The sequence below is a fragment of the Saccostrea cucullata genome, unplaced genomic scaffold (assembly GCF_032062105.1).
Source record: "Saccostrea cucullata isolate Sc308-1 unplaced genomic scaffold, CSIRO_AGI_Scuc_v1 ctg7279, whole genome shotgun sequence".
In the NCBI taxonomy this organism is placed as follows: domain Eukaryota; kingdom Metazoa; phylum Mollusca; class Bivalvia; order Ostreida; family Ostreidae; genus Saccostrea; species Saccostrea cuccullata.
This window is the reverse complement of record NW_026933592.1, coordinates 1-59,315: the sequence shown is the minus strand read 5'-3', so window position 1 is coordinate 59,315 and position 59,315 is coordinate 1. Positions and strand designations below refer to the sequence as shown.

At 34.3% G+C, this 59,315-nt stretch overlaps 2 protein-coding genes across 2 annotated transcripts; both read left to right on the top strand.

Moving 5' to 3' along the window:
* Positions 1-6,769: 6,769 nt before the first annotated feature.
* Positions 6,770-16,319, top strand: LOC134238706 (inter-alpha-trypsin inhibitor heavy chain H5-like; the record flags this gene model as incomplete). Its single annotated transcript, XM_062720824.1, has 9 exons — positions 6,770-6,797; positions 7,618-7,836; positions 12,576-12,628; positions 12,857-13,014; positions 13,529-13,688; positions 15,353-15,575; positions 15,762-15,887; positions 16,082-16,161; positions 16,251-16,319. Coding segments are annotated over exons 1-9 (1,116 nt in total), but the record flags the coding sequence as incomplete, so codon positions are not given.
* A 12,565-nt stretch (positions 16,320-28,884) lies between these two features.
* LOC134238705 (uncharacterized) lies at positions 28,885-44,947 on the top strand. Its single transcript, XM_062720823.1, has 7 exons — positions 28,885-28,995; positions 29,170-29,378; positions 30,259-30,613; positions 32,135-32,247; positions 33,348-33,479; positions 44,031-44,170; positions 44,597-44,947. The coding sequence occupies exons 1-7, from the start codon at positions 28,885-28,887 to the stop codon at positions 44,914-44,916; spliced, it is 1,380 nt and encodes a 459-aa protein (XP_062576807.1). The 3' UTR covers positions 44,917-44,947.
* The last annotated feature ends 14,368 nt before the right edge of the window (positions 44,948-59,315 follow it).

The window sequence follows — 59,315 nt, the reverse complement described above, 5'->3', positions numbered from 1 at the left end:
CATTTTATTCTGATCTTTTACGAAAACGATGTAGAAATATATTTTATGCTTCAACTCAAGAATGCACTCTTTGTAAAAATTACTCAGCAATCCTTATTGCAAATTTTGGATTTGTTGTAATGAACACTTATCGTACACAGATGTTCTTTATGGGAATAGCGAAATTCGAAATTCATTGAAATTTAAATAGAAGAAATGACTGTTGAGTCCTATAATCTACAAATTGTAATTTATTTCTAGGGGTTTTCAACATGTACCATAACATGCACATATGGAGTTTGTGTGAAACTTTCACCTGGAAATGAATACTGCTCAGGTAAACTTCGTGCAAAATGATAAATTTTTCCTTCAATGTATGCCCAATATTTCTATACATGTATCTGCCATCCTCGATCAACTAAGTACAATTATTTTCTTTACAACAAATAATATATATTTGAATTTGATTTTCAAATTGATTTAAACGTGCCTAAATCTTTCAAATAATTTTCCCACAATCTGGCTTGCCCAAGAAGCCTTCCAGCTTTTATTTTGTAGATAAATGATCTTTTAGTCAAATTACATTTCTTTTTCAGTACCTGCGTGTCCCCTGACCTATCGGTACTCCACTGATTTGAACTTTTGCTACACTAAAGTGGAAGTCGCTAAGAACTTTATACATGCTAGTTCCTATTGTAAAACTATTGGATGTCGATTGGCTGTTCTCCCAACTATGGAGCATATACTTTTTTTGAGAGAAGGTAAAGTTTAAAAATAAATGTAAGAGAACTTGAATACATCTAAGTGATTTTTGTTTGCGTGTTTGTTTGTTTAACGTCCCTTCTATTTCACTCATATCGAGAAGCCACCACTTGCTGGTGGAGAGCTGCAAATCTAGATCCACTCGTCATTCTTTGCCATTGGGCAGTGAATGATGTCTTTTAAAACTAGCACCTTTTGTGATACGGGACCTCGGTTTATACGATTTCATCCGAAGTACTGTCTAAGTTAAGGAAATTTAAAAATGAATTTAAAAAGTTTACGTGCTTCCCTGAAGATACATGCAAATAGGTGTGTAATCAGTTGTTAATCATACATGTGTACCAATACCCTTATTTTAAGGGCCAAAAATTATTGATTTTTGGCATATATATGTAATGGACAAGTATTTCATTATTTCATCTTAATGTATTATATAATTTCATTTCAACATTTAAATAATATCATATATGGTACCCCCTTTATATGATGTGAGACGTTTTCTTTTAAATTGTGTTCAGATTTCAATGCGGGATACTTGAACTCCAGTGATTACAGAATAGGCGGCCAATGGGACACTGAAGAAGGAAAATGGATGTGGATAAATGGAGAAACAGTATCTCATAATATAAATCTTAATTTGGCTGATTCTGAAGAAATTGAATCAAGCAGTGGGGAATTAATTTGGAGCAAAGAAGATGACCTCTCTCAGATTGATACAGGACACGAAAAGAAATTCTTATGCGAAAAAATACTGTTTTAAATTTTTATACGTTTTTCATACTAATATTGTTAGTCCATTATGTATACACTAGATTGACTAAGGATTTTTCAGTTATTTCCCGATCATGACAAAGAGCACAAGGCGGATTTGACGGGTCAGCAGGGGATGCTCACTCTTCTATGGCACCTGATCCCACCTCTGATATTTTGGAGGTCCGTTTTTTCTCTGCTCCTAATTTGTATTGTTTTATGAATTTTGAAATTGAATACTATTCGTTATCTCCATATCCTTACTGACAAACTATTTTAAAACGCAAATGATATAATTAACTTCTATTTTGTACATCAATGCTGCCTTCTTATAAACAAATAATGGGAACTAGCTTAAATGTTGTAGTATGGTGATTTAATAAAAATTGCATTAATATGTTTGCTTTAAATCCTATCATATTTTGGGTTGTTGTTAGACACTGCATAAATTTTACATCGCTGTCCAGAATTCATCTAGTCAATATCATGCCAGTTTATATTTTATCCTTCAATGAACACCCACTGAAATAAAAATAAAATCGTAAATAAATAATTTTGAAACAATAACGGTTTTTATACCATGAACAGTTGCTTTCTCAATAAAATGGATCTTGTCATCATGGCTCATTTGCAATTTAATTTTTATTGAAAAACATTCTGATTTTAGACACAAGTGAATAAAAAAAATCTTCGAAAAAGATTTCTATCTGTGGCACAAGATTTTCTTCTACTTTCGTCTTTATTATTATAATTAAATCTATGTTTTTTCAATATAATTATGTTCTTGCAGATTGCTGAGGCAATTTTTTTATGGAACCCATTAGTAAGAGAAACTCTGGCAAAATCAAATTCATGGGCGTCGGAAGCAAATTAAACGTGGGTTGGGCTAATTGAAAGCTGGGGGGGGGGGCTAAACCAACAAATAAAGGTAAACCCCAATTTTCAATGCCTATATTATGTCTATCTTTGTAAACCCCCCCCCCCAGCAACCCCCCCTCCCTCCCGGTTCCGACGCCTATGAACTTAATGATTTGAGAGCAATGTCCAATCTCCGTTTTTCTTTATGAATAAGATTGTGATCGACAAAATTTGTGTCTTGTAATCATTTTCCATTTTTATCATTATGTGCATGTTTATCCAATAACTAAGCTTTTTATTCATATCTTAAATAATTGATTAGATCGTATTGAAGTTTTAACTTGAAAAACAATCAACAATAAAGATGAATGTTTGTTGAAAGAGGATGTGTTTGGGAAAATCTTTTCTTTTTTATGAATATAACCTCTATCAATACAAAGTGTTCCCGACGGCACGGTCAATATTATATATTTAAAGGAACTGATTATAATAATTGATGTTTATAATTAATCATACCCATTTACTTCATTGGAAATCTGAATTTAATGATGAACATTCTCGACCGAACAACATTTTATCTCAACCTGTAATGAAAACAAGATCATGATTTTTACCTTTTATATGATATTTGCTTCGTATTTTACCCTAAAATTGGCCTTTTGTAGTGAATTTTCTGTCACTGCTGATAATAAGCGTTTAGGGAGGGATATACGATCCATACAGAAGCTGAGGGGTCTGAGACAATGTGTCAGAGATTGTGTAGACAGGGGACAGTGTAAGGCTGTAAATTACCACAGAGACAGTCTGCAGTGCCAGCTTCTGGGGGACTCCACCACAGAATTATCACAACTCGTGGACGATGACAGATTCACATTCATAGATATCGCATCTCAGGGAACGGTACGGTATTAGTCATGTGAGAAATCATAGAATAAGTTAATAAAAATACAATGCATAAAATTTTGTTAAGTTTCCAAATAATATTTTTCTATATAACAAATAATTTTTAATCAATTTGAATTGACCCACATTGCACAAGAAAATACCTGGTAATACAAAGTATATGTATTTCTAAATTTTGAAGTATATTTTAATGTTTAAAATTCTTTTATTAGATGTTTCGGTTAAAACTGTAGCACAGTTAGTGCCTGTGTTACTACGTGTCTTTTCCCTTTATTGCAAGTACGCCAGGACAATTAATTCCTACTTTATCACCATGCTTTCTCGGTCCAATCTCTACTCTTCGCTTTTGCGTTGCCTTGCTCCTTTGCTCTCTTCGAACATTGTCGCCTTACTTATTTTCTTCTTTCTGACAATTTCACCTACGTTTCTACTTTTTTTTCCTGGGGTTAATTTCTTATTTTTCTTTCAATCTCATCCATAACTCTATCACCTTTACGTCCCCTACTTTGGAGCCACATTGCTTTCTAATATAATTCAAACGTCATAGCGTTCATTTCTTAGTTATTTATATAATTAGCTGACTCATTCGCCCTCCTTCCTACCCTTTTCTCTTATCCTGATCTATGACTCCATCGCCTTCACTTCAATACATTTGAGCCACTTTGCATTCTTATATAATATATCATTATTTCATATGTTGTAGGACACTCTTCCTACGAATAGTTTGGTCAGACAAATTGTCAACAAATTTGCGTTTTCTCAATCATGACAGAGCAAACGATGGGTGCATGAACCGATTCAGGGTGTTTTATTCCCCATGGCGTTTGTTCCCATCCTAGATATTTCTGAGATTCCTGTTTTAAGCTTCATTTCTATTTGTTTCTTGATATTTATTTCTTATTAAGGCTGTCCAGGCCTTCATTTTACAAAAGTTCTTACGATTAAGAACAAATCCTTTGTTGACTGTAAAAAGTTTTAATAATAATACGTATTTCTGTGAAAAAATTGCTTACACAAATATATTTTTTTCAAAATCTATTTAAAAGATTAAGAAGACCAGTTTCACAAGGTACATGTAGTTGTTCGTACAATTTTTTTTGGTCTTTATTTCTCCCTATACTTTTTTCATAGCTCCTTGTTCTAATCTTTACTTTGTACCTGAGGAAGTATCACTTTTCATCACTACTCCTTTCCCTTGACCCTCTTCCTTTTCATTCGTACTTTTCTTTTGCTCCCTTGCATTTCATTCCTGATTTTCTTGTTTACACTGCATTGTTTTCAACTGTGTTGTCCTCTCTCTTTGAAACTTTGTTGTCCCACGATTATCTCTTTCTGATCCCTACTTTACGCCTTTGTCTCTAAACGACGGAGCTGAAACGTATGAAATCGCCTTATAGTCGTTGCCTCGTAACAGAACCCTCTCAATACATTCTAAATACATAATAAAAGAATTGTAGTTCAATTCATTCAGTAATAATTTAATTTCACTTGTATCAAGCAATTTCATTGGCTGAATCATTCAGAGGAACATATAACATTTTGTATAACATAACTTGCCTACGTCACAATGAGTTACGTCAAAAACGTATTACTCCGCTTGACGTTACTTTTAAAATAATGCTCAATTTGAAGCCTTTTTCCGGAGGAAATATTGTCTCATTGTCTACACAGAAATTAAATTATAAGGAATGAAGCTAATTTCAACTTATGTTATCCGATATAACAAAACTTGGGGCAGTTTACGCTTTCTTATAAACCGCTTCGCGGTTTATAAAGCGTAAACTGCCCCAAGTTATGTTATATCGGATAACATAAGTTGAAATAAGCTTCATTCCTTAAATAAATGATAAAAAAAATTAAAACAACATTTAAGATTTAATATTAAAATACATGTTTATTCACCTAAAACGCACATAAAATGATTTTGAAAGAAATTAATACATAAAGACAAAAATTAACGCATTTGTATTAATGCTTGACCATGTATATTTCATATTGTCTACAATATTTTGGTTGTGTTTTTGGCAAAGGGATTACTCTTAGACCTGCTCAGATTTTCATTTTAAAAACCTACCATCGGAGGGGGAAGCTCACTCCTCCATGGCACCTTATCCCACCTCTGAAATTTTAAAGGTCCGTGTTTGTTCTGCTCCTGATTTGTTATGTTTGTATTGACTTAAGAGCTTGAATTCTGTTCGTTATTTCCACATATTTTACCCACAACTTCAAGGAATTTCCAAAAAAGGATGAGGAAAAAATAAAGTTACTTTATGTTCCATACACTACTTTTTATATTCAATGTAATGTCATTCCATGAACAAAGAGATCATAATATGTTGTACACAGACCTTTTCTGCATCCCATATTAAATTTTACCCCACCTCTGTCGATTTTTCCGTGAAATCCTGGCATACGATTGGTTGAAGTCTGTCACGTGAAGGCGGTGGATTACTTATACCCGGTCAGTTGTAAATCCATACCCGGTCAGTTGTAGATCTATACCCGGTCGATGTATTACGTCACAAACACAAACGTGACGTCATAATAGGCACAGTATAAGCGTGATGAAGCATTTAGCAGAGAAAACCATTTATAAACTACAGATAAAACGTAAATGTTTCATCGGTGGGGTAAATTCGTTACATAGTCTTTTAGTGACAGGGTACGGGATGATACCTGGTTAGTAAATTTCATACCTGACTCGGCTCCGCCTCGCCAGGTATGAAATTTACTAACCATACCCTGTCACTAAAAGACTATGTAACTAATAATCTCTTTTCCAAGAGTAACGTGTTATTAATCAATAAAATACAATGATATTCAACGACATCTAATAAACTTAAATAAAAATAAAAGCTTTGTGATAAAATTGTTGTAATTTATAGATAATCATTTGAAAATTGGGTATTCTTTTTTGGTCAGGTCTTTTCCTCTTGCAATATGTCTTGTACAAGAGGATTCTGTGTGAAGCTGTCTTCAGGAATTGATTACTGCTCAGGTGAATTTTTCCTACACAATACCAGTTGTAAAAAAATTGGATTTTCTTGTCCTTGAGAAATTCAAGTGCACATTATGCTTGCTTCATATGACATACCGGTACTTCATGCATACTTTGTTTTCCAGAATTTTTTTCTATTAAATTTCAGACTGCATGACTTAACATCGATTTAATAATGGATACGTTCAATGTTTCATATTAAGCTCTCAATTTTGGACACCATTTATTTTAAAGCAAGATTTTTTTTTTATTTTTTAAATATTTGAAATTTATATTGCACGTGAAACACTATATTCAATTTTCAGGCTATATTTATGCAAGTACATGTACAAGTATTATGAAATAATTTAATATGTAATAAAACTTCAATCCTAATATTCAGTGCCTAGCTGTCCCTTGACTTTTCGTTACTCAAGTCAACTGAATTTTTGCTACGTAAGTGTGAACAACGGAAAGAAATTCGCAGACGCACAGGCCTATTGTGAGACGCTGGGATGTCGATTAGCCGTTCCTCGAACTATGGACCATATGACGTTTTTAAATTCAGGTATATAGAGTTCTCTCAGTAATTTAACGACCATGAATTCATAATTAGTCACATGTTTTGCAGAGGTTTAATCATTACAAAGCTACACTGAAGTTCGTCATTTGTTTCATATTGCATCCGATATTAATTTTTTAAAAAGAAAACGTAGATCAGACCTTTTGTATTACCCAAGAAATGCATTGATTAATTACTAATTATTCTTAGCTTGCTTAGAAGATGCTTGGCAAATTATTATTAATTTAACCACATTTCTGATCAGGTTTTCGATTTATTGAATCTTTATTAGTTTGCTCGAAGCACGTTTTCAAAACTCTCTAATAAAAAGAACATGTATGATGTCATTCAAGTTTTAACAAGAGGGAAACAAAGAAGGTCATTATATTTCAGAATTCATAATTTAATAATATTGACAAAGGCAGTAAATATATCTGGCTGTATACTGAAGTAGAGCAGGTTTGAATTAAACATTAGTGGTGATCAATGTTTTCATATAATTTTGTTTATATATTGATGATGTTAAGGCGTCAATCGAGACAAATAATGACGTTCATTTTAAATACTATTTTTGCCCAACATTAAAAGACATCTTTGTAAAAAGACAAAGAAAAATAATTATCTCGAAGAATTAAAACTTAATAATCCTGTTGCTTTACATAAAGCACATATAATTGCATTAAAAAACAAAATTATTTGAAAATAGACCAAAATTTAATTGAAACTAGTATATGTACGAGTATATATAAGAAAATTAAAGGATTGGTGTATTGGCGTTTCTTTTGTATAATTATTTTTATATTTCCGTACTTTTACTGCTTTTCAGAGTTTTCTAATGGTTACTTGAACAACAATAAATACAGAATAGGAGGTCAGTGGAGCACTGAAGCTGGAGAATGGAGGTGGATTAATGGAAACGCCGTGTTTGATTCTGTCAATCTTAATTTAACAGACTTCGACATTTCTTCTAATAATGGCGATTTGATGTGGGACAGTGACTCAAATCTACGCCAGATAAACACAGGAAATGGAGAGAAATACTTGTGTGAGAAAGTTCTATAGTTTAGAGAGTTTGAGAGAGAAAAAGTTATGTCCTTAAAATTGCAATGTAGCATATGACTTTCAAGACAATAAGTCAAAAGATAAAAAAATAGAAAACTGTTACGCATTTGTACGTGATTTTTTTGTTTGTTCAAGAAATAAATCGCTACAGTATTGTCAAACCGTAGGCGAAGAATCGTTACAAAATGTAGAATGAAAAGTTTTTCTTTTAAAAAGGTAGACAATGTTGGAAAATTGTATTTTTTAAACTAAAAACTTTTCTTATATCCTTAGTGTCGACACAAAACCATTTTTGCAACATTTTGTTGTATTTCCTTTCTTCATACCTTCATTTTTAAAAATTTTAAGCGGATTCCCTGATTTGGATGATCTTTACAATAACTGACCGAAGGACATGGCATTCTTTCAGATTCTTATTTTTAGGTCAATATTTTTTTGTCAAAAACAAAACTTAAGATGGAGCTAACAGAAACAGATATGCAAATTTTACTAGTAAATCAATTAACACAACTTATTTGTTCAACCTCCATCCGCATTCAATTATTAATAAGATTGATTTAATGCCGTAAGAACAAAAAGGTTTTAGCAAGGTAATTAACGGGGACAAGAGAATGCTCATTTCTATAGTAATGCGTTATTCTATGATTAATACTTGTTTTCAGTGTGGTATTCTTAGATTATCTTGAGACAGGTCATTATCACTGTTAGAATGCCTCCCATTCACCCACAATAAAGCAGAAATCTGAAGGATCGACACGAAACGATTTAGGAGAAAATAAAGCCACACTGAATGAAAACTGCCAATAAACTGAACACATTCTTTCCTTAAACTGGATAAGTAAGAGATTTTTTTAAAATAATGGAACATTCTTTTTAAGCATAGATAAATTCTGATATACAACTCAAGGTAAATTTTTACTTTAATGAAAATCGTCAGTAACTTTGATCTGCTGAAAATACCCCATTCATAATCGTAGAAATATTCCCCTTTACCGTGTACAAATAATCGCTTGGAATATAAGACATTAGGTCTTTCTAGTCCTGAAATTGTCATTTTCAACATTATAACAGAGAGAGAGAGAGAGAGAGAGAGAGAGAGAAAAGAGGTCAAAAAGGACAATTTAGTTACTCATTAAAAACCACACAAAAGTACTGCTACAATGCAAAAAGTAAAAGATGTTTATGCGTGATAATTTTCAAACATTAACACCAATTACAGGAAAATTACAGAAAAGTGCATCGAAAAAGTAATAAATTATCCAATTAAAATCTGAAACTCATTTACTGTGAGAGTTTTGGTACATACAGTAGTACATTCTCATTGATCTTAGAGATTCATTTAGGGTAAACTTTCAAGTTTCTCTGTAAGGCGTGTATCGAATATCGAGTCATAAAAATTACCAACAATAGTGGCCATAATGAAATGCTTTACAACCACATTTTCAAACGATGAGTTTTGTCCATTAAAACAAATTTGCGGCAATGCGGAAAATGGCTTCCTTTTTTCCCGTGGCCATTCCTAAACTTAAACCAATATTGTAACTGTATTTAATATCTGACGACAGTTATTTCGTAAATCGGTGAAGAGTATCGTATTTATATAACCATATGTTAAATGTTTTTATGCATGCATACTACAAATTAAAAACTGACACCACTACGGAAGAGAAGTAAACATTCTGTTTGTCCAAGAAAAGTAAGTCTTGTTTGCTAATTTTTATAGAAGAATCATTATATTTATCCATTTTACTTTTCAATTTCAAATTCAAATTTTTAGATATAAAAGTACTTAAAGAACTGAAATCAAAAGCATTTCATCTTGCACTTTAAAATCCTATATTGAAAAATATAAGGATCAACGTATAATTACGTAAAATTTTACAGCTTGAATTTCCAGTATATGTCTTTCACAATTTGATTTGGTTTTTAGACGCAAGACAGTTGTAACAACTTCAATATCTAAGAAGAAGTATGAAATTGATGATGATATATCTACACACTTTAAACTTCCTCATCATCTCAAACTTGACTAGCGGAGAAGAATTGGTGAAAAAACTGAGTAGCGTTATGGAAAAAAGTCTCCAATTTTACAAATTACAGGTACAATGTATTCTCTCTCTCTCTCTCTCTCTCTCTCTCTCTCTCTCTCGAGCACGCACACATGTCTAACATTTAAAACATACATGTATTTATTAATTCAGAATTAAAATTATAATATTATTTAATTGCAAAACATAAAGGAAATTACATTTAAAAAAAAGTAATAAATGTAAAACAAAACACATGAACTTAAGTTAAGATCTGGCTTAGAAAAGAATTTGTTAGTTTTTTGATTGTTTTTAATTTTATTTATTTTTAGTTTTTTTTTGTACTGTCATCTGAAAAATGTAAAATTCACGTTTTTTTCAATCAAATTCAACTAACATCCTTGATATTCCAAAAGCTGTGTTACATTTACTTTGACTTAGGAATACTTCAAAGATCTCCAATATTTGCATCGCCCACCTGACGGGGACAAAGTCACTAAAGAGGTAGGGTGTAGACATTAATTCATGATTACATTAATTTCATTTATCATGTCTTTTGTATCAAGCCTTCGCGAGACAATGCTATATAGAAATCGGACAAAAAAGCAATCTAAAGTACAAACGAGAAGATAAAAGGTTAAAAATGATAGGGATATACCACGATATATATTGTGTATTTACATTTCTCAATGTTTTCTCTGTGATCACTTTTTGAAAGTTAGGTGAAATAATTTCTATATAATTTAACCGGAATGTAAATTTCGCCAAGTAAAAGGTCAGGAGCCTAATATGCTGTCTTTGTGTCTGACGTCATGGGGCGGGAACCATTGAAATTGACATGGGAGGCCTTGTGCATATATTATCTATTTAACAACATTTTAAAAATTATATTCATAATTTAATTTCAAGAATAAATATAAACATAAGGTATATCACTGTCTAGTTTTTGGGTATGCCAGGAACATCTATGATATTTCGAAACATGGGATGATTTATGCATAAAGGGTTCACCTTTTATGCAAATTACCCAACGTTTCCAACTATATATCGTTGATGCTGTGGCATTCCCAACAAAATGGACGATGATTTCTTAAATTTACACCAAGAAATATAAAAAGTTAAGGTATGAAAAGCTAAAACAAACCATTCAAAAAAGGCAAGAGTAAAAATTTATTGCTTGAGTTCTATGGTAACGTGCGTCTTTTTAATCTCCAGAAACAAACTGTTTATAATTTAACTAAAGGCACTAAACCTCAAGAAAAGAGTGTGGTTCCAGGGAGTAGATAAAACACACATTGTACCAGAACCATAGTCGATAAATATATTTTCACAGATCTTGTGTAGAGTTCCATGTTTGCTTAAGGTATGTCACTCGTGAAATTTGTTAAATCAAGGATTTATTGAGAAGTATATTTTGGATAAGTACTCATTTAGAGTGACTAAAAATTGCAGAGAAAATAGGGGGTCAGTGTTCATCTTACTGATCTACGGTACAATGAAGTTGACCTTTTTGCACTTAAATTTTGACTCTTTGGTTAATTACTTAAACCTTTATTATATTTCATCAGATGTAACCATGGCAAAAAATATTATCTTATTTTACGTAAAATATTTTGAATAATATTTAGCATTGAAAAAATCTTGCAAATTAATGCGCGTAAATTATTGTGTGACCTTTTTGCACTAAACGTAACATATTTTGGGGTATTAAAAAACTTAATAGGCTATAAAACATTTTCTTAAATCAAGCTTTTTACGACTGAAGGGCTGATCAGTCACAGGTATCGAGTACTTTAAAATAATGAAAGAAAAAGTTGGGGTCAGTGATGTTAATTTTGAAATATTGGTCAAAATATGTGATTTTCAGGCAAAAAATGGTGTTAATTTTATAGTGACTAATTTGACATATCTTCATTTTTTGGCAAAGTTTGTTGAAGGAAGGTGCAAAACTTGTTCTAAAAATATAAATTAAGACCTATATGAAATATTCCTAGCAATATCGTAATGGAAAATATTCTCCGAGTAAAAGTATGTGAGGCTAAATGTCCAAGATATTAAATTTAATAAATGTGCAGATTTGTAGAATTATCGCTTAATATCCTTCCACCACAAAAAATAATCCCTCACAAATCTTGCTTCTTTGTAGCTTTTTGAGCAGTTTTTTTGTTGAATGTTAAAACATTAACATTGTTGAAATTAAATATGTTATAAAAATTGAATTTTGATAAATAATGTTGAAGTAAGAGGTTCTGAATGAACCTTTTCAAAAAGCTGACGAGTGACCTACCTTAAACTGATAAGATTAACTGATATTCCCTACGATTTGACGTAAAATACGTCATAAAGGGGGCGATATCTCATCATAAGATCAAGCGGTGCATTAGTGTTATTTTTAACTGCTCACAAGAAATAAAATATTGATTAAATAAAAAATTAACAATTTTTAAAGGTAACGAAACTTCCAAATTATCTCTTCATATTTTATTCTGTCTTATTGTAAATGTTGAATTTACATGACATGACAATTCCATTATACAAAATAAGGTTCATTTTAATTATATTTCTAATGTGGTGTCTTCTTTCTTTATTTAGATAACTTTATCAATAAATCAAAGGATTTTAAAAAGCGTAACTGCACTACAACTCATCAAAGAAGCTTCTGAAAGTGCAAAAACTGAATCTGTTTCTTGCAAAGGTCTGCAGAAATGTGAAACGTCTAATATCCCGGAGACTGACATACACTACTGGGTAGGAAAACATATCAAAAAAGTTACGTCACAATGGTTGATATTGCTAGAACTTTCTTCTATGTACTATCTGTGCTCTAATTTGAAAAAAAAATTATTTTTTCCATGGTATACACAACATGAGACAAACTAGCCAAATAAACAACAGTCAATCAAAGTGAACTTTAAAAATGTGTGTATTGTTTTTCTTTTAATGAATTGTGAATAAATTGTTTTATGCTTTTCACAGAATGTGACATATTCCCTCACTGATTTAATTGATATCATGGAAAGTAATGCTCAGATCCACTACGTAAACAAACAGATTTTAGCAATGGAGGATGGAACTATGATGGTTTACCCCTTCCCTCCGAGTGGTATTTCCTCAGAAGTTGTTAAACATTACAGGTAATATGACGTCTTAAGCGATAAGCTGAAAAAGGTAACATGCTTTTTTAATAGTGAATCTATATTATTAAATCCTTCTCAAACTACATCAAAGGATTCAATTAAAAGGACATGGTTAACTTGTAAAAATAGATAAACAGTGCAAAAAATGTTTGTTTTCTTGTGAAAGTTGAGTTCATTTATGTTAAAATTGTTAATGTAACGCGTCTGTAACATACATTCAGACATATTTTAGACGAAATGTAAGTTGAGATGTAGGCCGTCACCAGAATCAAAACATGAAGGCTTGAGAAGAGAAGTGAATGTTGGTGAAAGTCCCTGTCCAATTTTCTAAAGCAAAAAAAAGTTGACCTCAAACTTCACTAACAAAGCATCTTTGGTTAGAGGGTTTCTAGGGTTTGAAACAATTGAAAGTTAAAGGTCCCGTAGGGAGGTACTCATTAAAAGGATGCATTGTGTGATGTATTTTATTTTACTGTGAACTATTAAACTTTTCCCTCTTGTTTTATTTCAGCCAACTCTACGCATCGACACTCAGTCCAGTAGAGAAAGACCTGGTCATTGTGATAGACAGGTCGGGATCCCTGGCCGATGTTCACGGAACCAAAACTCTGTTACAGATAACCATTGAAGCTGTTACCTTTGTACTGGAAACACTCACTGCTAACGACAGGGTATTATCCTAAAAAAAATCTTAAATTGACTGATTTTGGGATAATAACATTTTTTGAAAATCATTTTTAAAGAAATCATTAAGATTTTAAACTTATTTATGTTTTTACAATAAAATCAAGGATAAGTGGAAAAATTGAAGGATTTTTTTTGGAATGGTAAAAAAACGTGTTCTAAATTTTGTACATGTTTACATACATGTAAAAACAGTACAAAGTCGGCTAATTCTGCACTAAGGACTCATTATTTCTGTAAACTTGAAGTATTTATTATTTATTTCCTTTAACAACAGTTAATTCCCTCGTTTCGATATGTCCTAGTGAGCTTGAAATAAAAGATACCACTTATCTGTTTCGTATTTAGATAATTTACTCGTAAAAGAAGTTAATGGTAATGTAACGACCGTGTTTTATGATAAACGTGATGACTTTAACCTTAACTTCCGATATTTATGCAACAGTACACCTTCATCACCTACATAATGATATTTTTTTATGTAAGAAAAAATTTTGTTTATACATAACCCTCAAGTTTTTCATGTGTACATAATATTTTCCCCAATACATTTTGTTAATTATTGTACTACTAATTCAACATTCAGTGGGTGAATCCATGTAGAAAGAATTGCAGTGTAATTTTGGTTTAAGTTGGGTAAATCTTATCGAACTTGTAAAAACAATCATTGTTTGATACTTAGACAAAGAAGCTATTTTTAGAAAGATTATTTGTCTTGGGAACCAGTATTTCATGTCCATATTTATAGGTAATGCATCGCGCGAGGGACAGGAACATCCCAGGAGGTCCGTAGTCACGTGAACCCCAAACTAATCCGGATCAAATTTCAATTACCATCATCATTCCTTTGTTCTAACTTCAGCTGGTTGTACATGCTGTGTTTTTTTTTTTTGTTATCCCACCCACCTTCCCCATACTGCACCGTTTGTAATATTATGTTACAGAAATGTTTTAAATGTTTTAATTATATATACATGTAAATACCATCATTAGAGCTCTCACAATTTTTGATGAATTCCTGTTTAACTGCCTGCCCCCCCCCCTCCCCCAGTCAGAATTTTTTCTCTCTTTTTCCCCCCTGCATTATGGCCTGTTTTCCCCCAATTCAGATAATTTTTTTCTGCATTATGTAATTAATTAAGTCAAATACTAACTGACATTTTTCATAATGTAAGGCCATTATTAAACACTGAATTGTCGACGGATTTTTTTTACGTTATTTCCCGATCAAGACAAGGAGCACACGATGGGTGTGACCAGTCGGCAGAAGATGTTCACTCCTCGGCACTTGACCCCACCCCTGATGTTTTGGAGGTCCGCGTTTTCTCTGCTCAAATTTTGTATTGTTTTTATGAACTTTTGATCTTGATATTGAAAGTCAGTCCAACAAATATCAAGTCTTTCATCAAACTTTTTATTTGCGCGATGTATCCTAAAAAAAAGAACCATTATTTGCCAAAGGATAAAGAGGGCAATTCAGTCATTGAAATGATTTCCAACAACTGTAAATTGTTGAAATAAATTTGGATCAAAATTTTAATGTGCACTTTTCTCCCCAAGATTGAAATGCTTTAATCCTTAATTTAATTAGGTGTATCCCATTATATATGTTGTATTTCTAAGAATGTTATTTCTGGGATTGTCAAATTAGATCGGGATCGTGGTGTTTGATACAGGAACCGTTGTTCCGGGCGCTGCTTCTAGGAAATGCGTGGGAACCAAACTAGCTAAAGCGACGCCAGAAAATGTCAAGTTTCTCCAGAGCATACTTCAGAACATTCAAATAGGAGCGAGAACAAACTATGAACTGGCTCTGCGAGAAGCATTCAAGTTCTTCAAACATTCTAATTACACAACAGAAAGCGAACAAAGAGGTGACAGAGATCTTAATCACTGACATTTTAATTTTTCTTTTTTTAAGGCTAAAATGTATTTAACAAAATAGATACTCATCACCGCGAAGGTTTTGTAAAAATGATATAAGAAAAAGAATGAATTAAAAATATACATCAAAATTATGGTATATACGTCTTTAATTATTGTACTTTTGAATTCTTTAGAAAAAATCATCCTTTTTTTGACGGATGGATTGCCGACTGTTGGGAAAGATCCTGTCAAAACCATTGCAGAGGAGAACAAAATTTTGAACAATAGTGTTGCTATTTTCACCTATGGCATCGGACAACGTAAGTTCAGTCCCTCTCGACATTTACCCGGTTATTTATCCTTGCAGTGTCAGATTCACATTGAGAACAGCTAATTTACGATGAACTTCTAAGAACTGTATTACTCTAGCCTCTCTTCGGCATATAACATTATTATGACACTTGTGTTAACCCTTTGGGTACTGTAACTTATTTTTTTTCTTTTCTGTCAGTAGTATTGAACGATACAATTGTTGATGTTCTACAAAAAATGACTGGCCAGGTAGAAAGTGACCCCAAATACGGAATAGTTCGTGTAAGTGCTATATGTTGCTTTCTTAAATATTGAATTTTTTCATAGATACTAAATATTTATTGATGTTTATTATATTTACTCTTTTAAAGAAAGGCGAATTTAAAAAGATCGCCAATCCTTCGAAATTGCAAGACATTCTTGCCTCATACTGGAAACCATTTAGAAAATCAGAAAATCGTATAAGAGTGTCCCTTCCTTACGATGACAAGTCTAATTTAGGTATTAGTATATCAAATTGTAAAATAACTATATTATGATTTCAAGAATATCGATAATGATAGAAAAAAACATAAATATATATTTAGAGAATTGTAAATATTTTCGTTTTGGTTTAGGTTTTATTACATCTCTTTGCAAACAACTTCATAAAAAAGACAAGAAAATATTCGGAATGGTGTGCATCGACGTGAGACTATCCAGTCTTTTCCGAGAAGTTTTCCTTTTGGAAAACGTTAAAAATTCCTATGCTTTTGTAATTGATGGCATGGGACGAACATATATACACTCTTCTTTAAAACCGATCGCTTTGAATTCTGATGCTGTGATTGTGGATATTGAATCACTTGAAAGAGACGAAGCTGTTGCTTCTATTCTTGAGTCTATGAAAAGGTAAGATACTTACCTTTTTTCCTGGTCTAAAATTTATCAAAAAGAAATCTACAAACAAATCAAATCTGTTAAAAGAATACAACACGAACGTCCCTAAACTCCACATTATTTTTCAATTCGACTATCAATTCATAGGCTTCAAGGTACGTACATATGTGACAAATTGGACGCCTTATTCCACGCAATGGATATTTGAGTTTTAATATTTACATGTTATATACTCTGTATATAAATTTGTATAGGCTGTGTGTTTTTTTTTTTTTTAGATCGACCAATGTTGGTTTTGTTCACTTTTTTATTATAGTATGAAAAAAATTATATTCATTTTTTTCATACTATAATAAATAATTAATGTAAGGGCGGTTGACGATAGAAAAATAAAACCAGCTTTCGTTTCCTAAACTAAAGTTTTGAATTAAGTATCAGTGTATAATATTTTCCTAGATAGTCAAATTTGAAATATTTGTGAGACTTTGTGGTGTTTTTTTTTTTAATCAAAATCAGTTGGGGTATATCGAATCAACATATCATTGAACATGAATATTTGTGAATGCATGAATATCTATGCAATAATGTAGGTCACAACCAAAAACGTATTCAACTGTTGTAGAAGCTTTTATATTACATCGATCCATATACGAATACAAAAAATGCAGTTTGGCTATTTAAGGAAACAATTATTACCCATCGCAATTCCAATAAGGTTTTTAGAAGCCGTGAGTACGAATACCCGCCGCAACTGTCCAAAGCCGATAAAAAATAGGTAGCAACTTTTTCTTTGCCAAACGCCCGAATTTGAAGTGAAAGCTCCGGGTATCAGCTGAGATCTAAAAACCTGAGGCCCCATGTCACCAGAGGCGTTGTATAAAAAGAGACCTGTCAATGGCCTATAAGGCCAAGTTAATTTCTTAATTTGAGACATTTCTCCATGGCTCATGGTAACGTCTCTATACAAAGTGGAAAAAAAAACCCGAATAGGACTTAAAACAACATACATTCAATCAAGCAAAGTACCGCAACATCTGGTCTCTGTTGATATTGCTAATTTCGTAAATTGTATTTGATAATTCACAAAACAATTTAGAAGAATTTATAGCAAACCTTAAAAACCGGGAGAAAAAACTCTCTTACTTGTAGAGGAGAGTCAGGAAGCCAAAGAATTCTCTCAACCAGGGTTTCCTCTCGTGGAAACACTTTTATAGACGGGGTGCAGGAAAGAAAAATGTGGTCAACCTATTATTGGAATCCCGTGAGTACCTAAAAAGTTTATATTAGTCGTAAATAAAATATTTTGGCATGTATTTTAAATTCGACAATAGAAATTATGAAATATACTATAGATAAGGAATTAGATTATTTATGAATGGAAATTGTTCTATTCATATATTCCAGATAAACATGGTTTGTGTTCACAGAAACTTGCTTAGATATAACAATATAATTAAACTGATGTTTTTTTAAACGTTTCAAGATAAATTCTCTGATTTTAGCTAAAGGGAACAAACCTCTCTTTGTGTGTCGTAATAACTGAAGGTGGTGGGGAGGTTTTGTACAATGCCTCTTCTCCTTCACCAGAGAAGTTCAACTATCATCGCCTTGACCTCCTGACTTCGACTGGCGGAGCTTGTAATCACTTCAACCGGTATGCATCTAAAGGTAGTCTAAATACACTTACATTGAAAATGTGAACGTGGTCCTCATTTCTTGTTTATCAACAGTTGTAATTTTAAAATTTGGATTATACATTCAAAATAATTGTTTGCAAAAAATAAATTTAGGAATCATGATATGAAAATTCTTATACATATATATTTTGCCTTCACTCAGAAAAAAAAAATTTTACAATAAAATAACTACCAGAGAACAAATTATTTTGCTTAAGAGAAATAATTTTAACACGTAGTTTTAATGTTTCAGAATATTCGACAGTTCTACTGACTCCCAAAGCTTTCGTGGATCCTGATTTTAATCTAGAAAACGAGGAAGATATTAATGATGTCTTGTCCTATACAAATTTTCTGTCCGGAAAATCGTCAACCGATCCCGGTTTCAAAGTATGTATTTTTAAAGTTCCTCTTTTATTTGTATTTGATACGTCAAGGAAAATTTACATTGACATTTTGTGACAATGAAAGATCAAGTGTAAAAACATTACCATTGGGGCAAATTTATTGTTTTCATTTTTTTTCTAGAATTGAGTAAAATACATGGTTTGTTTTAATTTTTAATAATAAAATCAAATAATATTGATGCTAATAAACAAAAAGACTACTTAGAACCACGAAGTACGTTTCTTCTTTAGTGAAGGTTTTTTTTTGTCGAGGGGGGGGGGGCTTAATTGCAATTGCAAAACATCTTATTCATAACACTCTGGTCAGAAACACATATCTAAAGGACTATGGAGTAAGGTGTGAGACATAATCTTCAATTGTAGATAAAAATTGATAAAATCAACAGCATTTAAACTTGTTTTTTAACTTTAAATACAACCATTCAACCTGAAAAAATTAAAGTCCAGACTTTTTGATAATATTGACAGCTGCTTTTCCAATGCTAATGGAACTCCTTATTTTACTCACCTTGTCATTGGTAGTTTGCAAAATTATTTTGTTATAAATTATTCTGATTGTACTCACAAGTACTCTTAAGTTGGTATCAAAAATATTGAGTTTCTGTAAGGCAATATCTATGTAGTTTTTAGAAACCAGATTTTCTAAGAGTCTGTTAGAATTTCATGGGTACAATTATTCCTCGTTATTATCCGACCTACTTTTATATTCATATTCATATGATGCAGAATTTTTCCAAAAATCGTATACGTGAAAAAAAAATACTTGCTGTGGCATTTACTTATATCAACGACTTATTGTCAATTAATATTGTTTTTTTTTTTTAAATTCTTTTGTCAATACGATATATCCCGGTGAGCTTGAAATAAAAGATGCCACAGAGACCGATACATCTATTTCATATTAAGATATTTCACTTGAAAAAGGCGTTAATGGTAATCTAACAACCAAGCTCTATGATAAACGTGATGACTTTAACTTTTCTATCGTCAACTTCCCTTACATATGCAGCAATATGCATGTACTTACATCACTTGCATACGGAGTTTATATATCTCAGTATTCGAATAGCAATTCGAATAACAAGTTTTATGACCAACGAGATGATACTTTTCAATGTTCAACTTGTTGTGAGGGAAAAGCTGCAAGAGTACTGTGCAACAATATCTTCGAGTAGTGGTGTGAATCAGATATTAAAAATTCCATGGAAGTTCAATTTGAAAAATTTGAAATCAAAAGATTTTACCAAAATCAACACCTTAAAAACTTACGACTTTTCAACTTTTCAATCGTCAACTTCCCTTGTATTAGTTATGCAACAATATACCTTCATTACCTGCTTTACGTATAGTGCAATTTCTAAAGTGGGGTAAATAATGGAGAGGCAAGTTAATGAAACAAGAATATCAGCGTTCTCGTTTAAAATCAACATTTCGTAGTTTCTATGGTCGATACAAAGACGTTGTCAGCAAATGCAATTTATCATTCAGTCAAATGATGACTGACGTTTTTCATTGGTAGTCCATTATTTACACACTGAATTGACGAAGGATTTTTCTGGTATATCCCGATCATGACAAGGAGCACACGACGGGTGTGACCGGTCGGGCCCTCTCCTCCAAGGCACATAATCCCATATCCGATGTTTTGGAGGTCAGTGTTTGCCGCTACTATTTTGTAATTTTTAATTTAATTTTTTTTCTTAATTTTTCGTTTTTTAATAGACTTTTAAGCTTGAATATTGGTTATCTCCTTTTAAGTCATAATGATATAACGAAAACAATATGAAAGCTCAAACGTCCATTCAACAAAACTAAATTCGAGCAGAGCAAATACGCACAAAATCATGGGTGGGGTCAGGTACCATGGAGGAGTGAAGAGATGTAGAGAAATATTACCAAATAAAGAAAGATTGCGTTGGGAAAAGTGTCATTTCGTTAAATTCGTCGTGCAGGTTGGTTTTTGGTTCGCCCCATAGTCCCTCTCGAATGGACGTAGAAATTGTTAATTGGTAAAACGAAAGCGATTTTATATCTGAATTTCGAGTTCAAAGTTTGATTTACACCACAATTAGAATATGCCATGGTACAGTATCAAGTGTCTCTTTTACAGTAGTTAATATTTATGTAAGGAGCAATTAATGGGGCTTGGTTAAAATTTTTTGGTCTTTATTCAACTGCTAGTATATTAAAACACCAGTAAGTATGTTTTCAGCACCAATATAGTAAAAAGAAGAGGAAGGGCGATAACCCTTTCGGTGATTTTCGTTTAGATGTTCAGTACATCAACGTAGTCCATTATTTTTATTCTTTCTATTTCAGACATCCATACTTCAAAGTGTAATTGCAACCTATTATGCAGAGCAGCTTTGGTTACAGTTTCATCACAATCCCTCAATTTGGAAATACATTGGAACAGAAGACGGGGTCTTTAGAATATATCCGGGAACTCAGCTTCCACAAAATTACGACCACACTCAGAGACCCTGGTAAAGTGTCTTTGTTTCCGAATAGCTGTAAGCTCGCCTGAGACTTTGTTGACCTTTCTGTCTGTTGCTTGTAGACTTTGCAAAGTGTCGAATTTCAGCATAAAAAAATGACAAACTTGCAACGAGGGATCCTCAGATAAAGGGGTTCAAATTTGTTACCATGAATGGGAATCCCTCTTCTTGGAACACAGTTAAGGAATCTACTTAATGACATCTTTAAAATTTCCTTTTTTTAAGAAACCTTTCGAAAAAAAATTCATTTGACAGTGCAGCAAATTTCTCCAAATTATGACCAGGGAGTGCCACACTAGAAGAATAAACTTTAAGAGAGGAATATAATATAAGTGTACTTAAAAAGCGTGCTTCATATTTTAGGGTTTTGTTGCGTACAACGGTGCTCTTATTCATGAATATATTATTATATACAGTTACTTAATTGATCCGAAGGGTCGTATATAGTTGGCAGGCGCGGATCATCAGATCTAACGAGACGCGAAGCGTCGAGTTTGATCTGATGATCTGGAGTCTACAATACCCGAGAATGCTTCTGTTTCCACTGACTTGTAAACTATCAATATGAGTTGTATTTTACTTCGTTTCATACCAGTTGATCTGCCTTTTCTTGGCAAGGACTTTACCGGTCCCCAGAAAAACGCGCTAAAATGTAGTGTCGCCGAAGTATATATGAGATTGCGTGAGCGATCGAAAAAAAAATTAATACGTTTTTTTTTTTTTTATTGTTGCTTTTATATTTCAAAATCTAATTCTACTGTTAAAGTTTACTTTAAAACTTCGTTTTTAAACTAAGTGTTTAACTTCGTTCTATGAAAAAAATAATAAATATTGTTTATCCTTGGAAAAAATCGACAAAGGATAAATCTGAAGGAAACGAGTTCGGAGCATGCTTAGTGTCATTTCTTTGGGACTTAGCCATCCTTCCTTGTAAACAAACAAACAAAATGCCGTTGAAGCTGATTTATGACCTTAGAAAAATTACAAAAACAACTGAATTTCTTAACTAATTTAAAAGAACAAGTCACTAACCCTAATCTATCGGAGAGTATGCAAGGACGAAGACGTTAAGACGAAATCTCCCAGGCAGATGCTAGACTAACCCTAATTATATAGTCGAATAATGTACGAGGAAATAATAATCTGTTTGAATGCCTAACCCTAATTCGAATACTAGTGCAAGGACTAACCCTAATCAGTCGAATAGTATGCAAATTTAACCCTTATTAGTTGAGTGACGTAAATCATAGTCCAATGAGCGCGAGGATTTTGCGGATCTGGGGACCGGTAAAGTAAAGTCTACCCGATTAATATTATATATTGTTGAGATATATATTTCTAATAGCTCGAGTTATTTGTTATTTTACAATTTTATCTAGCATCAAGCTCTGGCCAAATTACACGAGGTCAGTATTTCTGAACTGCTCAATTCTAAGCATGAAGGATATGAAAATAACAAACAGTATTCAATATCAAAGTCCATAAAACAATACAAAATAGGAACAGAGCAAACACGGACCTCCGAAACATCAGAGGTGGGATCAGGTGCCATGGAGGAGTGAGCATCCCCTGCCGACGGTCACACCCGCCGTGTGCTTCTTGTCATGATCGGAAAAACGGAAAATCCGTCGTCAATTCAGTGTATAAATAATGGCCTCACAACATTTGACTCAATGATCAATCATATTTGCTGACAAGGTCATTGAATCGACCATAGAACTTACGAAATGTTAAATAAACAGATGCTATGTTAATTAATCAGTAGTTTCTTTATCTTGTTATATGTATTTTACTTATGAGATCTACATTGAAAGCTTTCATCGGTTCTCGGATGCATTTTTACACAAGTATGTTTCATACTGTACATAAATTTTCAATACATCATTTTTAAGAACCGAACCCAATTTAATTCATTTCAAAGTATTTTAAGAATAAGGATCATGCTAAAATAACGATTCATTTCTTTTTAGGTATAAAAGATCGATTGCAAGGCGAGGTCAAATTGTGATAACTGGGCCATATCCTGATTTATTGGGAAGTGGACATGTTATTACTGTCTCAAAAACTATAGAAACCAGGTAAATGAAGGTAGTGATAACGAGCGATATATCATGTAAACAATAATACCAGCAAATATATTTTTTGTGCGAAAAGCAAATATTTTATCCAAAAATGTGGAAAAAATCAAATGACAACCATTTACATGTACATTCTTCAAGTCACTTAAAACCTTGGATGAAGCCCATTTTAGAAATCTAATAACACATCTACAAAATATGATCATTGGAATTCAAAACAGGAAAAAAAGATTGAATAAAAAATTACTTTACCTCAACTTTGAAGGGATCTCTGACCCATAGACTTAGAGTTGAAATCCCAACTCCTTCAGAATTACACAATAAAAAAATGTCCATGGATTGATTTGCATTTTTGGATTGTTTTTGAGTAGAAAAAACATAATAAATTCCTAGAGTATGAAAAAATCCAATATACATATTTTTTGTGATCAAGTGAGGGACTTTGTTCTAATTATATACAAATTTAGATTTTTGATTTTTTGATTTGTGTATTTATTTTATAATTTAAAGACAATTTCGAAATCTTACAAATTTCCGCAAAATTATTACTCTTGGAAACAATTTATTTATATAAAGATATAAATGTATCCTTAAAAATAAAAGTACTCGTGCATTAAATGATTCATTATTTTAGCTACCATCGCAACCAGCAAGTGTTTTTAGATAAAGTCAAAATCGATATCAAAGTGAATGAAATGAAAGGAGAATATGACCGGTAGTAGAAAAAACAACAACATTCTTTATATTTATCTTACCCCTTGTATAGAAGTATTTACATAGAAAAAAAAATACTTAATTAGATATGTAAAACCTCATGTATGCATACAAAATAAGATCTATAATAATTATAAAAAATAGGATGATATCATATTGTGATTACCTGTTGTCTACTCACACACAACTTTCGTTATATATCTTTTTTTTTTTAGGATGTTGATGAATAATACGTTTCTAATCGGTGTTGCTGCCACGGACATTTCAATAACGTATTTCTACCAGTTCATGAGTGAATCTTCACTTTGTCAAGAATCTCCAACAAGGCGAGACATATTATTTAATGCATAAGGATTTTATTTTCCCAATAGTTCAATAGTTTGTATCGTAAAAATAAATATTCAGGGCAGACATACATATTTGATATTTCAGATAATGAAAAATTTAATTTATACCCAATATTTAAGCAATTGATATATTCCATACTTTTGAACTTGAATGTTGTTCGCTGTCTCCATATATACTTCATCATGTTTATTGAATTTCTCTTTTAAAAAAGTGTAGGTTATAACATCTGACCACCGACTTGCTGCATATGACTTTAATTGAGCTCTTTGAATTCGAACTTGCGTACAGATATTGTATAAGAATTTGCTTTGCATTCAAACGGAGTTATAAATGTGATGTCATGCACGAATTAAAAAAAAACGTGCATGAGATCTACGTATTAAAGAGGTTTAGATCAAATGTTTAGGTTTTTTTGTAATTTCTTTACTGACTAAATTTTGCTTCTCTTTGAAGATGTTCCGTGATAGACGACAGCGGAATTCTTGTCTTGCATGATGATTTTGTAGACATTTCAACAAAATCTCTTGATATTGAAGATATCCATATCACGCAAAAGGTGAGTCAATCAGTGTAACTTAAAAGGAGAATTTCAAATTATCATCTCATTTGGATATACTTCATCCGTGAACAAATGCAATAAGTTTTCACTGTGCTTTACAGATTAAGAATAGAAAATGATATACAGTTTAATTACCAAAACAGAAGTTTTTGGCTGATTACATGTACATGTATATGAAGAAAAAAAAAGTTTCATATGTGTTAAAATAATCTAGTTTACCTTAAACGATCTAAACAATTTTATATAACTTTTCGTAGGAGCCTATAATTGCAAAAAACATGCTGGAAAACGGTGTTCTGAGCCGAAAGTCGTATTTAGATGTGTACAAACGGAGATTACAGTATACGTTTAGGGTAAGTTTTGGATAAAAGAATTTAGACTCAAAGATACGCCAGTGTTTTTATCTACGACTTGTTTAATATGAGGAACTCTTTTGGTTTTAGGAGATCGTTTTGTGTATGTCTGTTCGTTTTATGTTTTGGAGCCAAAAACTTGTGTTTTATAAAAACTCTCATCCTGTTAGTTTTTCCTTTATTATTGGCGTGGTGGCAGCGGTGGGATTATACTCGAACCCAACATCCAAGGTAAAGGAATTCCCGGCAAACGACGCATAACAGGGACAGTTTTCACGTTAGCTGTTTACAGTTTATGAGTTTACTCTTACGGTCAAACACATCATGGCCGGCAATCGCGCTCCAAAACAATGATCCTTGATCAAAAATGAAACAATTACAACATTTGAGGCGTGGAAGCAAAACCTACAGTATACACTTTCTCTCGATCTGAACTTCGCAATTATCTTAGTGGACGGAGCAACATGGGCTAAGAAAACCCCAGCAAATCCTAGACGTGGCCTTGCCAATGACGGACAAAACGTGACCGAAGAAGCACGGTGGACAGCTGCACAAAAGGTAGCCCTACTTGGAACTCATGCTCGGACAAATCGCTAATTATTGCCCAATCATCTCAAGGAAGACAATTGTTAAGAATTCCACATCTGTGAAGTCGATATGGCAAGCTATTCGAACACATTTTGGATTCCAATTTACAGGGGCTCATTTTTTAGACTTTGATAACATTCGCCTGGAACCAGGGGAACGACCTGAAGAGCTGTTTCAGAAATTAACCAGCTTCAATGAAGACAATCTACTCCAACATGGAGGAGGCATAATTTACCTTGGTGAGCCCCCTGAGGCTGATGAGGAGTTATCACCATCCCTCGAGAACCTCATCACATTGACCTGGATCCGTCTACTGCACAAGGATCTACCACACCCCTACTAATGTGTTCGGAACCTTTTATTTTTCGGTGTTCTGCAAATCATAAAACCCGATGAGTTCAGAGTAGCTCTGACAATTGCTCTGGCGAGAATTAGCGAGATTTCAGCGAGATAGGGTAAATTATTCACGGAAATGTGGCTAGGAAGTGACTAGCACGTGGAGACATGGTAAACAAAAAAGTTATGTTGCGTTTTAGTTTTCACCACCCTATAATATCATTCTGTAGAAATGTACTTCAATCGATCTTTCTTGAATTCTTTCAAGTTTAAATTATTCTTAAGTATTCTCTATGATACAATTTTCTGCTGTCATGAATTAAAATTTCTTTATGGACAAATATTTTGCATGGGAACCGAGACTATATTTTTTGTCGTCAGATTAGCAAATGAGGCACCAATGTGACTTTAACTGAAAAATCAGATGAATGAGAATTGCATTATGGGTTACTATGAATACTACAGGAATTTTACCTTGATAAATTCCTTTATCGTTCTATCGGTGAATGCAATTGTCATGCAGATTCACTGGCCAAAACACATGATCACGAGTATAGTTATGAAAAAAAAAGTTTTGTCCATTTAAAAGCTTAAGATATGCGGCTCGTTTTCCTTACCCTTGAAGAGCTTGTGTTCTGAACTTGACACAAACTACATATACATTTTATCAAATATATTTTTCTCTAGTTAACAACAAATTAAAAACGCCCGTGATACTCTTCATAGTTTCTAATGTTTGCCTTTTGTTCATGACTTTTTTTTTAATTTTGCACTCCATTGACATAATCATAGATTGACCTGAACCACGTGTTCGAAGTAACATGTAAACGTGTATTTGGCGTAAACGTATTCAATCAACAATTGGTCAGTTGCTCGTTTAAGAAACTCAAAGTGCGCATTAATAGCAATAGCCATATAAGGCAAACAAAGGTTTGTCAGTGTAGATGATATTACACATTTTTTAACAGCGTATCGGTCGCTAGTGAGCTGTAATTTCTGCAGTTAACTATAAGATGTATTAATTGGTATTTAACCCCCCCCCCTTAAGCCACCCATTTCTGTTGAAATTCATGAAAGTCTTTCAGAATGGCGTGGAAACACATTTTTCACAGGACATATTTTCAGAACAAACAGGCTATAGCAATTTCCAACTTACTGCCAATTTTATTTATAAAACCGGATTCCCTATAACCTTTGAATAGGTAAACCTAACCCACGTGTCTTGAATTTATTGTAGTCACAATAAATTAAAAGGGTGTACCAGCCTTGGTTAAACAACGTTATGACCCAGAGTTAATGTGGGAAATGTCATCAAGCTAGCCTTAAACCAGAAATATCTTTTTTTGGACAGCCTTCTCGATGAAATGCGTTTGAACAATGATGCCAAAGTCATTCGCGCAGCCTTTAAAAGCTACAATCCACCTCCGTCCACAATGCAACGGACTCAACATATTCGCACGAAGACCAACAAGGTATGCCCATTATGCAACACAAGCAGGAAAACCTACGCTCTGATCATTTTCTAAGCACCTGCAAATTCTTACCTCAAGATGACGAGCCAGACACCTATGCGCTAGCAATAAACAAGGGGGGGACGATGCTGATGAGGAAAATAGTCCAGTAACCCACTCCATGACGATCAACTCTATGACCTGGAAGAAGTCCCTACTTCTATGTCACATGTATATCAGCACAAAACAATCTCCACAAATGAAAGCTTACTACAATCAACATGTCATCCACATAACATTAGACAGTGGAGCAGAAATCAGTATGAATAGAGCGTGCGTTGCTGAGCTCCTTATCACTTGATGTCAAAAAGTCCACACAACATGCGTTACAGGCTGAAGGCACCACTCCGCTAGAAATAGTAGGTGATACACACTTTGATGGACCCAGAAAACATAACGCTACATGTTGAGGCCCTAGTAGTGAAAGATCTTGATGTGGACTTCCTAGCAGGAATCCCATTTATGTGTGCTAATGATATAAGTATGGAGGCGTTACACAGCACTTCATGAAATTATGATTGGTGACCTCCGTGTTATCCATTACCATACTCGGGAAGGAAACCAAAAGCACCACTTTTTATGCGAACTCATGCATATGTTATGAAGTCCTCATCTACCACAGTATGGCCTGGATCACACCTTGAGCTTGACGTACCAGAACACATCCCAGCTGCGGGTACAGTGGCTTTTGAACCCCGCGGTGAATCTCGATGTGCACAACACATGTGGCCTAGATTTGAAATTGTTGAGGTAGTAGCAGGAAAAATTCGCATAGTCAATAATACAGATGAACCCAAGCAACTGAAGAGAAATGAACATTTCTGTCAAGTCCTTCCTACTATACCGGCATCAAACAACACTAATGAGACAGTGTGCAGTTCCTTGCCAACCCCTGAGACTTCACTACATGTTTAGCACTGTCCCCCACTCAGGTACTGTCAAGGTCAATCCTGACCATATACTCAAGTGACGTGGCTCTCATGCGAAATCGAGGCTTTGTGGATATCTGCAGCCATAAAACATTTCAACCCTTACATCATCCAGTCAGCCCACAAAACATGCGTCCTTACAGACAGCAAACCGTGCGTACAGGCTATACAAAAGCTTTGCCATTTGAGGTGTGGAAGCTCTCAGTGACATCCTTCCTCTCTACAGCTAGCCGTTACCAGGTTGACCTACAAAATCTTGCAGGTTTCCGTCTAACTTCGCCAGCAGTGCAGCAGAATGCAAAATCCTTCATGCCAAATATGATACAAATAGGAATTGCTAATTGCGTGTTGCAAAAGTCAAAGACACAAAATACCATTAAAATGGAAACCTTGCCATTTACCCTTTACAACTAGGTTTTAGAGTGTGATAACATTCGCCTGGAACCGAGTGCCGGACCTAAGACGAACTCATACACACTTAAAACAGGGTACCGGATCCTCCGAGAGGTCAAGCATATTTACAACATAGCTACAATTGCAAGAGATGGTTTACTTGTGGCACGCAGGTCTAATCCACTACAGCCACCAACTGAGCTCATCATAGCAGTGTCCTTGATGGCCTTGTAAATGCCCTTCACATTCGTTTGGATCACCCTACAAAACACCAAATGTTGTTGGTCATAAAGCGCAACTTCTATGCATTGGGTTTGCCTCAAGCAGGAAGACCGTGTATGTGACTCTTGCCAAGCACCTGCAAATTCACTCAAAAAAATTCCAAATAGACACATTGAACAGTCTAGAACCTCCCCTTGATGCTCAAAACTTTGCTGCTGTCTGCATAAAGCAGAACCACCAACTAATCCTGGTCTTAAGAGAAATCGGTAACCAGACATAGCCTGTCCTAGTTGCCGAGCTCACACCTTACAGAGAAGCACTGCTCCTGCTGTGCATGGTGAAACACACTTGATGGGCCAAGAGCTATTATCCGTGTTGACCCTGCTCCAAGTTTTGTGGCCTTGCTAGCAGGAATGACCTCTTGGATCACTATAGCATCAATCTTGAAATCGGTCGAGTTAAAAACCCTGATAAGAACCCAGTACCGAAAAAGCCGTTGCAGAACTTGCAGGATGTTATGAAATCCACAAGAGCCTGGAGGAGGCCCAGTCTCGCAGCATAGCCTTTCCACTGCCGTAGCAAGACTAATTCCCGTATCCGTAGTGAGGGCCTGTCGGCACAGAAATGTACCCAACACAATCAGTTCACACACGAACAACTTCCCATAGTGAGGCAAGCTCAAAGGGACTCTAACATTTCAGTCAGTGCATGGTCCAAGTCGAACAACAAAAGGGCACAGTGTCCAGTTCCTTGCCATCCCCTGTCGGTATTCTACTGTATTTGTATTCGGACAGAGAAGACCAAAGCCCGTCCCAGATATATTGTAGTCTCGGTGATTGATGAGTGGTGATATGTGAAAAAATTTTCCGGTCAACAATTACGATCTAGCTCGTACAAGATCAAAGCAAGTGAGTGTTACCGTGTTCCCACAGAAGTAACCTGTAAGTCCCAACGACAATGCATCCCTGAAGACGAAGACCTGGAAGATATTCCTATCTCCCTACTCGACACTTCTGAGAAGCTTCTCCCCTCAAAACCTGCAGGAACCATCCCACAAGATAAGGTCTCTACCTATGAACCACCTCCGATTCCAGAAGTGCTATGTACACCCCCACACACAACCGCAAAGGCACAGGAGGAAGAGCGGGGATCCGGATACAGAGAACGAGGTCCGAGATGCCTCAAATCACCCTCAGAGAGCAAGAAACCCTCCGTCTTACTTAAAGGACTATGTTGTATCCCTGTGAACAATTATTCCCTTAATTAATAAGAACGAGCTGTTTTGTAAGCAGTTCTTAAACATGTTAAAGTTTGACTTTAATTTGTACACTTCATTTTCTCAACTAGTTTGCATCTGCCACAGAGAGTGTGTTTATAATTGCTTTATATAAGAGGTTGTGCCAGTGTTTTTATGTACGACTTGTTTAATATGAGGAACTCTTTTGGTTTTAGGAGATCGTTCTGTGTATGTCTGTTCGTTTTATGTTTTGGAGCCAAAAACTTGTGTTTTATAAAAACTGCCATCAAGTTAGTTTTTTCCTTTATTATTGGCGATAAGATTTTTTCCCTGCAAGCATGGTCTATGTTTAAATCTATTTCTTTTGTTTGCAGGTGTCTCCAGTTAATTTTACGAACTCTCATTACCAACTGCTTCCTTTACCGAACAGCAATCTATTTATTTTGCTAGTACGTCAACAGTTCTTCAACACACAGATTCAATGTTGTGGTGTAAGTAAATCTCAGAGATCTAATCATTTATTTCATTTTTTTACAATGCTGAATATAATTTTACGGTATTTATTTTAATTTCTACTAAATTGGATATAATTTTTTTAAAAATGCATTTTTAATAAATAGATTTAGAGATTTTATTGCCTTCCAGATAATTGTTGAATTAATTTATTAGCACAATATATTGTGAATGATTATATCTTACAGGGTGGGGGGATATAATATGGATGTTGCCTTAAAGAGCTTGTGCGTAAAGAAAGCATTTTACCCAAATTTGACTTTCTGAACTCTTTTGCAAATGTAAACTTTGGACATGATTTTTGAATGGTTAGACCTGGAGCGTTTGAACTGTTCACATATTAAATGTGACAAGACCTTACCTTAGGTGCCACCAAGTTTTACTGTTTATTCTTTGAGATTGACCTTCGTTAAACATTGGCCACGCTTTTTGAACGGATGATTAAATGACTGTCTTATCATTAGTACATTCCTTGTGGCAAATCCTTTCCATTGGTACCAACAATTCGACCAAGACTCTGGAGTTTGACTTACTTTTGAAAAACTCACACTTTTGTAATATGTTTGAATAGTTGGTTTTCATATTACACATTTTGTATTCCCTGTGATGGGAACTTCACTTCGAAAGCAACCAACGATATCGAGAATTTGACCTTCTGTGGAAAAATTCTAACCTTGGACTTAATATTTGAATTATTCGTGCAAGAGTTTTTATATTTCATGGATCTTTCCTTGTGACAAAATTTTATCTCAGACTCCATTACTTTTTACGTTTTGATTTTGGAGTTTGGCCTACTTTTGAAAACTTGGCCATATGTATATTTTGTGACAAGGCCTTTCATAAGTAATTAATGTTTTAAACTCTTGACTTTGACCTTGGAGTTTGCATTTAAGAAACACCAAGGTCCTCTATGGAATGTCACCAAGGCATAAAATGTATCAGCGTTTGCAGAACACATCTTCTTAAAAAATACTTTTTAAACAAATTTCATGCATATGAATATTCCAATTCCAGAATTTTAGTGAATTTCCTGCTGGCCAACAATGCGTGAATAAAGCTGAATGCGAATGCTTATGTTACAAGACTGCAGCGTATGATTACTGCGACAATAATTTTAAGCGGGAGAGGTCTGTAGGTTCTGTTTTATTGATTTTGTACACAAGATAATTTATTTTTGTCCCCCGCTTTCGCGAAAGCGAGGGGGCATTAAATCTCATTCGTCTGTCCGTCAGTCCGTCCGTCACAAAAAAATTAACCTTGGTAATATCATTTGATTGAGAAAAGATAGGGCATTCATATTACACATGTGTATTACCTGTGACAAGACCTTTCTAGATACACTCTGATTTTTGTCCCCATGACCTTGATCTTTAAGTTTGACCTACTTTAAAAAATTAAAAATTACATTGAATTGTCCATAACTTTCGAATGAGAAAAGATAGGGCTTTAATATTAAAAATGCGTATTACCTGTGACAAGACATTTCTTAATACACTATGATTTTTTACCTCGTGACCTTGACGTTGAAATTTGACTTACTTTTCAAAAACTTTAACCTTGGTCATAACTTTTGAATAAGAAGAGATATGGCTTTCATATGACACATGTATACATGTATTACCTGTGATAAGACCTTTCTAAATATGCTATACAGTAACTGTTGATGCCGCGACGTTGACCCTAAAAATGGTCCTTCTTTTTAAAAATTTAAACATTACTTTGAATTGGCCATAACTATTGAATGAGAAGAGACAGGGCTTTCATATTATACATGTACGCTATATACTAGTATTACCTATGACAATATCGTTCTAAATACACTTTTCACCTCGTGACCTTGACGTTGAAGTTTTGACCTACTTTTCAAAAATGCTATTTTTCCATAACTTTTGATTCACAAGAGATAGGGCTTTCTTATTTAACATGTGTATTACCTGTGACAAGATATGTCCGAGATGATATGATTTCTGACCCCTTGACCTTCAAAACTGACCTAATTAAAAAAAAATCAACTTCGGTGATAACTTTTAAATTACATATGGTAGGGCATTTTTATTTGACACAATATGTCATAAAAAGACATCTCACTCACAAAGACACCGAAAGCGGGGGACCACAATTCTTTGAATTTGCTTTTATTATTAATATCATACTCCAAAATGGGCTAAATCATATCTTGTTCTATTAATAGAAGAAAAGTTTAGTTTACGTTCCTGTAATTTTGTAGGGAAACCCTTCATTCTCCTATCTGCACTGGTGGACCATCAATAGCCAATGCAGAACCGCTTCGAGGAATTCACAGACCCCACAATGTACAAAGGTGTTTTGACACGAAATGTTCAGACAAAATATCAAAAAGGTAAGGCTACTGAATATTTAATGATACTTTGAGTATGAAAGAAATTAATAGCCATTCTCTGTAAGGATTTAAACTCTTATATAGGGAGTGTGGCACGCAAGGTCTTGCATTTTTATTAAACTTGGCACACATTCCTATATTGATGTACTAAACTTTAACTCATAATTAAATAATTGCTATGGTCTATGGTTACCATGACAACTATTATGAATTGTTCATGGCCTAAAAATCGCTAAATGATAAAAAAAATGACCCTTTTTGACTTATTAAGAGTCTTTAATATTGTATATTTATTGACTGAGTTCGAGAGCAACATGCATTTTATCGGTCCCAAAGAACCAAACTGTGTGCCTGAGGCCGTTAGGCAGACAGTTTGGTTCGAAGGTCGCCAAAACGCATGTTACCCGAGAACAAAGTCATTAAATAATTTGTTATACCTTTAATTTAATTTTATTTTTTTTGGACATACATGTATTTTATATTATTACCTAACCTATTATATAAAATGTAATAAGGCATTTTGAACTGTTTCACGATTCATTTTATGTTTTTGTGTGATCATGAAACAGTCGAACTGCTGACCGGGCCACAGAATGAACTGTTGCCTGTTTAAAGCATCATCGGGATATTCAAGCATTTTGATGATCACAACATCACTATTTACCTGCTATATAATTGACTAAATTGGAATAAAACACACAGTCAAACAATCAATTTATTAAGTATTAATTAAAATTATTAAAAATTAATTTAATCTTTACATTCTGTGTTCAACTAATTAATAGACTTGTATGTGTATAAACGGTTGATAAAACTCTTTATTGATTGTTTGTGTGTTTTTATTCCAGTTTAGTTAATTATATAGTAGGTTATTTAATAAAACACTTATTTAATGACTACTCGGTAAAACAGTCAAACTATTGTCCCTCGGAAGTGGAAAGACCTGGGAAACTGTTGCCCTCGGCCTTTTGAAAAGCCTGGTATCATTTTTTTGTGCGGGCATTTGGGAAAAAATAATTACTCGTAGTTCTAAAATAAACTACAAAGAAACACTTGGCATGGTTACAAACTGTAAGCCAATGATAAGAAAATAGTCTTTTTCATAGAGTTTATTTTAAGTACTGAGAGTGAGAGATAGTACAGATGCTGATAATATAGTGGACCCCGATAGTGGACGTGATCGTAAGTGGCTCCTGGTCCTATAATGTCTCTATATGGAACGCCATAGCTGCCTTATGTGACTATTTTATACGAAGGTGGTGCTCTGTTATATTATGCTGTGGTTATTTCATATGAAGGTGGTGCTCTATTATATTTGCTGTGATTATTTCATGTGAAGGTGGTGCTTTATTTCATTATGCTGTGGTTATTTCATATGAAGATGGTGCTTTATTTCATTATGCCATGGTTATTTTACATGAAGATGGTGCTTTATTATATTATGTTGTGGTAATTTCATATGAAGGTGGTGCTTTATAATATTATGCTGTTATTTATACAGAGAAAATTGACGCAAAACTCAATATAGAATTTATATTTATTTATTGTGGCGAGTATTGGCCGTGGCACAGTACAAAATTGTGGGACGCCATTTCAATTGGGCGAACCCACCAAATTCAAACACCAACAATGTGTGTTTCTTTTTTCTAACCGTCCCGGGTTAACCGCGGAGGGTCAGCACACATACAAACTGTTCAAATCAATCAATCAATCAATCAATCATTCAATCAATCAATAAGTCATATCTCAAATTCCAAATATCAAGCATATCAACTTATTTTATCAAATCTTGTATATCATATATCATTAATATCTCAAACTTCATAGATCAAACATCTCAAACTTCAAATATCAACATTTTTCATATTTCAAACCTGTACGATGTAGTACAGTTCTAAAGTATATATTACTGTCACCAAGAGTAAGCTTATTAGCTTAGTTTACACTAGCATTAGCATTTCAACAAGGTGACAGTTTATTACAAGTTTCACACAAACATTCAGTTATCAGTTGACTTGGTGTGCGCAGACGCTTCACACTAATGACTTCTCCTTGAAAAAGTGCCACGACAGTTTCTTTTAGTTTAAAATATCAATCCTATGACCAACTATATACTACCAATTTGATTTTATAAACGATAGAAAGTTTCACAATTTTGCAACACTATTCGGTACGGATAATGCACAGAGACAATTTAGCGCATGTTTAGCACAATCCTTCAGGCTGGCAATGGACTTGATGTGGGAATCATGTGGTAGATTCTTCACTTTAACTTCTCCTTAGACATCACCAGGATATTTTTTCTATGGGTATAAGGTATTCATCTCGGCAAGCAGATCAAAGCTGTTTCACTGCAAAATAAAGCAAAAAACCAAGCAGCAGAATATCCTTCTTTACTTAGAGAAAATGGAACATTCTAAACATAAGGTAGTGGGAGGGCGGGTTTTTAAAGTTACAAAACAAAATTTCATGTATTTTATTGCAAGCAATTGTTATGCGTCTTTACCTTCGAAAGGTTCAGGAGAAAGGAATGTGAAGATCAAACCCGACCTTTTATATACTACACTTGATGTGTCAACCGAACCCGACCCCTAAAAGCCAACGTTTAAATAACAAATACTTGGGACCTATAAACTAGTTTATAGGTCCCTTCAAATATACTTTTCTCGTAAAATAAAGGCATCTATTTTGTATACACAAATAGATGCTATTATTTATACAGAGAAAATTGACACAAAACTCAATATAGAATTTATATTTATTTATTGTGGCGAGTATTGGCCGTGGCACAGTACAAAATTGTGGGACGCCATTTCAATTGGGCGAACCCACCAAATTCAAACATCAACAATGTGTGTTTCTTTTTTCTAACCGTCCCGGGTTAACCGCGGAGGGTCAGCACACATACAAACTGTTCAAATCAATCAATCAATCAATCAATCATTCAATCAATCAATAAGTCATATCTCAAATTCCAAATATCAAGCATATCAACTTATTTTATCAAATCTTGTATATCATATATCATTAATATCTCAAACTTCATAGATCAAACATCTCAAACTTCAAATATCAACATTTTTCATATTTCAAACCTGTACGATGTAGTACAGTTCTAAAGTATATATTACTGTCACCAAGAGTAAGCTTATTAGCTTAGTTTACACTAGCATTAGCATTTCAACAAGGTGACAGTTTATTACAAGTTTCACACAAACATTCAGTTATCAGTTGACTTGGTGTGCGCAGACGCCACATGGCTGCAAGTTGGCACAGCTTGCAGTCACCCCACACATTGGGGGGAAGCAAAGCAAGTCAACTGGACCACGACCAATACTGCCAAGACCCCCCTTCCCAGCTAGATCCTTGCACACATCTTGATTCCTAGATGTGCATATCCTTCAGCAGACTTAGACTAAAGTATTTTGAATTTCCCTTAATTTAGAAAAGGTTTTACAACACATAAGGCAATCAAATCTTACCAAATGTGATGTATCTCACCTAGTTCCTCAATGCCTAATAAAGCTTTGTCTTGTAGAAACTTACCTGTCTATTAATTCCTTCTAAATGTCTGAGCAACCTTGCAATGCTCTTTACCACCATAATTTTTTGTTTCTCCATTATTCAACGCAAGTTAGATGTAAATGGTTGTAGTTAATCAAAATTAAAGATCTGGGTGTTTTTTTTTTTTTTTTTTTTTTTTTGGTTTTTTTTTTTTTTTTTGTTTTTTTTTTTTTTTAAACAAAATATTGGGAGTTTCACTCAAGAGAACTACCTATATCATAATTCCTGTTTAAAAATTGCTAGGAAAGCCATGTCCTGCTGTTGAAAAAACCAAATTTTATATCTCCGAAGACGACTCATTCACTCTCTAATTAGCCAATTGAAGCAGAGCAATTTGAAATTCTTAATCATATTCAATTACAAGAAGGTACAACACCATTTAGTGATGGTTACAATACTTGTGTACTTGACTAATCTTATTTATGTGCTAATTGACTAAGTCCCTTCCCAATTACATAGATTCTTTCAATAAATATTATTAATGCCTGTGATACATGTATGTGCATCTGAGCTCTACCGCTCTATATGACCACATTCTTCCACTGTGTAGCCCAAAATGTAAAGCAAAGTCTAAAATTCTTAAAGGTATAGATTTTTGATTATTAATTACATCAAATGGAAATATTTTATTTTATTTATTTATTTATTTATTATATGCAATGAGCCTGAATACACGTATTGCATGTACTGCTATCAATATGTGCTTGATCCTTCTTAATAGTATTTTGATTAAAAAACATACACCAAGTGAAATTCGTTTTACATGTAAATGCAAGCCCAAGGGACAATGCGCAGTCCTAAGTTTTAAAGTCCGCATAATAAGAACAGAGTTACAAAATAAAAGCACCCTGTGAGGAACTTTAATAGCCCAAACATCTTAAAAATGAAGTCAAATGTACATTCAAGGTTGAGCAATCTGTATAAAAATCCAAAAACATATAAACTTTCTGTGAGAACTCTTTTGAAAATTAATTGATACATTGTTAGGGATTTAAGGAACTTGCTTAATTGTGTCACTTCTTGTGTGTAAATATAACCAAATAGTTTAAATAAGTTTATTTGCAACATACATTCTGTTGCATTTATTATAAGTTAACTTGGATTCTAGAAGTAATTGTAATTTAACTTGGTATTTTTAACACTGTTATCTTAAGTAACCTGAACTGATCTGGAAGGTCATGTCTACCTACATCTCAAATATCCAATATCTCTACTAAAAGCTTTTCCTAATCCCAAACGTTTAAGAAAATGAGATTTGACTATTCCTTTTTTGCTTTAATTATTAAAAACCATAATATATTCATTTATAAATGATTACAAAACATTCTTGACATTTCTTGGATTACATATTGCAATTTCCAACCTTTCATTTCCACTTTATTGGATCAAAACAAAACTATCCTAGTAATTCCAGTCTTAGGCAATGGATGGTTTATGGTTATATATAAGTAATTTGTATTTTCCTTTTCATTCAAGAATTAATATGAATTGATACATTATGTTGTTTAACAATGAAGATGCCCCCCCTTCTCATTTTCACCTTTGTATTACAATATTTCAATGATCATTTTGTTTCCAATTGAACAACTAGAAAATAGAATCAATGACCAGAAAGCTCCAACAAATACAGACTTGAGAAAGGCATTTTCCAGAGGATCATTGCTCCCCGACCCCAAATTTAGATCTCTTTTCTTCTTGAAGTCAACTATAATGAGTAGGATGCCCAATTTCAGTGTAAATCTATAAAATTTATGATATGCAATTGATCTTATCACTTGCCTTATAAATATCAAGGACTTTCACAACATTAGCTAGTAATATTTCATGAATACAAAGAACTAAACTCTAAGAAAATTAGGTGCATTTAAATATCTATCACAAAACTACTCTGGAAAAAGATATGTACTTCATTCTCCTTTTTATTTACATTCATCACAAACTTGAGATATATACTATGTCAGCCTGAAAAAATGTAGGCATTAATGCCTAATAGTTTTGAGCCATGTTGAAATGCCTAACAGTTCTGAGTCATGCTGTAAGTAATGCCTAATAATTCTGAGCCATGTGGTAAGTAATGCCTAATAATAGTTCTGAGCCAGGTTGAGCCATGTTGTACATCATGCCTAGTAGTTTTCAGCCATATTATCATAATGCCCCATGGGGATCCGGGTTAGAATAGGTCCTCAGTACCCCCTTGCTTGTCGTAAAAGGCGACTAAATGGGGCGGTCCTTCGGATGAGACCGTATAAACCGAGACCCCATGTCGCAGCAGGTGTGGCACGATAAAGATCCCTCCCTGCTCAATGGCCATGAGTGCCGAGCATAGGCCTAAATTTGCAGCCCTTCACCGGCAATGGTGACGTCTCCATATCAGTGAAATCAATAATAATGCCTAATTGTTCTGAGCCATATTTTAGATAATGCCTTAAGCCAAATAGTTCTTAGCCATGCTTTATGTAATGCCTAATATTCCTTGGATTTAAAGGCCGAGATTTTTAACCGTACGGTTTTCTCAGGTAAGGGGAGGGACAAATTTTATTCCCCGAGGCATTGACAATCAATACACAACAAACAGTATACACAGGAAGTCTATGTATTACCTGTACAGCTTGCTGGCCTACTGTTCATCATAAAATTAGTAGATCTCGACATCGTGAATAAAAAATATCATTATTAATAATAAATGATCTTTGCAAAATTCCATAATTTCAGACATATCTAATATCAAAACAAGCAGAAATCTCACCGGTCGACTTCTGATAAAAAAAAATCTACGGTATGGTGTACCTTACATTGTTCGTCAAAAATGACTTGAATTCGTTGTTTAAAAAAAATAATGAAATACAGGTATAAACTCAACAGTAAAATATTCATCCTTGTCTGTCCCTTTCAAAATCTTAAACACTATTCATAATAATCGTAAATATCGTAGCAATTAGAGCTTATTTCAAATGAGACAGTTACTTCCCGTTTGTATAAAAAGTCGCGTGGTCCTATTTTTAGCAAATGTACAGCTCAACAAACTTTTTAAGCTCACATGGTTTTTCGCACAAATTAAGGTCACATTGTTATAATGTAATATTGTGTGTTGGGACATCAAAATACAATTTAAAAGTATTTGTTTACATCAGTTGAGTTTTATTTTATTTACTAAAACATACTTCATACAAATCAATCGCTAGAACTTTAATATATTCTTGGCTGAAAAATAACAATTAGTTCTATTTGATTTTTTGTAATTTCTTGCCAATTGCAGCTGTCTTTTTATCCGTTCTTTTGAAAGCAGTAGCTCTTTGTAGAAATATAGACACGGGCACAGTACAGCTACTGTAACTTGTATTTTCTGTACATTCTGACTCTTTAGCGCAGGGTGTTAATAGTATTTTTCGTCTGTTTGACTGCTTTGTATGTTAATAAGGTGGCATTTTTCAGAGTCACCTTCTAAAAATCTAGAATCACGAAAGATTCATCCCACAGCAAAATTTTAACGTTTTAAACCTTAAATGCAGAAGAATTTTCGTTTTCATAGAAAAAATTTGCTATTAAAAAAAATAAACAATACTTCATTATCCTCCCCTGTAGTATGGTTTCTCTCCGCAATGTTATCCCTTTTCGGTGCTACATTTCGACAAAACCCAGATGAGTATGGTAAATGAGCAAAGAATTTTGTAAAATACTCACCTTTAAGAAGAAAATTAAAAATTTTCAACTACATTTTATAAAAGAAAGCACGTTTTATATCATTTGTAAAAAACCTATGGTAGAGGCCTATAATAGAAACATCGTACCATTTATTGATAAATTCCCCTCTAAAACATCCACTTTCGAAACTTAAGATAATACTTTTAAAGGACATTTATACTTGACATTGTATATGTAATATAACGTAGGGCTATGTCATCGTTCTGAGGTCCGAAAATATTAATTTTTATTACAAAAATGTACCTTAATTTGTGCGAAAAACCATGTGAGCTTAAAAAGTTTGTTGAGCTGTACGTATGGTATCTTGTGAAAAATTCGCCATAACGATGGTTTCGTCAAGTTAAAATTACATACAATTGTGTGTATTTTATCGATAAGTAAATTTAGATTATAATTAAAAAACTTAAAATAAAACATTGATTTATTGCTAACTTTTGTATTTCTTTCAAAATTATTTTTAACACCTTGAAGTGACTTGAACGGAGGTAAGAACCCGCGTAGCAAGAAATGCTCGGTTATAAAAAAGGAAAAGAAAGAAACTATTAATATTTTAATACTTGTCCAGGCGAAGTTGTTACTAATCAGACATTTTGTTTTCAACCTTACTATCCATTTCAAGCAAAAAATGTTAACAGTTTTTTTTTCTCCTTTATTTTCATCGTAAGTTTTTCGCCGCGTCTCAAAACAATAATCTTTTTACGAATGAAAACAAGATTTCAGTCATCTATGCACTTTTCATCAGAAAAAAAATTACACAATCTTGATTTCTTTAATTGAAACAATATGAGAACATTTTCATTTTTCAATGTTTGTAATACAGATAATTATAATCAATTAATTATAATCAAGCTAAAATTGTTTTCATCGAAATGGCTTCCTCATTGCGATGGTGAAGCGGTAAACATCAGAAGACCGAAAGTTAATTTGATGATGGCCACGCGTGTCAAACAAGGTGAGAGAGATATACACAGGGACTATAAGTGTCAATCATTTTCAAGTACCCAATGATGGACCTTAATTTATTTGATTGACAGGGGAATACAGACCAGGTAAATCTGAAGGCGGTGCTTATTATCTCGGGCTTTAAAAGGCTCACCAAATTCTATTCCTACAATCAAACAAAACGTTGCAACTGTTTACATTACATACCTGAATATCTATAAAAGAAAAATTGAATATAATCTCACAAATAGAAATTTAATGAAAATGTGCAATGGGTCTGAAACATTCTTCTTATGTTACACATGAAAAAATTAAGCTGCTGCATTATGTGCACCTAACATTAGTTTACAAGAGCATATCAAAACAATCTATTGGGTTATTTTGACCATAGTTTTAAACAAATTTCAGGCAACTGCAAGTCCTTATTTTAAGAGATATCAATGTAAAATTTTATGATTTGAATGTAGATCTGCAGCTATTTTTGGGAGATTATTTTATTGCAACCTAATTTGTAGGATTTACTGGTTGTTATATTTAATTTCTTTTTGTTTGCTACTTGATTTCTGGTACTTAGATTTTTCCAGTTAGCCCCCCTCTTCTCCTTTAAAATTCTTTTTCAAAGTCATTTTTTCCCCTCTAATCTTGAAAGTTAACATTTCTTAAACAAATAGTTATAGAAGCAACATCAAAAGCTATGCTGGCAGACATTGCTTATAATTTGGTGTCAATCTACAGTGGAACAGACAATTCAAGTATACATGTATACACACTCAACTAATTAATGCAATACAAAGGTGATTGAGGTACCTGATATACTGGACTGTTAATCTGTGATTATACTTATTTCAATGTCTGGTTTTCCAAACGATTTGAAGATAATTTTCAATGCCTTTCTTTGACTTGTAGTCTTGTATTTGGGTCCATGTCCACGAGAAGCTCCGACCGAGTTTCCTCATTGTTGTTCACATGCATAGGGCCTATTCTAGTTTGCTTTTGCCGGGTTTCGAAGCAGTATGAAACAAAAAGAGAGTTATTAATGTTGATAACCAACATTACATCATTGTAAAACAATACAAAGGTATAAGTAAACGATTTTTAGTATAACCGCGTGCGCGTCGTCTGCTTTGTCAAGTGTTTGAATCCAATCTCATCCGTCATAAATGCACATCAATAGTAATAACAGCGTTAAAATGGTTGAGAACAATGTATAAATGAAAAATCATACAAATTTTAAAGTTACAAAACTGTCAAAACAAAATTTCATGTATTTTATTGCAAGCAATTGTTATGCGTCTTTACCTTCGAAAGGTTCAGGAGAAAGGAATCTGAAGATCAAACCCGACCTTTTATATACTACACTTGATGTGTCAACCGAACCCGACCCCTAAAAGCCGACGTTCAAATAACAAATACTTGGGACCTATAAACTAGTTTATAGGTCCCTTCAAATATACTTTTCTCGTAAAATAAAGGCAACTATTTTGTATACACAAATAGATGCTATTGTTATTTCATATGAAGGTGGTGCTTTTTTATACTATGCCATGTTTTTTATGTGAAGGTGTTTTTTTTATGTAATGGTGCTTTTTTATGTGAAGGCGGTTTTTCATGTGATGGGGTTTTTAATGTGAGGTATTTTTTTATATTTAAAGGTGTATAGATACAGATTTGAAGTTAATATTTCTCATATTTTCTGTATAATACTACGTCTTATATATTGCAATAGCATTTCACAAGAAAATATAATAGAAAAATCTTATTTCATTTCTAGGTTATTGAAACTTCGGATTTCTGTTCGGGTCTGATCGACACGTCTTTGCACTTTCACAAATTATAATTTTATTTTTAATGCTTAAGAAAAGTGGCAGCTTTGTTGTGCATTAATGAAAAATATTAAAACTATAATACAGAAAATTCAGAGTTAAAATGTTCGAATGGAAAACGCGCTCGATCACACTATATTGTCAGTCCGTGCTCTACAGTGTGTGCAGACTTAAACAAATGAACACACCCGGTGAATCGTAAAAATAAAAAAAATAAAAGAGCTCGTGCGCTGTTTACAAAATCAGTTTATGTTTCACGAGTGTATTCAATTCGTTAAATTCCGTACAGAACACTGCGCACGGACTGACGATACTAATAAGGAGGTTTTACATTAACATGTAAATCTTTCATTAATTTTAATTAACATTTTTTCATTGTTTTCATTGCTGACTGGTACGGGGCTCACTAATTACAGTTTTTCCATTGTTGCAGAGTTTGTTTTATTTATTGTACTTCGTTTTCGACCATTCAATGACTGCTTCTACAAACTTGGTAGCTGAGTAAGTTAATTATTTTTAGGGATTGTTATAACACGGCTGGATGTAGCTGGTGCTCTAAGTCCAGTGAGTTAGCACGACTGGAGTTAGAATTCTGTACTGAGTGGGACTCCTGCTATTTTGGAATACGAGGAAACTCTCCAACGAAGTATTATAGACAAGGTAGAATATCGCAATAATCCCATTATGTGTTCAGGAAGAGATTTTTTGAAAATTTGATTGTGTAATTATGGTATTCAAATATGATTATTATATATACGTAGCTCTGGCATCAACTCTTGATTTTTTTTTTCTTATTCAATGTGGAAACTTTTATATTCGTACATAATATTGCATCAGGTTTATTCTTTTAACAAAACCGAAATATAAGTTGATTATTTCTGCATGTCTTCATTATATCCATGCGTATATCATGTTTAATGATAGTATTCTATCCTTTGCGATAAGTGCATAAACATACAACAGATAGAATTTCGAAATACTCCGAAGAAGCTAAAAAAGATAACATTGCTGGTGATCTCATGTATTTCATCGTTAATTAACTTTATCAAAATACTTAAATCCAATAAAATTTTCTTTCTCTGATAGATAATGGAAAATCAAATGGACACCATCCAGAATCCAATTTTGAGATTTCTATATTGCTCATCATCGGCCCAGTGGTGATTTTTCTCAGCTTGATTTCCAGCGCGAGTGTCCTAATTTTATGGCTGAAAAGAAGAAAAATATACTTGAAATCTAAAAGGATTCCCTCCACCCTTCCAGCGAGAGCGGACGGTGTTCCCCCGACAGAGAATGGGTACACACATGTCGTCACCAGGGTGTTCCCAGATACCCCATATGTCTCACGCGTACAGTTTGGAAACGTTGTTTACCATCATAACTTTGTGTTTGACCACTCAACTTGACAAACAATTTTCAAATTCCGTATGGCCTTCATACATGTTTAACATATTTAAATTACATTTCATCGATTTTTTTTCTATTTATTTTGTTGTATTTGCTTCATTTCTACTTCAGTCGTCAACTTCTCTTACTGATGCAGCTATATACTATCATCACTTGCATTCGGATGTTTTATCGCTCAGTTGATTCGATTCGCAAAAGCATGCTCTGCGTATGTACAATTTCTAAAACGAGGTAAATTGCTGACAAACACGTCAATGAAACAAGAATATAAGCAGTCTAGATTAAAGTCTTTATCACCTGTATACGGAGTTTGTAGCTCCCATTTGATTTGATACGCAAGACCAGCATGATCTACTTATGCACAATTTCTAAAAGGAGGCAAGATGCTGACACACAAGTTGATGAATCGAGAATATTACCAGTCTCGAATAAAGTCATCATTTTGCAAGTTTTATGGTCGATATAATGTCTCTGCCAGGAATCACAAACAAGGAAGCCATATCTCCAACACTACCAAATTTGCATATAACGGTTTAGATTATTAAGTACCAGTCCACATAAAAATCAGACAAAGGGTGATATATGAGGGTTCTCAGAATTTGATGATTTTCCACTCATAGATTTATTTTGAAGTATGAACAATGTATGTAAAATGAAAAATGTTTTGAGTCATGGTAACCATGGAGACCCGGCCAAAGAAATTTCCTTAGCGACCGGCGGATTTTTCAGTGTTGAAGGACAAAAAATCACCTATATTTGAGGCTTAAAATAACATGTAAATACCATGAGAATTATTCTTACTTATGGGTGTAATACAGATACACATTTATTGTGTTCTAATAATGTAATAAAAAATATTTAGGTCTTAAGTCAGTTCTGTGGTAGACATTGGAAGGTACACATGTTTTACAAGTTTTGCTGATTCAGCATTTTTCGTGATTTTGGCAATATTCAAGGCCAAATTTTAATACAGTTGTTGCAAGTATCTCACATAAAAGCAGAGGTATTTCTCTTTTAGAATTTGAAGTCAAATCCATGGGCTCTTTTGAAAATCGAATCTGTTGCCTAGCAACAAAAATGGGCTTTTTGATGCATAAAATGAGAAACAATGTAAAAAGTTTACGGAAAAATCAAATGAACTGTTATTTATAATAAACGAGATACAAATTTCAAAATAGTATGATAAAATTCGATCTCCCTAGCACATTATTGAATATTGCATAATTCTTTATCTCCATAGCAACGGCAGGTTCTCCATAGCAACAAGGCAAAGAAAGGTAATTTTGGCGTGTATTCGTGTAATCTTATTAAGGTTTATTTAAAATAAGTCAGAAAAATCCGGTTGAGCAAAATTGACAATGAAATGTTGGTTTTATTATTATTGTTTTTTTTTTGGTAATTAATCAACCCATATGGCAAGGATTCCGTGTACATGTCAACCAAAGTTCCTATGTCTCCTGTAAAACAGATTTGACTTTGGGATTGTATTGTTTGTCGTGGAATTGGATATGCAAGTAATATGCTGATAATTGCATGGTGATATTTCGGAAAGACTTTAAAATGGTGTATCAAGTTATTGAATATTGTTCAATGACTTATTTCCTTAGCAACAACACCACTCTCCTAGCAACGACACAAAGAAAGTTTGACGCATATTCATGTTACCTGTAGATCTTTATCTAAATCACATCATGAAGACAAAAATGATGTTGAAATGTTTGTTTTTCGAAAGTATTTTTAAACTCATGTAATCCATAGCAACTATTTCTAGCACATAGCAAACAATGTTACATTTTTAGTATGGGATACTCTGTAGTCGTTATTCATAATATTGAAAGATAGGCACTCGTCACAGATTTCTCAGAAAGTATTACAAAGTATGAATTAATTCCTCATGAAAATAAATAGATAAATAAAATGAATAACGTCACTATGGAAACATTTCCAATGATATTTCCAATTGAATAGGAAGATCAGGTTTTAATTATTCTATTGATACTTGTCATAGATTGGAGAGTTTTTTTTTCCAAACGAAAAGAACCGTTCGCGGTAGCTCAAAGGTAGCACCTACTGCGTCCCACAGTGGGATTCGAACCCGCGACGTAAGGATCAGCTCTCTACTTCGTGACTCTAGTGAAGACATTCTAACCTCTGCTCCATGAGGGCGACGCGGCACATTAAAATAAATCAAAATAAGAAAAGTCGCATCGCAGTCAGTTACGGTTATTTACGTAAAATTGAAGTTTACACCATTTGAAAGAAATATTGCAAGATGATACAAATGAATTTAAAACATGGCAAGTCACACAAGTAGAAACTTTATTTTTGTACGTTGTTTGGTGAGATTTGCATTTATGTAGTGCAAACATATTTCAAAAATTATGCAAACAATGGTCAGAGGGTAATCTTCATGTATCCGGTTAGTTCATATCTTAAAATGGAAATATACAAAAGCAAAACAACTGACATCGAACTCATACATGTAACATGGGCCACATCGATCACCTGAGCACTGTGGTTATGTACTTTTGTGGTCCCACCCAATCCTGGGGGGTCATGTTTTTAACAAATCTTTATATAAACTACCTGAGGATGCTAACATTTGAACAAGACTAATCAAGATTTTTATATATTTTTCCTATATATTCCTATGTAAAACTTTGATCATCCATTGTGGCTGTACCACCGGGGGTCATGATTTAAACAAACTTGAATCTACACTACCTGAGGATGCTTCCATATAAACATGACCATTCATGGCTTTGCTGTTATTAAGAAGATTTTTCCTATATATTCCTATGTAAAACGTTGGACGTCCATTGTGGCCCCACCCTACCACCTGGGGTCATGACTTGAATAAACTTGAATGTACACTACCTAAGGATGCTTCTACATAAGTGTCATTTTTCCTGGCCCAAAGTTTTTACATTAATTGATACCAGTAATTTATACTGATATGGTGGCAAGAAGTATAAAATTCAAGTCCACCCCTTCCCTTCCGCAAGTAAACTTTTGAGTGCTGAGCTGATTTGTTTTTACCTAGCCCATGTGCTCAGGTGAGCGATGTTGGAGGTTGCTCCCACTACTTTGATACGCGTTGCTATTGGCCTGTTCTCTGGGTAATAGCGTTTGAAGCTCCAGAGCTACAGATTCTTTGTGAACTGAATAAGTGTCAGCTTCCAAACAACAAGTTAAAGATACAAGCTTATAAATATCTTATCTTTTCACTTTTGAAAAATGAAAATTATCTCAAATGAACACAATATATGCTAGATAAACATTACCAGGGTTAAGGGTTTTATTAGAAGTACAGTCTGTTCACAATTTTGTGTGCTTGCTCATTTCATATTCATGTTTTCTTTCACTGCATTTAATTTCCAGTATTTTGCATAGGATTTCCGACATGCTTAAAATTTCAATTCCTACAATTTTATTTCATTTCCGACATTTTTTGTATTTCTTGGATATCTGCAGGATCCCTTTCTGACCATTTTTTTTGCTTGCCAAACAGCTGGAAATAAAATTTTAAATAAATTTATTTCATGTTCAAACTAGAACTGTCCAAACGGGACAAAATACCCCCCGCTGGGTTTTTCAGAAGTACGTTTTTCCAAAATAAAGATATGTATCAAACACGAATTATGAATTCTTTCTTCCAGTGACCTTGAATTCCCCAAATAACCTTGTGTCAAGGTCATGACACACCCTTGGGTCATGGGCAATCTTTGAGTGAAATGAGAACCTACCAAGTTTATCCATAAGAAAGATATGGACAGGTCACGAATTATGAAATTTTTCTTCCAGTGACCTTGAGTTCCCCAAATGACCGGGGTCAAGGTCATGACACACCCTTGGGTCATGGGCAATCTTTGAGTGAAATGAGAACCTACCAAGTTTATCCATAAGAAAGATATGGACTGGAAACGAATTATGAAATTTTTCTTCCAAGGACCTTGAATTCCCCAAATGACCTTGGGTCAAGGTCATGACACACCCTTGGGTCATGGGCAATCTTTGAGTGAAATGAGAACCTACCAAGTTTATCAATAAGAAAGATATGGACCGGAAACGAATTATGAGATTTTTCTTCCAGTGACCTTGAGTTCCCCAAATGACCTTGGGTCAAGGTCATGACACACCCTTGGGTCATGGGCAATCTTTGTGTGAAATGAGAACCTACCAAGTTTATCCATAAGAAAGATATGGACCAGACACGAATTATGAAATTTTTCTTCCAGTGACCTTGAGTTCCCCAAATGACCTTAGGTCAAGGTCATGACACACCCTTTGGTCATGGGCAATCTTTGAGTGAAATGAGAACCTACCAAGTTTATCCATAAGAAAGATATGGACCGGACACGAATTATGAAATTTTTCTTCCAGTGACCTTGAATTCCCCAAATGACCTTGGGTCAAGGTCATGACACACCCTTGGGTCGTGGGCAATCTTTGCGTGAAATGAGAACCTACATGTACCAAGTTTATCCATAAGAAAGATATGGACCGGACACGAATTATGAAATTTTTCTTCCAGTGACCTTGAATTCCCCAAATGACCTTGGGTCAAGGTCTTGACACACCCTTGGTCATGAGCAATCTTTGTGTGAAATGAGAACCTATCAAGTTTATCCATAAGAAAGCTATGGACCGGACACGCATTATGAAATTTCTCTTCCAGTGACCTTGAACTTCCCCAAATGACCTTGGGTCAAGGTCATGACACACCCTTGGGTCATACGCAATCTTTGTGTGAAATGAGAACCTACCAAGTTTATCCATAAGAAAGATATGTACCAAACATGAATTATGAAATTTTTTCTTCCAGTGACCTTGAACTTCCCCAAATGACCTTTGTTCAAGGTCATGATACACCCTTGGGTCATGGGCAATCTTTGTGTGAAATGAAAACCTACCAAGTTTTTGCCATAAGAACGATATGGACCAGACACGAATTATGAAATTTTTCTTCCAGTGACCTTGAACGTCCCCAAATGACCTTGGGTCAAGGTCATGACACACCCTTAGGTCATAAGCAATCTTAGTGTGGAGTAGTAGATTCTAATGTCCCTCTGTAAGAAAGATATGGACCGGACACGATTGCACAGACAGACGGACAGCTAGACAGACAGACAAGGTGATTCCTATATACCCCCCCAAACTTCGTTTGCGGGGGGGGGGGGTATAAAAATAAAAACATATTTATAATTCGATACATACTTATACAAATAGCAATAATACTTATATTAATATCTTTCCCTGTGCTACATGTATAGGCGTAATTTTGATGTCTTCGTATTAAAAACATTCTACTGTCTTTTGAGAATTCCTTCAACGATGATTGTTTTTTTTTCCTATGGCCGTGTAAGAAGCGGGGGGGGGGGGGAGAGAAGGCTATTATGCCGATACTTAGCTATAGAATACTTTTGAAAACTTCACTACAATATACATGTGCCCCCTCAATAATAATAATATCTGACGATCTTCTATGTTTTGGTTTGTTTGCCAAGGAATTTTCGGTTGTTGATAGTGCCCAAACTGAAAATATATGGTTGTAACCCCCACCCCGAAATTGCTTACTAAGGGTCTGTATTTACCAGAAGTGGTTTCAGTATGCCTTTTAATTTCCATACTTGCATATCTGAGTTCAAACTTAAAACTGCTCTTTAAAAGGGAGATGTGCCTCTGAGAATTTCAGGGACAGAGATAGCAATAGGTCACCTGAAAGACTGAAAGACCTATTGCTATCTCTGTTCGTTCGTCGTCGTACGTCAGTCGGCGGTCGTAAACATTTGAACATTTTAGCTTCTTCTCTGGAACCACTGAATTAATTTCTACCAAATTTGAAATAACCCATCTATGGGTAAAAGAGGAACACAAAATTGTGAATTTCAGGGTCCCTGGGGCCTGAGGGGTGGGACCAAAACCACTAAAATTAATGCAGTCTTTAAAAATCTTCTTTACTTCTAGACATCAAGCAGTGAAACTGTTGGAATGATACTGTAGATCCCTTAATTTTCGCGACACCTTATTTTCGCGAGATAGTCATTGACTCTTGATTAGCGAGACAAAATTTTCGCGAACTGTGTTCTTAAGGAATACTATTATACGCGAGAATTAAATTTTCGCGAGTACACTGTCTCGCGTAATTACGCGAAAATAAAGTTCTCGCGAATAAAAAGTGATTTACAGTAGTATGAAGCATTGAGTCCTCTACACTGTACCAAAATGGTAAAATTCTTTGCCCCAGGGTTAGGGGTTCTATATGCTAGGGCTGAGCTAAATAGATTATGTAGTGAAAATACATTATTTCTTTGAAAATCTTCTTCTCTCCTCCTGGGTAAAATTAATTAAGTACATAGTTACGATGAGAAAGAATTTCCGTTCTACAGTCGTGAATTTCATGGCCTTTGGACAGGAGTTCTGGTGTCACGATGGGGCTTAAATGATTATATAGTTAACATGCATTAATTCTTTGAAAAATACATAGTTATGATGAGGAAGGGTGCCTCATCTAAAATCGTGAACTTCATGGCCCCAGGGTCAGGAGTTCTAGTGTTAGGGTGCAGGGCTCTTTTGATTATATAGTAAACATGCATTTTTAAAATGGAAAATCTTCTCTGTCTCTGGGTAACTAACTACAAGCATAGTTACAATGAGGAAGAGTGCCTATTTGAAAATTGTGAATTTCATGGCCAAAGGATCAGGTTGTAAATTTCATGGCGCAAGGACCAGGATTTCTGGTGTTACTTAGGCTGGGGCTCTAATCATCAAATGGTGAAATTGCAATGAATCTTTGATAATTAATCTTCCCAGATAGCAAGACTACATCGGGCCAACGTTGGTTGTTGGTTGGTAGGTTGGTATAGTGTTGGTGTTGGGCTGTTAATGTTGGTCCAACATTGGCCCAACAAATGATATGTTGGCATGAAAGCCGGTCCGTCGGTGCTGATTATGTGATGTTGGGCCAATGTTGGCCCATTGTAGTAAATGTTGGCATGAAATGTGGCCACTATATATTGGGAATTCGATGTTGGCCCACCGTAGGTCCGACCGAGTAGACGCGTTGGCATAAATTAAGACCATTGCGTGTTGGGATGTATAATGTTGGCCCATCTTAGGGCCAACCAAGTAATGTTGACATTAAACATGGCCAATGTGTGTTGGGCATGTAATTATTGGTCCAATGTTGGCCCAATGTAGTTAATGTTGGCACGAAATGTGGCCACTATATGTTGGGAATTCGATGTTGGCCCAGCGTAGGTCCGACCGAGTAGATATTGGCATAAATTAAAACCATTGCGACTGGAGATCCATAATGTTGGCCGAACATAGCATATCAACCAAGTAATGGTGACATGAAACATGGCCAATGTGTGTTGGGCATGTAATCATCTGTCCAACGTTGGCAAAATGAAGTAAATTTTGATTATAATCGGGCATTGATTGGGCTTTGAACGTTGGCACAGCGTGAATTGGTCTAACAATGTGAAAAAAGGGGAAAAAACAAATAGGTACATGTAGGTGATATGTTCATTACGCACATTTTTTTAAATTTGTATATTTCAGAACCACCTATTTTAAGCTTCTTTAAACATGTTAAATAGAGACAGCTCAATTTAATTAAAAAGTTATGTAAGGATGAATTAATTAATCTTAACAACTCATGCATTGATTATCAATCTAAAAAAACGAAATATTATTCCAAAACCTTATTAATTTTATGAAAATCATATGATATGTACTTTTGATGATACTTATATGTTATTATAATTCAAGACCATTGCAGATATATATTTTATATGTAGAAGTTTTATTCTGCACATGTATAATATTTTGGAGATTCTATATTTAGCACCATGAAACTTAAAGTGCTGAATTTTAGAGCTTCAGATAATTAGGTCAGTGTTGAAATCCACTTGCACAGCGGGTGACTGGCCGGTTTCCTAGGAAACGGGCATCCTAATTAGTTCTGTCTGGTAAATTCGGAGTGGTCACAATTTATCACTTGCAGCATTTGAACAAAGCATATAGGTGTACTTGTCTGCTTTGAAATGCAAGAAAGAGAAAACGGATTGTTTAGCTCTTGAAATGTAAGTATATCTACTTAGATGTTTTATGTGTTATTGATGGAAGTTTATGTTTTTGAAAGTATTAACTTGGGCATAATTTGTAACATTGAACAAGTTTTACAAAAGTTACACTTTCCAAAGTTTTCATATAGTTTATTAGTAATCTAGTTAATTATAACTTATCTGAGTACTAAGAGAAATCATTTTTGAATTGATTAAACTAATATATATTTTTGTATCGTTTATAGCAACTGGTGGAAAGAAAACCCTTTCTGTTACAAGACCATTGATGTACGGAATTTACTGGACATGCAGTGAGTGATTTAACTGTGTGGAGGACATGGATTTTATAGACAAAGAAATGATAACATGAACAAGGGAAAAAAAGGAGTGAATGATCACAAAGTTTCACATATTTGAACACCGGATCCCATTTAAGAGTGGCTGTAAATGTAGTGATATTGGATAGACTTTGAACCACCTTCCTGTTACATGTATTGGTTTCATTATACAGGAGTGACAAAAACAACATTTATTTGAAGAACTAGTTAATTATCCATGCAGGATTTAATATATTAATTGTGATTTACTAGTTATTATGGAAATAAAAAATGTCACAGAACTGGAATTCATATTGTGTAACTGATTAAAAAATAAGTGAATCGTAAATAATTTGCCAAATACGGCCAACGTTTGTCCAACATAAATAACATTGTGCCAACATTGGGCCAACAAGAAGTTATACGTTGGGCCACTGTTGGACCAATATCAGATTACCAACCTTCAAATGTTGGTCCAACGTCGAGCCAACTTGTTGGTCGAACGGTGGGCCGATGAGCAAGATGATGTTGGGCCAACAAATAAAACTGACAGAGGGCCAACATAATTTTCACCGTTGGGCTGGCATTGGCCCAACGTAAGCTTGCTATCTGGGTTCTTCTTTGCTCCCAGGTATTTATAACCGCCCGTTTTTAGCGTCTATTACTCCACCTTGGCGATTACTAGGGAATTAGCTCAACACTCGCAATATTTTCCACATTTATTAAAGTTCATAAAACATAAAACAACAATCTGGGATATAGGCTACTCTTCACTCCGTACTATATGTATATGGGGAAACTCGCTAGATAAATTACATGTAACTAAATGGACAGACAGACGACCTTATGACTATGAGGTAAACGTTACGGCTTTACGAACACTTCTTAATCTACATGTATCTTTTCTCTTACTCTGATTCTAACTAACTAACTTTCACAAAGTAACATTTTATAAAAACATATCTTTTACTTGATTGACATGCCTAATTATAAATTAATCAATGAGTTCTATCCAATCACTGTCAATCTTTATTACTCAAGACTGACCATCGCTAAAGGTTAACGCCCATTATTTGACCTGCGTTAATCCGCTAATTGTTATCTAAACGTTTTAACTCAATTAGTGTCAAACACTCTTTTGATCTTGAAATGCATTGTCCATCTGTCCGCACTATCTGATAAGTATTTGTCCTTAAGAAATAACTAATGGCTTTGATTTATTATTTCATTGTTACAGTTAAGACTTTTTATAAACATTGAGTTACATTTTATCACTTCTATATCAAGAAGAATTTCACAAGATTGCGTATGTTAAATACATTAATTGATAAACTAGCCGAAAATAGAAAATATATAGGAATGTGCAAAATATACATTTTGCACGGTCATAATACCCTCTTGCTCCCCAAAGGATTCTCCGAATCCGTTAAAAAAATAAAGAAGCAAGTAAAAATTTAAAATTAAAGTCAGTGAGTATGAAAAAAATATATTGGGAATGGAGTGAAGAGTAAAAAAAAAATGTGTACAATTCGTAAACATGACTTAAAATATACAAAGCTGTATCTATGAATGAATTTTAGTTACAGTAGATTATAAATGAAATTACAGTTAAATTGGTTAAAAGTTTGTTCTTTGTTTGAGATATGCGTAGTCTAGAGAGTTTTGTTGACGGATGTCCATCTCTAATGCACCTTGACGGGAATAAACCACTCGTATCTGGATCCAAGGGGGTGTGTGGAATGTATCACAGTCTAACATGTGTCCACGGAAATTTAGAATTCCATATTTTGTCGGATCCTCCATGAATTAATAACACATGTATCAAATAAAATTGTAATTAACTTTGGTGATTTTGTTAAATCAATGGAATTGAAAAAAAAAAATAACTCAGACATATCCAGTGACAAGGGTGACCATTTGCATAAACACTGTCGCTGTTTTACTGACACTTTTAACCATTAAATTCATATTTTATAGACGGAAAATCATCAGTATTTCATGTCATCTACTGAGATATATACTTATATATATATATATTTTTTTTTTTCTAAAATTTTAAGCAAGTTCTTTTTTTAAAAGGTATATTAAATTTCAATCTCAACTGAGATCAATAAGAGAAAATTTCTTCAGTTATGAGCAACCTTCTTGGAAATCTCAACAAAATCTACCCATGTGCAAACAATCACGAGAGTGTGAATTATTATTGAAATTAACATCAAACAAATATTTAAAGAAACCAGCTTGTAGCATATACCACTCTTTGTTTTAAATGCGCAATAACAAATAAGCAAGTTAAAAATTCAGAATACGGGAACATTTAAATTTTGTAGCCAAAGGAACTTCACTTTGTTTTTAAGGGAGGTGGGGAAGTGTCTGGGTTTAACGACCAAGCTCGTCACTTCTTGTTCGCTAAACTTTTAACAGAGTCAAAATATGGGTGACGAGTCCATATTCCAAGCCTGTTTGACAAAGGTAAGGTAAATTTTGAATTTAATTGGTTTCAATTCATAAGTTTGAACATTAAATTTTGTTTTGCTTGATCATTTTCTACGATTTCTCTGCCTTTTTCGCGCGCTTTTAACCCGAAAATATTCTTGAACCAATGCTTCCGGAATGTTTTCTTCTGGTTCCCATGAATTTTCTTTGCTGCTAAACCCTTCCCATTTAATACGGAGATGTCTTTTGCCTCGGATAATTTTGTCATTTATTATTTTCTCGACATTGTACGTTGGTTCGTTTTCGTCGTCTGCACTATCGTTTTCCGCATCTGACTGATTATCAGCTTCACTACTTGAGTCATCTGCTTGTGACGGTTCGTCATCACTGGAACTCAGCTCTTCATCTTCATCCGGTAGAGGATCTAATCTGTTTGTGGGGCGGATTTCAGGATCATGGAAAGGTTTCAGATCATCCGCATGTGCAGCAGATTTTAGCTCTGTGTTGTCAGCACAATTCCTGAGATTATAGGTGTTGTTATTATTGTCCTCAATAATGTAGAACGGACCAATCCACTTATTACAAAGTTTAGGTGTTAGACCCACTTGTTTCTTCTTTGACCTCAGCCACACTTTTTCATGGATTCTAAACTCTGGAGGCGCTGCTCGTTTGTCATGCTGAGTCTTGTATTTTTCCTGTGCTTCTTCTATATTTCTGGCAGCTAGTTCTCTGGCTTTCTTGAGTTCTTTATGTATGCTGTCAACATACTCTTTTGCATTTTGGCCAACGATCTCTGCAGGATTTAGGGAAGTATCTAATGGTGTCTTACATTCTCTGCCGAACAAAAGATAATAAGGACTGTATTGAGTGGACTCTGTAGCAATCGTTGTATTCATAGCAAACGTGATTGGAGCTAGCAATTTCGGCCAATTTGTCTGCTCTGCATCAATGTATGTTCTGAGTTTGTTTAAAATGGAGCTATTAGCTCGTTCAACAGCTGCATTCGTCTGGGGTCTGTAACTGGATGTTTTTAGTTTTGTTATTTCAAAAATTTTGCACAACTCTGTCAAAACCTTTGACATGAATTGCTGACCTCGATCTGTAAGAATAGAGTCAGGGCTTCCAAATCTACAAATAAAGTTTCTGAAAAATGCATCTGCAACTGTTATAGCTGAACTTTCTTTCAGGGGATATGCCTCTGTCCATTTTGAGAATGCGCATGTAATGACTAGAACATGCATGTAGCCTTCTGGACTTGTTTTCAGGGGACCTAACAAGTCTAAGTGAACTCGGGAAAACGCTTCCGTCATCGGTAATGGTCTCAGTGGAGCTGGATGTTTGTGCTTGTCATCTTTTGCACGCTGACAGGAAATGCATGTTTGAACATATTTACAAATGTCTGTGTACAGAGATGGCCAAAAATATTTGTATCGAATCGTCTGATACGTTCTGTCTTTGCCTTGGTGGCCTCCTAACAAAGAGTCATGGTATGAGATGAGAATATCTTCTCGCAGCTCGTGTGGTACAGCCAGCTGTTTGACAAGTCTGTCCGTTCGGTGCCCTTTGCCCTTGGGGTAATAGAAATGATACAATATGCCCTCATCAATCACATAGTCTTGGGCTTCCAGTATTATTCTTCTGTCAAATCTACCTCTGTTAGCCAACTCCTTTTCTTCCATATACCTTATAATGTCTTGATATTCAGGATCGTTTCTCTGGTAGTCTTTTAGTTCTTCTTTTGACACCGCTGTAATTTCATTTACGCATGCAAACGAGTCTAGATCTGTGTAGACAGTTTCTGTTTGAACTTGAACGTTTTTCGTTTTACTCTCTTCCTTGAGCATGGCGATATTGACTTTAGATTCCTCTGGATACTCTCTTCTGCTTAATCCATCTGCATTCGCATGCACTTTGCCTTTCTTATGAGTAATATCAAACTGATAACCCTGAAGGAAAATCGCCCATCTTGCTAGTCTGCTATTCGTCTCAACTTCTTTTAGTTTCTTTACAAACGTAATGGCGCTGTGATCTGTGTACACCTGAAACTTTTTGCTAGCCAGATAAATTCTGTACTGTTTGATTCCTTCTACTAATGCTAAGCACTCTCTATCAGATATAGACCAGTTTCTCTCGGCCTGTCTGAGTGCACGTCCACCATAAGCTACGACTGTTTCTCGCCCTTTAGAATCTTTTTGTCCCAAAATGTAAGAAATCGAAAAACCTGACGCATCTGTGTACAAAATGAAAGTTTTATTGAAATCTGGAAATGACAGAATTGGCGCGGTAGTAAGTATTTGCTTGAGTGTGTCAAAAGTTTTTTGACAACCTTCGTCCCATTGGAATTTTGTACCTTTGACTAGTAGTCTATTGAGAGGTGTCGCAATTTCTGAGAAACCTTTGACAAATTTGCGGTAATAGTTCGCAAGTCCCAAAAATGCTCTAATGTCAGTTGTATTCTTTGGTTTAGGGAATGACTTGACAGCTTCAATTTTTGATTGATCTACAGAAATTCCGTCTTTTGAAATTACATGGCCTAAATATTTGACTTCTTTTACAGCAAAATCACATTTTGATGGTTTGAGGCGCAAGTTTGCTTCTCTGAGTTTTTGAAAGACTTGATCTAAATGAAATAAATGCTCTTCAAAATTCTTTGAGAATATGAGAATGTCGTCCATGTAAACCAAGGTATACTTCCAATTGACATCTCTGAGTACATCTGACATTACAGACATGAATGCGCTGGGACTATTTTGTAGACCAAAGGGAATGCGCTTGTACTGATACAACCCTTCATGACAAATGAATGCTGTTTTGTGTCTTGTTTTAGGATCTAGATTCAGTTGCCAGTATCCAGAAAACATATCTAGGGAGCTGAAAATCTGAGCATTGCTCTCGCCTAGAGTATCTATAATATCCTCCATTCGCGGAAGTGGAAAGTTGATTGGTTTTGTTACAGAGTTCAACTTCCGGTAATCGACTGCAAACCGGGTAATCACCGTTCTTCTTGCGCACAAGAACCACTGGACTGGACCAATCGCTGACAGACGGTTCAATTATGTCATTGTCGAGTTGTTCTTTGACTTGGCGCGAAATCTCGGCTCTGGCTTGCGGAGAAGTGCGATATGGTCTTTGTTTAATCGGATCAGCGTTTCCCGTGTCTATTGTGTGTGGGTGCCGATTTGAATTACCCAATTCCGATAAATCTTTGGCAAAAACATCGCGATTTTGACCAAGCATATCTAACAGATTTTCTTTTTCATTTGCTGACAGGCAACAATTTGACAAGTTTATGCCTAAATCTTTTGCTTTTTGAACATTTTGAGATTTGCTTTGTTTGCCTGAAGTAGCTATGCTAGCAACTTGTTTGATTTCACTGTTAATTTCTGAAGTAGCATTTTCAATTTCATAGAATTTGCCAACTGTCAGACTTTTAGATAATTTGATTTCTGAATTCGTGGGATTCATGATTCTTGCTACAGCTTTGTTTTCTTTCAATTCAACTAAACAAGTTGCACCTACGACTGAATGCGTACCTGCTAAAGCGGGATTCATTTCAATGATACCAAATTTCGA

Excerpts from the sequence above, each read along its gene's own strand:
- LOC134238705 (XM_062720823.1), top strand. The coding sequence starts at position 28,885 with ATGCGTCCTTACAGACAGCAAACCGTGCGTACAGGCTATACAAAAGCT. Across the intron at positions 32,248-33,347 it reads AATAATTTTAAGCGGGAGAG|GGAAACCCTTCATTCTCCTA; the intron begins GTCTGTAGGTTC and ends GTAATTTTGTAG. Across the intron at positions 44,171-44,596 it reads AACGAAGTATTATAGACAAG|ATAATGGAAAATCAAATGGA; the intron begins GTAGAATATCGC and ends TTTCTCTGATAG.